Source organism: Rhinopithecus roxellana, chromosome 9 (assembly GCF_007565055.1).
Source record: "Rhinopithecus roxellana isolate Shanxi Qingling chromosome 9, ASM756505v1, whole genome shotgun sequence".
Lineage (NCBI taxonomy): Eukaryota > Metazoa > Chordata > Mammalia > Primates > Cercopithecidae > Rhinopithecus > Rhinopithecus roxellana.
In genome coordinates this window covers 39,786,307-39,857,302 of record NC_044557.1, presented here as the reverse complement: position 1 = coordinate 39,857,302, position 70,996 = coordinate 39,786,307, and the positions used below count along the sequence as shown (strand labels likewise).

Sequence of the window (70,996 nt, the reverse complement as noted above, 5' to 3'; positions counted from 1 at the left end):
GGACATCTGAGTAAATGCTGGAATGAGTTAAGACTTTGGGGGACTGTAGAGAAGGCATCATTGTATTTTGCAAAGTGAGAGTAACATGAGATTTGGAAGGCCAGAGGCAGAACAATATGATTTGGCTCTGCGTCCCAACCAAAACCCATGCAGAATTGTGATGGGGAATGTTAAAAGTGGTGCTTGGTAAAAGGTGATTTAATCATGGTGGACAGTGAAAATTAGAAGTGAGGATGCGGTGAGTTTGGGGAGTTTATGTTGGGGGTGGGGGTGAAAGATGGGGCTGGGGGGCAGATCTTTTACATACGGTTAAACAGTATCTCCTTAATGCTGTCTATGTGAAAGTCAGTCCTCGTGATGAATGCATACTCTCCTGGCTTTTGGGCTTGCATTGGGCCTGTCTCCCAAGTGTGTTATTTTTCTGGAAACATTCTTCCCATTGGACTGAGAAAGCTTTCCCAATGCCTGTACCATCATTGTATCTTGAAAGAGAAGCACTCCCTTTTACATTCAGGGACTCATAGGCAGAAGGGACTTCAGCCTCATGTTGGATGAGACTTTAAACTTTTTACTTTTGAGTTACTGTTGGAATGAGTTAAGACTTTTGGAAACTTTTGAAAAGGCTTATTTGTATTTTACTCTGTGAGAAGGACATGAGATTCAGGGATGTCAGGGTCAGAATAATATGGTTTGGGAGTGTTTCCCTACAAAAGATCATGGGAAATTGTATTCCCGAATATTGGAGGTGGGGTCTGGTGGGAGGTGATTGAATCATGGATGGGAGGGGGTTGGGAGCAGAAGGAAAAAGAAGTGGGTAGGGTGGGGAGGAGTAGGTTGGCAGTAAAGTGGTGAGATGGTGGTGGGTAGTAGGACATGGGAGTAGCCTCCTGCATAGGCAGAGCCTCATGGAAAACCTCTACTAGGGCAGTGTACCTATGACTTCTCAGGGTTTAGCCCCCATAGCAGCTCTCATGGGCTGGGCTGGTCTTGAGTGCCTGTAGCTTTTCCATACTGAGGGTGCAAGCTGTTGGTAGGTCTATGAATGTGGGGTCTGGAGGATGGTGGCCTCCTGTGTGGGGGCTCCAAGCCCATATTTTCCTTCTGCACTGCCCTAGTAGAGGTTGTCCAAGAGGCTCTGCCTCTGCAACCGGCTTCTACCTGGAAACCATGGTGGGGTGGGAGTGTTGGTGGGGACAGATCTTTCACAAATGATTAAGCGTCATTTTCTTGATGCTGATTTTGTCGTAGTGAATTATCAGCAGATCTAGTTGTATAACAGAGTGTGGCACCTCTTTCCTCTCTCTGTCTTGCTCCTACTTCTACCATATGAAACATCCTGTTGCCGCTTGGTCTTCTGGTATGATTGGGAGGTTTCCTGATTCCTCCCAGAAGCCGAAGCCTCTATGATTCCTTTAAAACCTGCAGAACCATGAGCCAGTTCAAGCTCTTTTCTTTATGATCTTACAGAAAATTAGTGCTCTGAAGTGGAGCTGTGAAATGCCTTAAAGGCCTTTTCCTTATTGTCTTGGCAATCAGCACTCAGCTTCTTTTCATGCAAATATCCAATCCCTTTGTGAATTTTTCCCCTGAAAATGGACATTTCTTCTTTTCACCACATTGACAGACTGCAACAAGGATGGATGAAAATGTAAAAGCAGGTTCAGAAGAGGGTAACAGCCAGAGGTTGGAAAGTTTGGAGGCCTTGGAAGAAGACAGGAAGATGAAGGAAAGTTTTGACCATCGTAGAGACTTGTTAAATAGTTATAATTAAAAGGGTGACAGAAGAATGGACAGTGAAGGCCAGGCTTACAAGGTCTCAGATGAAAATGAGGAATTTACTGAAAACAGGAGCCAAGGTTACATTTGTTTTGCCTTAGCAAAAAACATCGCTGCATGATGCCCCTAACTTGGAGACCTGTGAAACTTTGAACTTGAGGGTGATGATTTAGGGTGTGTCTGGTTGCATGAACTTTTGGCAGCAAAGCTCAGCAGGTGTCCTGTCTGTGTCCAACAGCCCATGGTCTTCTGTGTGACCAAATAAATAACCTCAAGTAGAAACTTATATTTAAAAGAGAAGCAGAGCTTAAAAGTTTTGAAAATTTGCAGCCTGGCCCAGTGGTCAAAAAGAAAAGCTGATTTTCAGTGGGAAAAATCAAGAAAGCTTCAGAAACTTGTATAAAATGGAGTGCAGTGCTAATAGCCAAGACAATGGGAAAAAGGCCTTGAAGGCATTTCAGAGACCTTTGCAACAGCCCTTGCTGTCACAGGCCCTGAAGCCTAGGACAGAAAAATATTTTCCTGGGCCAACCGCAAGGCCCCACTGCTGGTCTCAGTAACAGCACACTGCTGCCTGCATCCCTGCAGCTCCCACTCCAGCCATGACTGAAAGATACACAGGTACGGCTTGGGTCACTGCTTCAGGGTTGCGAGCTGCAAGCCTTGGTGGCTTCTACATAGTGTTAAGCCAACAGGTGCACAGAGCAAAAGACTAGGACCTTGGGAACCTTCCTCTAGACTCCAGAGCATGTACAGAAAAACCTGGGTTTCAAGGCAGAAGCTTTTCCAAGAGACAGACCCTCATGGGACACCTTTACTAGGGCAGTACAGAAGGAACATACAGGGTTGGAACCCCCACACATGGAGGCACCATTCTGCAAACCCCAAATTCATAGACCTACCAACAGCTTGTACCCTTGGTGTGGAAAAGCTACAGGTACTCAACACTAGTCCAGCCGATGAGGGCAGCTGTGGGGAAAGACGCTGCAAAGCCACAAGTGCAGAGCTGCCCAAGGCCTTGGGAGCCCAGCCATCACACCCCTGTGCTCTGGATGTGGGATTTAGATTGAAAAGAGATGATTTGGAGCTGTACAATGGAATGACTGGCCTGCTGGGTTTTTGACTTGCATGGGGTCTGTAAGTCTGATCTGTGTTTTATGCTTCTTTCTGGCAAAGTTTTTTCTTTTGGCTAGAATTTTTTTTTTTTTTTTTTTTTACCCAATGTCCGTACAATCATTGTACCTTAAAAGTAGTTAACTTACTTTGTATTTCAGAGGCTCGGGGGCAGAAGGGACTACAGCCTTGTCTCAGATGAGACTTTGGGCTTTGGACACTTCAGTAAATGCTGGAATGAGTTAAGACTTTGCGAGACTGTAAAGAAGGCATCATTGTATTTTGCAGTGTGACAAGGATATGAGATTTGGGGGAACCAGGGTCAGAATAATATGATTTGGTTCTGTGTCCCTACTGATACTCATGTGGAATTGTAATGGGGAATGTGAAAGTAGGGACCTGGTGGAAGGTGATTTAATCATGGTGAAGCATGGATTTTGGAGGTAAGGGTGTGGGTGAAGATTATTTTGGGGGTGGGGTTGAAAGATGAGGATAGGGGATGGATCCTTTCCAAAAGGTTAAACACTATCTCCTTAATGCTGTCTACATGATAGTGAGTTCTCTTGATGATTATGGAGCTTTAATATTGAGTGAATACTGTCCTGCTGGATTTTGGACTTGCATTTGTGTTATTTTTCTGGGAAATTTCTTCCATTTGGATTGAGAAAGCTTACCCAATGCCTGTACATCACTGTACCTTGAAAGAAAAGAAATCCCTTTTGAATTCAGGGATTCATAGGCAGAAGAGAATGTAGCCTTGTCTCAGATGAGGCTTTGAACTTCTTACATTTGGAATGAGTTAAGACTTTTGGAAAATTTTGAAAAGGCGTGATTCTGTTTTGCTCTGTGAGAAAAACATGAGATTCTGGGGTATCAGGGTCAGAATAATATGGTTTGGCTGTGTATCCCTGTGAAACTCATGTGGAATTGTAATCCCAAATGTTGAAGGTGGGGCCTGGGGGGGTGATTTCATAATGGAGGGGGTTGGAGTGGGAAGAAAAAGGGTGGGTAAGGTAGGGAGGGAATGGGTTGGCAGTATGGTGGTGGGAGGGTGGCAGGTAGTAGGAAGGGGGAGTAACCTGCTGCAGAGGCAGTGGTTCATGGAAAACCTCTACTAGGGCAGTGCACCTGTGGCTTTGCATGGTTTAGCCCCTGTGGCTGTTCTCATGGATGGGCTGGTGCTGACTACCTATAGCTTTTCCACACTGAGGATGGGAGCTGTTGGTGGGTCTATGAATCTGTGGTCTGGAGGTTGGTGGCCATCTGTGTGGGGGCTCCAAGCCCATACTTTCCTTCCACACTTCCCTAGTAGAGGTTTTCCAAGAGGCTCTGCCTCTGCAGCAGGCTTCTGCCTGGAAACAGTGGGAGTTGGGGTTGGGGGCGAATCCTTCACCAGTGGTTAAGCACCATCTTTTTGATGCTGACCTTGTGATACTGAGTTTTCATGAGATCTGCTTGTATAATAGGGCATGGCTCCTCTTTCCTCTTTCTGTCTTGCTCCTACTCCTGCCACATGAATCATCTTATTGCCCCCTGACATTCTGGTAAGATTGGGCAGCTTCCTGGGTCCTCCCAGATTCAGAAGCTACTATGTCTCCTTACAGCCTGAAGAATTATGAGCCATTAAACCTGTTTTCTTTATGATCATAGAGAAAATTAGTACTGGGAAGTGGATGTATGAAATGTCTTCAAGGCCTTTTCCTTAATGTCTTGGCAATCAGCACTCAGCTTCTTTTCATTCAAGTATCTGAGGCCTTCTTGAATTTTCCACCTGAAAATGGACTTGTCTTCCTTTATCACATTGCCAGGCTGTGACAAAGATAGCTGATAATGTAGGAGTAGGTTCAGAAGTGGGTAGCAGGCAGAGATCGGGAGAGTTTGAAGGGCTTCGAAGACAGGAAAATGAGGAAAAGTTTGGATCTTTGTAAAGAATTGTTAAATACTTGTGATCAGAAGGCTGACAAGAAAATGGTCAGTGAAAGCCAGACTTAGAAGGTCTCAGATAAAAATGAGGAACTTACTGGGAACAGAAACCAAGGTTACTTTCGTTTTGCTGTAGCAAAGAATGTGACTGCACTGTGACCCTGCCCTGGAGATCTGTGAAACTTTAACCTTGAGGGTTTTGACTTAGTGCATATCTGGTGGAATGAACTTCTAGGAAGCAAAGCTTAAGAGGTGTCCTGTCTGCATCCAACAGCCTGTGCTCTAATGTGTGACTGAGAAAATGACCTCTGGATGGGACTTACATTATAACGAGTCCCAACTCTTATATTAAATGAAAAACAGAACTCAAAAGTTTGGAAAATTTGCAGCCTGGTCAAGTGGTCAAAAAGAAAAGCTGATTTTCAGGGAGAAAATTCAGGAAGGCTTCAGAAATTTGCATAAAAAGAAGCCCAGTGCTAATAGCCAAGACAATAGGAAAAGCACTTGAAGACATTTCAGAGACCTTTGCAGCAGCCCTTGCTGTCACAGGCCCTGGGCCTAGGAGAGAAGAATGGTTTCCTGGGCCAGTCCTATGACTCCCCTCTATGTGCAGCCTCAGGACACTGCTGCCTGCAGCCCTGCAGCTCCAGCTCCAGCCATGGCTGAAAATGCACAGATGCATCTTGGGTCACTGCTTCAGAGGGTGGAGGCTAGAAGCCTTGGTAACTTCCTCATAGTGTTAAGTCACTGGGTGGAGGGATTATGAGACTAGAGACTTGGGAGCCTCTCTATAGATTTTGGAAGATGTATGGAAATGCTTGGGTGACCAAACAAAAGCATCCCAAAAAGGCAGAACCTCATAAGAAATCTCTACTAGGGCAGTGCAGAAGGAAAATATGGGGTTGGAGCCCCCACACTGGAGGCCACCATCATGCAGACCCCAGATTCATAGACCCACCAGCAGCTTGTACCATCAGTCAGGAAAAGCTATAGGCACTCAACACCCACCCAGCCCATGAGGGCAGCCATGGGGCATAAACCCTGCAAAGCCACAGGGGCAGAGCTGCCCAAGGCCTTCAGAGCCCAGCCCTCACATCCCTGTGTCCTGGATGTGGGACAAGGTTTCAGAAAGGATGATTTGGGAGCTGTAGGATTGAATGGCTGGCCTTCTGGGTTTGGAGTTTCATGGGACCTATAAGTCCTGTGTTTTGTTCTTTCTGGCAAAATTCTTCCTTTCAGCTGAGAAAGCTTGCCCATTGCCTGCACAAGCACTGTACCTTGGAAGTAATTTGCTTTATAGTTCAGAGGCTCATGGGCCTAAGGGACTGTCGCCTTGTGTCAGATAAGACTTTAAGCTTTGGACATTTGTATAAGTGCTGGAATGATACAAGATTTGAGGGGGCTGTAGGGAAGGCATCATTGTATTTTGCAATGTGAGAAGGACATGAGATTTGGGAGCCAGAGACAGAATAATAAAATTTAGCTCTGTGTCCCTACCAAAACTCATGTGGAATTGTAATGGGGAATGTTAAAGGTGGGGCCTGGAGGAGGGTGATTTAATCATGGTGGAGAGTGGGGGTTGGAAGGTGGGGGGTAGGGAGAATGAGGGGATTATGGTGGGGGTGAGGGGTGAAAAGTGGTGGTGGGGGATGGATCCTGCAAAAATGATTAAACACCACCTCCTTATTGCTGCGCTTATGACAGTGAGTTCTCTTCATGATTTTGGAGCTCTGAGATTGAATGGATACTAGCTTCCTGGGTTTTGGACTTGCATTGGGCCTGTGGTCCTATTTGTGTTTTTTTCCTGGGAAATTTCTTCCCTTTGGATTGAGAAAGTTTACCGAATGCCTGTACCATCATTACACCCTGAAAGAAAAGAACATCATTTTTAATTCAGGGACTCATAAGCAAAAGGGACTTGTCTCAGATGAGATGTTGAACTTTTTACATTTGAGTTAATGCTGGAATGAGTTAAGACTTTTGGAACTTTTGAAAAGGCCTGAATGTAGTTTGCTCTGTGAGAAGGACATGAGATTCTGGGGTATCAGGGTTGAATAATATGGTTTGACTGTGTTTCTTTACCAAAACTCACGTGACTTGTAATCCTTAATGTTGGAGGTGGGACCTGGTGGGAGGTGATTTAATCATGGCAGGAGGGGGTTGGGGTAGGAAGGAAAAGGGGTGGGTAGGGTGGGGAGTAGGTTGGCAGTAGGGTGGTGGGAGGGTGGTGGGTAGTAGGAAGGGGGAGTAGCCTGCTGCAGAGGCAGAGGCTCATGGAAAACCTCTACTAGGGCAGTGCACTGTGGCTTTTCAGGCTTTAGCCCCCATGTCTGCTCTTATGGGCTGGGCTGGAATTGTCTGTAGGTTTTCTGTACTGAGGGTGTGAGCTGTTGGTGGGCTTAATGAATCTGGGGTCTGGAGGATGGTGGCCTCCTGTGTGGGGCCTCCAAGCCCATTATTTTCCTTCTGCACTGCCATAGTGGAAGTTTCCCAAGAGGCTCTGCCTCTGCAGGAGGCTTCTGCCTGGAAACAGTGGGCAGTGGTGTGGGTGGTGGTTCCTTCACCAGTGGCTAATCTTCTTGATGCTGATCTCCTGCTAGTGAGTTCTCATGAGATCTGATTGTATAACAGGATGTGGTACCTCCTTCCTCTCTCTGTCTTGCTCCTACTCCTGCCGGATGAAATATCTCATTGCCGCTTGGCCTTCTGGTGTGGTTAGAAGGCCTCTGATCAGAGTGGGCCTGGTCAGTGGACTAGTCAGTTGGGACTTGGTCAGTGAGGCCTGTTTATTGGGGGCGTGGTCAGCCGGGGTCTGCTTAGAGAGGGTCTCATTAGGGGGATCTAGTAATGGGGTCTTGGTGAGTGGGGACCTAGTGGCAGCCACTTGTTTGGTGTCTGCTCAGTGTAAAACTGGGCTGTGGGACTTTGTCATTGGAGACCTAGTCAGCATGGGCTGGGTCACTGGTGACCAGGTCAAGGGGTGCTATTCCGTGGAGGCTGGTCACATGGGACCTAGTCAGCAGGGCATGTCCTCATCAGTGAGGTTCTTGTCAGTGGGGCCCTGGTCAGGGCAGCCTGGTCAGTGGAACCTAATCAGTGGTGGCCTGTTCAGAGAGAGCGTGGTTAGTGGTGGCTTTTGTAGCACTGGTTTATGGGGTGACCTGGTCAGCGGGGATCTGAGCAGTGGTTGCCTATTCAGTGGGTCCTACTCACTAGGGTCACAGTCAGGGGCATCTGGTCACCTCAGGCCTGGTTAGTAGGGGTCTGGTCAGTGGTAGCCTGTTCCCTGGAGGCCTGGTCAGTGGGGCCTCATCTGTGGGGCCAGGCAATGGGGTCATGATTGGTGGAATCTGATTAGTGAGGCCTTGTCAGTAAGGACCTGGTCAGTGAGGCCTTGTCAGTAAGGACTTGGTCAGTAAGAACCTGGTCAGTGAGGCCTCGTCAGAAAGGACCTGATTACTGGGTCAGTGAGGCTTTGTCAGTGAGTTCCTGGTCAGTAAGGTCCTGGTCACTGGGGGCCTGGTTAGTGGGGCTGGTCATGGGGTTCTAATCAGTGAGGATGTGGTCAGGGAGGACCTGATATGCAGGATCTGGTCAGCAGGGACCTGGTAAGCAGGGGCTACTGAGCACTGCTGGGAGATGTCAGGTGCAATGCACATTATCAAGGGCCCTGTGGACAGCTGGGATGCCCAGTGGTGCCCATAGGCCCAGTCGAAAGTGGACAAAGCAGGTGTTTGGATGGACCTGGGAGATCCTGCTCAGAGATTTTGACAGGACACTGCTGTCCAGGCCTGACAGACTGGGGGGACCTGTTAAGTCCTCCATCCCTAGACCAGCCTCCCACACAGCATGGACAGTCTCTTACCTTTACCTTCAGGGCACTGACTGACCCATCTCAGTCTAAGGCAACCAAGGCAAAGCTGAGGCTCTGTGCCAGGCTGGGAGCCAGTCCCCTCCCTAAATGGGCCTGAGGGAAGCACCATCCCTGTCCCAGTCCGCCGCAAGTTTCAGCCCAGGAGACACATAGGGAGGGGAGGATGGAATCTCCCTCCTGGCTGACTCTGGAAAAGCGGGACAAAATTACAAAAATACAAAAATTAGTCGGGTGTGGTGGTGGGTGCCTATCATCTCAGCTACTTGGGAGGCTGAGGCAGAAGAATCACTTGAACCCAGGGGCCGGAGGTTGCAGTGAGCCGAGATCACGCTACTTCACTCCAGCCTGAGCAAAAGAGCAAAATTCTGTCTCAAAAAAAAGTTCAGTAGGTTGTTTGTGCAAGCTTATCAAAGATGTTAAGAAATTCGTCTTCCTTATTCACTTTGCCACTTTGCCATCTCACTAATATGGCCCTCTGTGTTGGGGGTAAATGTGGTTTTTCTAGATCTGTGATCTGGGAGCTGGAGCAGGGCCGGACCCTGGGGTGGGGCCAGGATGAGCCACTAGGCCCCTCTAGGCCTCTCGAAGGGGTTGGAATGTCAGAGTCTCCTGGGTCACGGCACCACTTATGGCTCCCTCACACACACTTCACCCCCTTTTCAGTTCTCTGTCTGCATCCCCTGTAGCTCTACAGAGTCCTACCATCAGAAGCCTCTGCACACACAGGCTTACCCTGCTCCATTCACCCAGAACTACTTTGAAGCGGAGAGACACATAGGTGAGATAGACAAAGGCAGGTGACCCAGGAGCAGGGTCATTCACTCATTTGGAACACGGGAGTTCAGGGCCCTCAGCAGCCTCCATGAAGGCTACCTCCCTGGCTCCCCACCCCCCACCTACACATGCACAGAGCTGGAAGGTCTGTCGCCACCGCCACTCCAGAGTGCGAGAAAGGGAGAGGCAGTGTGATGGGGACTCTGTGCTTCACACGTTGGCTGAGCTAAGAGGGCCCATCTCCATCCCAGCCTTTGTCAGGGAGAGAAGGGGCGTCCCAGGGGCAGGCATTATCTATTCTCCAGGGTCATTATCTATTCTCCAGGATACCCAGGGTCAAGACTTCTCCCACTTCTGAACTCAGGGCCCAGCACTCTCCCATCCAAACTTCCACTATTTTGTGACACATGAAGCTACTGGGCTGTGGCACTTCCTGGAGCCTGCATGGCGATGTTCAGCCCTGTGACATCTCTGCAAACCTTCTCCCTAGAGCTGCATAAACTTTGAGGTAGACAGTAAGTAGTGGAAAGATGGGTTGAACGGTATTTCAGAGTGGGCTCTTCATAGGTTTTTCTCATCTTGTTTTTAGAATTTTTTGTTGTTTGTGTAAAGACAGTGTTACGGAAACATAAGGTTCAGTGAAGGAACTCAGGATGAAGGTGGGCTTGCAGCATCACTGTCAGCACCCATCCATGTCCTGTTGCTTCTAGAAACCAAGCCCACACCAAGCATGGCACAAATCAAAGCCATCACCCTCTCGTGAATAAAAAACCATATATATTGTGGAATATTAAATGTTCTGTGTGTACTAACAGGAGAGAAAATATTTTTTCTCTACATAGAGTGAATTTTTTCTTGGGGACTTGTTTTTCTCTAAGGAAGGCTAAAAAAGAATTTGTGACTGACCAAATTAGATACCTCCCCGAAGAAGACAGTGCCTGGGACAGTGGTGATGGTAGCTGGAGGCACCGGGTGTCTTCGGCCAGTGCTGAGGGGGACTGACTGGGGATACAGCTTTCTTGGGGAGCAAGAGCTGGGGATGTCGCAGGCCCCATTGCTCATTGTTGCACCGGACACTTTTCAGGGGCTGTTGATCTCTGATTTGCCTCTCTCTGTTGGGACAACTCTGGCTCTTGAGAGTGGCTCATTTGACTGCTGACAACATAGCTCAGCATTCTGCTGTGTTCTGAGTAGAAGGGGTGCCAGTGGTTGCAGGGAAACCCACAGACTGGAGCTTGAAACTCCTGTTTGTGCTGATTTACCTTCGAGGCCTGGCGTGCATGGCAAAGTGACATTTTCTCCTCCAGCATCTGTCCGACTGCTGTCATGAGCCCCTGAGCTTCAGCACTGCTGCTGTACACACAGGACCTGTTTTTTCCTGTTTTTTGGTTCTCAGCAGTGACTGGTGCTGGCTTGCTTTTTTTCTTTGAGAAAACCCGCTGAAAAAATTGCTTGATGTTTTCTCCAAAGTGGCTTATTGAAGGAGGCTGTTTCTTTGATGGCAATGGCTGGACACCTTCATCCTGATGAGTGTCTTCTGTTTTTCTGACCAGGGTAAGTTGAGGAGTCCTCAATCCTTCAAGCCTTTCTTCATGTCTTTCTAAGTTGGGCTTCCTAGAGTTCTCACTCTTGCGAGTAGGGGGAATTATCGGGCTTTGTCTCTTGCGTGAGACTTGACAGTTTGGGTTCTTGGGCTCCCTGTGCCCCAGGTTGCTCCTTCTGGCTGCCATGAGGTCACATAGCTCCTGGGAAGCCTGCATGTTCCCAGCAGGCATGCTCTGGAGATGGCCCTGGGGCACTTAAGGAGCCAAATTCTCTGCAGCAAGGGGCAGAACAGATACTTGCCCATCTGGAAGGAGCACAACAGCGGCACAAACTTGAGGCTGGGTCTCTGACTTCATGGCCATTCCAGGCTCAAATTCACTAATAACCTCCTCCATAAGACACAGCTGTCTTGGATCTTGGGAGACAGACATTTTAGGGAGTAGGGAACTTTTGCTGGTCCCTGGAGCCTCGAAACCACACACATCCTCCCTTGTGGCTTGGAGGTTTGCCAGCATACGGGTTCCTGAGGGGACTCTGGGTTGTGGCACTGCCTCCCTGGTCTCTACAGCCCTTGAAGACTGGGCTCCTAAGCTCCTGCTCTGGTGGGTGCTGCCTGTGAGGCTGTATGTGAGAGGCTTAGGTGGCCACCTGCCCTCCTGTGCAGCTGGAGGAGGCTTCAAGGACCCATGATCATTCCAAGATGGGATCCCTGGCAGGGCCCTCTGGAACTGCTTACATGCAGGGGAAGAGGCCAGAAGACTCTCTGGCACGTCACATGCTTTGGTCAGCACCTGTTTTCTCAGACTTGCCATTGGTGGCTCTCTAAGGAACGTGGCCACCTCAACTTTTGAGCCAGCCCCAGATTCACAGGTGGCTGAGGAGGGACCGGCAAGCTGTGTAAGGGACAAGGACAAAACCTTTTCCAGTTTAAAGCACTGAATGGGTTTGAGGACCCTGAGGGGTAGACCTCACCTGTGTTTGGCCCATAACCTCCCAATATGGGCTCCCAGCACCTGCTGAGTACACAGCTCGAGGAAGGGAAGCACCTGGGCTGTGTTCACACAGGCTTTCCCACTTTTCAGGGGTGTTAGATTGCTGGTTTTCATGTGGGTGTTGGACACGGGAAAAGCCTGATTGACAGCAAGCCAGGATCGACGCACACTCACAGGGATCAAGCCCTCGTTCATCTGGCCCAACTTCCTGCCCACGTGGGCTTTCAGGACGTTTGCTATACGATTCCTCTCTGTGCGTCTTAATAAATCACTTCCCGAGTCACTCCTCAAGGGCTTCCTCAAGTCCTTTTCCAACTCCTCAGAGGTGGCCCCCAGAACCTTCCCTGGGAAGCTTTCCATGCCCCTGGATAGATTTTGCGGGGTCTGCCCCAGAATTTGCCCCATATGTGGGCACAGGTCCCTCTCCAGCTGGAACTTCACCTTCTGTGCCTCCTTGCTGCTTTCGCCTGTGGATGTGGAGGACTGCCAGGGCCTGGGTTTGCCCTTGGCCTGACTTGTCCCTGACGATTCGTCCTGAAGCTGCATCAGATCCAGAGACTCTTGGATCCTTCCCAGGTTGCCCTGGTGTTGAATGAACCACTTTTGAATGTGTTGCTCCAGTTGTCTCCAGAGTTCAGGACTGATTGGAAAGTTCTCAGGCAGAATGGATGGCAAGCTTTCCTGGGGAAGGTTAGGAGTGGAGACCCTAAACACATCCTGAGATTTTTGGACCCTAGAGGGTAAAGCCAACCCACCTTCTAGTTGTTTCCTCAACAAAGGCCATTCAGGGTGCTGAGTTTCAGGTAGGCAGAGAGCTTGCAGTTTATTCTGTGATGCAGGGCAAGCTACTCCAGAGTTATTAATCGGGGATGGAAAAGCAGGAGATAGGACTGGGAAAGAGGACTGAAGATGGGCCTGAGCCTCGGCCTGAGCCATAGGTATGGGCCGGAATTGGGGTCTGGATGAAATAAAGGGTTGGGACTCGGGCCCCAGATGGGGCAGGGGCTGGGCCTGGAAAAGCAGTGGGGACATTGTAGTCTCCCTTTGAATTGGGCAGACATTGGAAATTCCATTGAACAAGAAAGGAGGAGAGTGTAAAGTGTAAGACCTTTCAGTGACCCAGGCATTAGCCACCAAGGATTCACTGTGCAGAGAGGGGAGGCCCCAGAAAAGCTGGCTATAATTCTTCTGAAAACTTTCCTGCAAGATCCTACGATCTGAGAGCTTCTGAGGACTGGGCAGCTGTTTGGAGTTCTCGCCCATGTTCCAGAAGGGTTTTGGGGTTGTGGGGTCCTGCTCAGCACCCAGTGATTAAACCAAATTCCCCAAAGAATTCAAGTGCTTTTCTGGGCTCATTTGTTTTGGAAATGATCCACCGTTTTCTTTTTCCTCTGAAATGTTGACCTTGGCTCTTTCTATGACATGACTTGTATACCCATGACATTCTGGCCATTAGAGTTGAGTAAAACTGGGCTACCAGCTTCCATCTGACAGGTCTCTGGTGGGTGGCGGGAAAGATGATCTTGCTGGACTGACGAGTCGAAGACGCACCAGGTTCTGGTAGTCTCCTGCCATCAGGAGAAGGCAGAAACTTGACTGAGCCGCCAAGGCCTGAGATGGCTGGGACAGAAGCCGCCAAATCCTTACGTGGAGACAAGCTTTGAGGGACGGTGCCCAGTGGAAGTGCCACTGGGTCACAGTGAGATGGAATTATCAGAGTGGAGTCCCGCAGAGGAGGAGCAGGGAAAGCTTTTGGAGGAGATGGACGATCAGGGGTGTGTGGTGGGTGAGGGAAAAGTGCAGGTGGCTTGGGTGAGGGGCGTTCTAGGGGAAGGGAAGGTTCTGGTGCCTGGGAGGCACTTAGGGAGGAGACTGAGGTGGTCATTGGGCCTGGTGATGGGGCGGAGGCCAGATCCTGAGGATGCTTGGTTCGAGAATCCGGGGAAGCTAACGGGGAAAGCATGGGAGCAGCATCTTCCACAGGCTCATGAGAGGACCTGGAGGCTCCATCAGGTGCTCTTTTGCCCACCTCACCTGGGGGGTCTGGACCGGAGAGCTGACCAAAGTCACCTTTGTCAGGATGTGGCCCCAGGAGGCTGCAGGAGACAGGAGGCACAAGCTGCAGCCAGGAGCAGGTAGGGCCAGGGACAGAGTGGGAGCTCGGGTCACAGCCCCTCCACCACCCCACATCCTGACTGCCCAATTCTCCTGCTACCCCTTGCCCCAGGGTTTTACTCCCATCCTCTGTCTTCCTGGTCTCCCCATCCCAGGTCAGCTCCAGGCTGCCTATGGCCCTGGGGTCACATCCCAGCCCTGGTAGGAAGGATGAAGGGAATGGGAAGTGCCTCACCTCTGCAGTTGTGAAAACAGGTCCCAAGTCTCCTCCAGGCCTCTTGGGCAAGCTCTACAAGCTGGAAATCAGGAGACCGGGTGAGGGCAGTGCAGGAGGGGCCTGGGATCTCACAGGAGGATGAGTGCATGTTTCTTTAGGGAAGACCATGGGGAATTAGACCCTGGAACCCGCACATCTGTGTCCAGAGCCACATGGCCCCGAGGGTAATAGCAAGGCATGGCGGGCAGGGCTTTGTCATTCACAAAGGGCTTCCACACACGGACCCTCCCACCCCCACAGTCCTCACAACTGCCCTGTGGGGAGAAAGGACTGGGGTGGTCTCAAAGAGGAATCAGCCTTAGCGGAGTTGAACAGCTGTTCCCAGGGACCAGGAGGCCCCCTCACCACCCTCCCATCCAGGCAGGCATTGTTCTCCCCACTACACACACTGCCCACTGCAGGGTAAGGCCCAGTCCCTGGCCCACCAACGCTTCATTCTGGCATGGAATCTGAGAAGGACCGGGGGTTCTGATTTCCTTCCTATGAGCCCCCCGCCTCAGGCTTCTTCAACTGACTTCTTCAGAGTCAGTTCCCTCTGGGGCAGACGAGATCAAATTAACTGGTGTGCCATCAAATTAACTCTGGTGTGCCATCAAATTAACTCTGGTGTGCCCTGGCAGAACCTTACCTCTCAGACTGTGGTTTTTCATTCTGCCTCTGGGCCTCCCTCTCCGCCTTACTGGACACTGGGAGACAAGATGATGCGGGGAGACAAGAAAGGGAGAGGAGCTAGGACCGGCTCTCAATCTCCGCCCCCAGCCCAGCCCGGGCACGGTGCACTCAGGAACCACATGGCTCTGTCTCGCTCAGGGAGCTCTGTGTGCTTCCTCCCACTCATGTTTAAATGGATGACAAACTGCTTGTCTTCTTAGAAAAACAGGAAGAGGGGGCTGGGCGCGGTGGCTCACGCCTGTAATCCGAGCACTTTGGGAGGCCGAGGCGGGCGGATCACCCGAGGTCAGGAGTTTGAGACCAGCCTGGCCATGGTGAAACCCCGTCTCTACTAAAAATACAAAAATTAGCCCGGCGTGGTGGCGGGTGCCTGTAATCCCCAGCTACTCAGGCGGCTAAGACAGGAGAATAGCTTGAACTCGGGAAGCAGGGGTTGCAGTGAGCCGGTATCGCTCCATTTCACTGCAGCCTGTGCGGCAGAGCAAGACTAAGTCTCACAAAAAAAAAAAAAAAAAAAAAAAAACACACACACACACACACAAAGAGGGATTTTCAATATGAGACCGTCAGTCCCTGTTCCTCTGCTCGAGGAACACCCAGGCTCAGGCCCACAGGCACCGCTGAGCTGTCAGGTAGGATTCTGCTTCCCAGGAAACCAGAGGAGACACCAGGCCCCGGTGGGAGGCCCTCGGAGGCTCAGCACAGCCCCCAGATCACCCCATACAGAGGAGACTGGGCCCCGAGCCACCTGCCCCAGGAGCTGATGAGCCAGGGCTCAGGGTCTGGCCTCCGACAGAGACCTCCCCCGTCTCATGACTCGTCCTGGCGCTGAGCCCACAGGTTTGATTTTGTTTTGAGGCCTCCTGCGCTCCCCCACAAAGGGACTGAGAGCTTGGGATGGAAATCCCAGTACACGATCTACCCCTACCAACCCTGGCTGCCCTGCCTCTCCCTGGAAAGATGATGTTCTGGTCTCTCCTGAGACTTCCCATGGCAGAAGTCTCTCCACTGGATTTGGAAAAGTGGAACTAATAATAAAAAGAAAGGAAAGAATCAAGTTCTGTGGGTCCGGACTGAGGGCTCCTTACCTTTCTCTTCCCCGGCGATGGTGAGGGTGGGTCGTCACAACGGAGGTAAGAGAAGTAGGGGAGTAATAGGAAGAACCACCCCAAGGCAAACACCAAGGTGAGGAAGATATCCAACACCCATGGTGTTCAGCTGGGGGCGTTTAGCGACGAGGCACTAAGTAATTTTAGAGGAAAGGGAAGATTCTCCATGTGAATAGGCGCGTTGCTTTCAAGCAACTGAGCTCTGGGCATCCCCGTGGAGACTAGGGACTGGGGCCCAGGCCTGCATCACAGAGCTGGGGCCTTCACATCACAAAGGACTCCTTTGTCGGGGAGGGGCAGCGGGACGGGGAGGCTGAAGCACAGCCCTTCCCCACCCTCCAAGCCGGGGATCCCTCCTCCCTCCCACCTTCCAGATCCCTCCTTCCCACTAAGGTTTGTCAGTGATAGAACTCTGCCAATTTTCTGTGTTTTCTCCCTGGAACACAGATATTACCTGGTTCCTTTTATCTGTTGGAGACGGTGGCTTCAGGTTACCTATTTTATGGCCCTTGAAAATCTGAAGTTGACCCTGAAATTTTGGCTATGTACCAGGGATTTTTATTCTCAGAATCTCGTTTGTCCTCAACTCTAGCTTTCCCACACAATGTTTTGTCTTATATCAATCCAGGGACAAAATGTAAATTTCTTTTACACTTATGTAGTTTTGCAAATTTTGAAAAGTAAGTTTTAAAAAATTATTTCTATCTCACTTTTTTTTTTTTTTTTTTTTGAAACGGAGTCTCGCTCTGTCGCCCAGGCTGGATTGTAGTGGCATCGTCTCGGCTCACTGAAAGCTCCACCTCCTGGGTTCAAGCCATTCTCCTGCCTCAGTCTCCCAAGTAGCTGGGACTACAGGCACCCGCCACCACGTCCGGCTAATTTTTTTGTGTTTTTAGTAGAGACAGGGTTTCACCGTGTTGGCCAGGATGGTCTCGATCTCCTGACCTCGTGATCCACCAGCCTCGGCCTCCCAAAGTGCTGGGATTACAGGCGTGAGCCACTGCGCCCCACCAGATTACAACATTTAATATTGTTAAGTGGCAATACTTTCCAAAGCAATTTGCAGGTTCAATGCAATCCCTATTTAAATTCTAAAGATGTTTTTTGCAGAAATCGAAAAATGTATCCTAACATTTATAAGAAGTCTTAAAGAAGTCCAAGTAGCCTGAACAATCTGGAATAAGAAGAATAAAGTTGGACTCATGCTTCCCGATTTCAAAACTTACTTTAAGGTTATAGCAATCAAAACAGCATAGTACACAGTGTGGCATAAAGACAGATATATATGTAATCCCAGAACTTTGGGAGGCAAAGGCAGGCAAATCACTTGAGGTCGGGAGTTTGAGACCAGCCTGGTCAACATGGTGAAACCCCATCTCTACTAAAAATATAAAAATTAGCTGGGCATGGTGACATGTGCCTCTAGTCTCAGCTACTTGGGAGGCTGAGGCAGAAGAACCACTTGAACCCAGGAAGTGGAGGTTGCAGTGAGCCAAGATCGTGCCACTGCATTCCAGCCTGGGTGACAGAGTGAGACTATGTCTCAAAAAAAAAAAAAAGGAAGACAGATATCAGACATAAATCAAAAGAATAGAACAAAGAGCCCACAAATAAATCCTTGTACATACATTCAAATGATTTTCAACCAGGGTGTCAAGACCATGTGAAAGGTCAATCTTTTCAACAAATCGTGTTGGGAAAGGTGGGTACAGTGTATCCACATGTAAAGAGTGATATTGGGCCCTTATTTATACTATATACATAAACTAACTCAAACTGAATCAAAGGCCTAAACATAAGACTTAAAACTATAAAGGTCTTAGAAGAAAGAATAAAAGAAAAGTTTTGTGATTTGGGTTTAGCAATGATTTCTTGGATCAAAGACACCAAAAGCACAGGCAATAAAAGAATAACAGATTTCATCAAAATAAAAATATTTTGTGCATCAAAGGACACTATCAATAGATTGAAAAGGCAACTCATGGATTGCAAGAAAATATTTGCAGATCATACATACTGATACAAGATTAATATCGAGACTATATAAAGAACTGCCAAAACTTGACAACAAAAGATACAAACAAGATGATTCAAAAATGGGCAAAAGATTTGAATAGATGTTTCTTCAAAGAACATACATAAATGCACAAGATGCTCCACGTCACTAATCATTAGGGAAATTTAATTCAAAACCACAATAAGATACCATTTCACATCCATTATAATGTATATTATCAAAAAAAAAAAAAAGCCACTAGTGTTAATGAGGATGTGGAGAAATTGGAACACTCGTGCATTGCTGGTGGGAAATATCTGTTCATGCCTTTAGCCCATTTTCTAATTGGATTGTTTTTTCTTGTTGTTGTTGTTGACTTTGGAAAACTTCAAGAATATTCTAGATATGAGCTCTTTGTCAGATATGGTTTATCAAGTGTGATTTGCAGTTTTCTCCCAGTTTTTACCTTGTCTTTTTATTAACAGGCTCTTATGCAGGGCGAAAGTTTTAAATTTTGATAACATCGAAATAATAAATTCTTTGATTGTGTGTGTGTGTGGTTTTTTTTTGGTGTCATGTCTAATAATTATTCATCAAGTCCTACGTCCTGAAGAATTTCTCATTAAATTTCATATTTTTACATTGAGATCTATGATCTTTTTTTTTTTTTTTTTTGAGACGGAGTCTCACTCTGTCGCCCTGGCTGGAGTGCAGTGGTGCCATCTCGGCTCACTGCAAGCTCTGCCTCCAGGGTTCACGCCATTCTCCCGAGTAGCTGGGAACACAGGCTCCCGCCACCACGCCCGGCTAATTTTTTTGTGTTTTTAGTAGAGACAGGGTTTCACCGTGTTGGCCAGGATGGTCTCCATCTGACCTCGTGATCCACCCTCCTCGGCCTCCCAAAGTGCTGGGATTACAGGTGTGAGCCACCGTGCCCGGCCGATCCTTTTTTTTAATAAAGACATGAGGTTAGATTGAGGTTCGTTGTTTTGTCTATGATATCCAACTGCTCCAGAACCACTCTACTAGTGAATTGATATAGCACCTTTTTCAAAAGTCAGTTGGTTGTACTTGTATGGATCTATTTCTGAGTTCTCAATTCTGTTTTATTGAACTGTCTATCTCCCTGCTAATACTACACTGTCTTGATTTCTGTAACTACGTAAAAAGTTAAAAAATTGGGTAGAATAATTCCTCCCATTTTATTCTTCTATTTTGGACTTGTTTTGTTGAGCTGTATTATAGAAAAAACTATTTGTGACACCTGTTAAAAAATAGTAAGACAGACCTTATTAAGAGGGATTATTGCAATAGATATAGAGATTACTGCAATAGGGTCTTGCAGTAATCTCCAGTTTCCGTATATTCAGGTTTCCCTCTGAATATAGGGGAAAGTGGAGATTTTACAGCCACAGAGTAGGGTGGAGGGTTGGTAGTGTATGGAAAATTACTAATAGGAGGGAATCTGGCTAAACTGACCTCACAGGATTCTTGCTGAAACCATGCCAGAGTGATCAGATATCACCTGGGGATGGTAGACAATAAGAAAAAAATTAGATATCAATGGTGATCAGATTTGAAGATGGAGGATTCTGACTAAATTGCTAGGATTCTTACTAATATTGGGCAATGCATAGACAACACAAAAGCCCAAAAGCCAGGGTTTAGTTGACAAGAGAGTTCGAAGGAGCATGGCTAGAGTCTGGTTATGGAGAGAATTTTTGTGAGTTGGCTGGGTCTTCCAGAGCTACGTAGAATAAAAATGATGAGCACAGACCTATTTTCCTTCTTCCCAAACTAAATGGGAAAGCATTCAGTCTCTTTCATCTTTTAGTTTGATGTTAGCTGTAGATTTTTTTCTAACTTAAAAGTTAGAAAGTTTACCTCTGTTCCTAATTCCTAAAAGTTTGTTTTTTCATTATAAATGGGTGTTGAATTTTTTTCAAATGCTTTTCCTGCATTGATATAATCACGTAATATGCTTATCTTTAGCTTGCTAATGTGGCGGGTTACATGAATTGATTTTTGAATACCAAGACAGCTTTTTATTCCTGGAATAAACATCATTTGTTTGTGGTTTGCAGTTATTTTTATATATTGTTGAATTATTTTTGCTATTATTTGGTTGAGAATTTTTTCCATCTAGATTCATGAAGAATACTGATTTCCATTCTTCTTCTGTCTTTAGCTCTGATATCAGAGTAACACTGGCCTCATGAGTTGGAATATCTTTCTATTGGCTTCTTTCTATCCTTTATTCTGGAAGAGACTGGATATAATTCGTGTTAACCTTTAAATGTTTGTAAGAATTCTCTGATCTAGCTATCCAGACCTGACGATTTCTTTTTCAAATGTTTCAAATTATGACTTCAATTCTAGGGCTATTCAACATACTATTTCATGTTGTAAGAGAGAATTTGTGCTTTTTCAAGAATTAATGCATTTCATCTATATTGTAAAATTTATGTTTATAGAGTTGTTTGTAGTATTCTCTTTGTTCTTTTGATTTTGTCATGGTCTACAGTGGTATCTCCTGTTTCCTTCTTGATATTGATGTTTTGTGTCTCCTCTGTAGGCTTGTCGATTTTATTGACATTTATAGAACCAGCTTTTGTTTAATTGGTTTTTCTCAATTTTTCTTTTTACATTTTATTGAGTTATCTTCTTATTCTTTACTTTTTTTCACTTGCTTTTGGTTTATTTTGCTCTTCTTTTTCTAGTATGTGGGGAGCTTGGTTATTACTTCAAAATTTTTTTCTTTTCTGATGTAAGCCCTTAGTGGTATAAATTTCTCTCTCACCACTGATTTGGCCACATCCCACAAATTTTGATATGTTGTGTTTCACTTTCATTCATTTCAATGTATTTTAAAAATCTGAGACTTTCTCTTTGAACAATGGATTATTTAGCATGTGTTTTCACGTGTTTGGAGATTTTCCTTTTATCCTCCTGTTACGGATTTCTAGTTTACTTCTTTTGTGTTCAGAGAACAAACTCTGTATGATTTCAGTTGTTTTAAATTTGCTGAGATTTGTTTTATGGCCCAGGTTACCTCATATCTTGCTAAGTGTCCCATGGACATGAAAAAAAAAATGTGTATTCCTCTGCGTTTGTGGTATTACATAAATGCTGATTAGTTCCTGTTGGTTAACAGTGTTGTTGTGTCCACAGAAGCACTGGAGAAAGACTGTAACCTGAGGTGACAGGCTTTGATTGTGTCCTGGCTTAGTACCATTGGACACACCTCTCTTGCTTCCTTCCCTCTGGACAACCCTCAGCCCCTCAGTCTCTACATCACCGCAACATGGCCGCACACAGGTCAGAGTGTCTACATGGGCGCCGCCATACTGGCGCCCAGCCTAAGCCACTGAAACGGGAGCGTGTTTGGCAAAGCGCCATGTTGACTACTGGCAACCTTCGGCCACGAAGACTGCTGAGCATGCGCACACCCAGGCAGCGCTGTAAGAAGTACCTCTGGGCCTGGGAGGCGTTGAGAAAAAGGAAGTGGATCCTGTTCTGGTTCTTGCGACTATAGTCACCGCCCGAAGCAAATGACCACTGTCCAGAGAGAACGTGAGTGAGGGGCAGGTGAATAGAGGGATGGCAGCATCTGTGGACTGAGCAAGAAGAATCTCTGATGTCTGTCGTGAGCCCTCCGGTCAGTGATGGGGACTGAGGGTCAATGGATGGAATAGTGGAAGTCGGAGCGATCTCTGATGGTGGATCTGAGGGAGGAGTGAGAGGCACTGAGGGGTCTCTGGTGGTGGATCTGCAGGCGGAGTGAGGACGGACTGGGGGTCTCTGGTGGTGGATCTGAGGGTGGAGTGAGGGCGGACTGTGGGGTTGTGGGGGAGGATGACTGTGGGGACTGAAGAGGGATCTGAGGAGTGAATGATGCACCTCTTAGTTTCCTCTCTTTTATACGTACCGATCTGTTTCGTTTCTGTTTCATTATCATGATGTATTTTGCTAAAGATTTAAAGAATATGTTACATAGAATTTCATGTTTCCATTTCCATTTTGTTCTGTTTCATATCCAAGACTAGTAGCTCCTTTATCATTACGGTTATTTTATTTATATATCATTCATTCTTTCTCTCTTTATTTAAAAAGAATCAAGCGTCTGAAAGGTCTGTTTTACTGGACATTTTGAAATGTCCAATAAAATACCCCCTACTCTTTTAATATGAAATTTTTTCTTTTTGTTTTTTTTACGTACTTTCTCTGTTTCCCACTTTTTGATGTAATTTGTTGTTCTTTTCCTTATTTTCTTAAGTTTTATGCTGGATACATTTAGGGTAGTAAAGTTTCTTTAACTACATCTTTATCTATGAAATGTATAAATTCATCTTGATGTTTCCCTTTGATCCTTAGTTATTTAGGAGAGTTTCTTCATTCCCAAATTATTAAAGTATGTTTTGGCTGTTTTTTATTTTATTCTATTGTCAGAAAATGCAGACTATCAAGTCTCAACTTTTAACAGTTTATCAAGATTTTCCTTGAAGCCAAGTTACTCAATGAACTTTGTTCAACAGATATAAGCGAAAAATTATATTTTGTTGTATGGGCCAAAATTCTCTTTAATTAAGTCTTGCCTGTTGGTATTTTTCAAATCTTTATTTTTCCTAATTTTGATCTACTTGTTTCATATTCTGGAAGAGATACAATAAGAATCTCTTACTTTAATAGTTCACTTTGCAGTTATATGTGCTTTTTTGCTAATTTTATTTGTGTGTCTGAGGGACGGGCATACGCACACCTAATGGTTAATGCATTTTTTATCCTTTTTCATGTATTAAATGGTATTATTATAGGATCCCTTTTTTCAACCAAAAAGAAAAAAGAAAAACACTTTAACATCGAATTCCACTTTGATACTTACATTGCCACACCTATTTTTACTTTTATTGCATTTGGATGATGCGTCTTTTCCCTGAGCTTTATTTTATATCCATATTTGTCTCTGTGTCAGATTACCCATTTGTTTACAATAGATATCTTTTGTTTTTTTCAAATCCAACTTATAGTCTCTGTAGGTAGAATTTTACCTCTCAGTTAGTGTAATAATGATTTATCTGACTTTATGCCTTCCATTTGATGTTTACTATTTAACTCCTTTTATTTTCTGCCTTTTCTTTATATAATATTTTCATTGGATTGATTAAATTTCTGCTCATTGTTTCCATTCTGCACCCTATTTTTTCCATATTTTCCTGAGATTATTAGGAATCTTTAATTTTCTCTTTAGTGGCCTCTTTATCACATTGTCACATTGTCCTTTTTTATAATTATATACCTTTTGCAATAATTATTGCTGAACAATAGTTTCCTATTCAACATTTCTTGTGTGATTCAATTTACATTTATTTGGACTACTTCTTTCAGTACTTCTCTCAAAGATAGAGATACTCTGCAAGTGCTTTTATTTCTGAAAATGTCTCTCTGGCCCTGACAGAGGAGTGATATTTTAGATGCTATTTCCGACAACATTTAGCTTTCACTACTGCAGATGAAGAGTTTTCTTATTTCCTTAATTCATCCTCTGTAAATAGTCTTTAGAAGTGTTTTCTATTTATAAATTTATTCTATACATTCAAGAATTGTGCCAGATTTGTTCACTGAGTTCCTATTTGTGTATGTGGAGGGGTTTATAGCCTAGTTGTGTCAGCGGAGGGAGATGTGTTTGTGTGCTAAGGCCCCAGTGCAAGTACAGGTGTGCCTGGGATTGGCACTCTTGGGATGGCTGATGGAGATGCGTGGTGGGTAGTCATACAGGCATAGAGGTCAGTCATGGGGACATGGTATTGATTGGTAGAGAGCCAGAACAATTACGGTAGAGGAATTGAAGACTCTGTGATCAGGAATTGTAGGATGAGTGATGCAGGGCTCATGGGCAACAAGGCATGGGAATCAGTGAATCTGAGGTTTCAGTAATGGCTTCTGCGAGTACTCTCTGGGCACCAATTGACACTTAGAGCAGATTGAAGAGTGGTAGTGAGGAGTTAGGTACCAGGGTTGATGATAACTTGAAGGGCCTGTGAAATCAGATAGTATAATGATGTAATAGAACAGTATGTCCTTTGGATATTTTATAAAGTATTTAAGCACTCCACAATTATTGGATATCTAAATGTTTCTAATCTTTCTTTTTTATTAACCATGTTATGGTAAAATGTTTGCGCTTAAATCTTTGTACAATATGGGATGGGATGATATTTTAATGTTGTAGCTCCAGAAATAAATTTTTGAGTAAGGCGCATGGGCACTAAATGATGTATGTGTCCATGTGTGGCACTGCACACTTCCTTCTCTCATCAGTACCTCTATCCATCTGTTTTCTCAGATCTCTGCCCCTTTGTCCGAAGATCCAAAAATGACCAAGACCCTGGTGAGTTCTTATTTGTTCATCTGTTTATTTGTTGCTTTCTTTTACTTTTAGTGGATTTTAGGAGACATCTAACAATCCCTATAGTAAGATGACAAGACTAGATAAATAAAAACTAAGATCAGAGAAAATGAAGAAGAGACTGTCAACCCCAAGTCAAGTTTAGAATATATGGTCTTACACAGTTATGAACTTTGAACTGTTAAATTGTCTCTGATCTTCCTGAAAGACATGGCAATAATGGAAACTGGATACATGGTTTATATTAATAAAATTAACAAGTAATTTATTTCATCTGTGGTAAAGATTTCATGGTTCTTGATGTTTGAGAAATGTTTTGATAGATCTTCAGATGGTTAATGACAGAACAGTCTTCAACAGCAACCCTACTGAAAGTGCACTAACAGGCCAGGCGCAGTGGCTCATACCTGTAATCCCAGCATTTTGGGAGGTCGAGGTGGGTGGATCAACTGAGGTCAGGAGTTCCAGACCAACCTGGCCAATATGGTGAAACCCTGTCTCCACTAAAAATACAAAAAGTAGTCAGGTGTCATGGTGGGCGCCTGTAATCCCAGCTACCCAGGAAGCTGAGGCAGGAGAATTGCTTTAACCCGGGAGGCGGAGGTTGCAGTGAGCCAAGATTGCACCATTGCACTCCAGCCTGGGTGACAGGAGCAAAACTCTGTCTAAAGGAAAGGGAAAGGGAAAGGGAAAGGGAAAGGGAAAGGGAAAGGGAAAGGGAAGGGAAAGGGAAGGGAAGGGAAGTGCACTAACAGTTTTTCTGTTGCTGTCTTATAGAACAGTGCTTCTGACACTGTACTTGCATTTGCATTTGAATTCAGATTCTGATTTAGTAGCTATGGGATGGGATATGAGAATTTTTATTTCTCACAAATTTCCACAGAACGTCAATGCTCCTTGTTCAAGGACCACTTTCTGAAACAAACTTGAGATTTTATCATGAATGGGAGTTGAATTTTGTTAAATGCTGTTTCTGTACCAATTGACATGATAATGTGATTTTACTTCTTGAGTCTGTTGGTATGGCGGATTACACTAATTGATTTTTTAATATTGAACCAGACTTGTATCCATGGAATAAACTCCACTTGGTTGTGGTATATACTTTTTAAATTATTTGCATTTGCTAATATTTTGCTAATATTTTGTTTAGGGTTTTTGTATCATATTTATGAAGGGTATCACTTTTTTTTTCTTTCTGTCTCTCTCTCTTTCTTTTTTTTGTTTTGTTACTATTTCTGGTTTAGGTATCAGGATAACCCTGGCCTCATAAAATAAGTTGGAATGTGTTCCTTTATATTGATTATTCTGCCAGAGATTGTGTATAGTTTATGTTTTCTTTTTCTATACTTTGTCCAGTTTTCGTGTCAGGGAAATCATAGTCTCACACAATAAACTGGGAAGTATTCCCTTCTCTTCTCAGTTTTTTCTGGAAAAAACTGTGTAGAATTGATGTTAATTACGTTAATTCTTCAAATATTTGGTAGAATTCTCCAGAGAAACTGTCTGGGTCTAGAGATTTCTTTTTTGGAAGTTTTAAGATTACAAACTCAGTTTCTTTAAGAGTTACAGGGCTATTCATATTGTCTACTTAATATTGAGAGGGTTGTGGTAGTTTGTGTGTTTTCAGGAACTGGTTCCTTTTATCTAAGTTGTCAAATTTATGAGTGCAGAGTTGTTGGTAGTTGTCTTAGTCAGCTCAGGCTGCCATAACAAAGTACCATAGACTGGGTGGACTAAACAACAAAAGTTTATTTTCTCACAGGGAGGCTGGAACTCAAAGATCTTGGTGCGAGCATGGTCAGGTTCTGCTGAGGGCTCTTTTCCTGGCTTGTAGACGAAAACCAGATTCTCACTATGTGCTTACAGGCCATTCCCTAGTGACCACCTGCCTGCCTGCCTATGGAGAGAGAATCTCTCTCTATAAGGCCACCTGTCTTATCAGATTAGGACCCCTACCTCGTTTAACCGTAATTACCTCTTAAAAGCCCTATCTCCAAATACAGTTACATTAGGAGTTAGAGCCTAAACGTATGAATTTTTGGAGGACTGAGAATGTCTTGATTTCCATGTTCTCCTGAAGGATATTTTTGCCTGATCCAAAATTCTAAGTTGATAGTTTTTTTTTTTTTTTTTTAGCGCTTGAAAAATGTGCTACTTCCTTCTGGCCTCCAGAGTTTCTGATGAGATATTAGTTAAAACTGCATGTTAATTTTCTATTGCTGCTGAAATAAATTATCAAAAATTTAGTTGCTTGAAATAACACTTTTTTTTTTAACATACAGTTCTATATTTTAGAAGGCCAACGTGGGTCTTACTGAACTAAAATCAAGGTGTCAAAAGGGCAGTATTCCTTTCTATAGGCTGTAAGAAAGAATCTGTTTCTATTTTCTTTTTTTTTTTTTTTTTTTTTTTGAGACGGAGTCTCGCTCTGTCGCCCAGGCTGGAGTGCAGTGGCGGGATCTCAGCTCACTACAAGCTCCGCCTCCCGGGTTTACGCCATTCTCCTGCCTCAGCCTCCCGAGTAGCTGGGACTATAGGAGCGCGCCACCTCGCCCGGCTAGTTTTTTTTTTTTTGTATTTTTTTTAGTAGAGACGGGGTTTCACCGTGTTGGCCAGGATGGTCTCGATCTTCTGACCTCGTGATCCGCCCATCTCGGCCTCCCAAAGTGCTGGGATTACAGGCTTGAGCCACCGCGCCCGGCCTCTGTTTCTATTTTCTATGACTTTTCTAGCTTCTAGTGGGTGCCCACGTTTCAGTTTGTTGTCCTTTCCTCCAACTTCAAAGTCATCAACATTATGTCTCTCTGACCACTCTTTTGTAGTCACATCTTTCTCTGACTCTCTTTTATTGCCTCTGCTTTTTTTTTTTTTTTTTTTTTTACTTTTTTATTTTTTAGGCGGAGATTTGCTCTTGTTGCCCAGGCTGGAGTGCAATGGCGCGATCTTGGCTCACCACAACCTCTGCCTTCCGGGTTCGAGTGATTCTCCTGCCTCAGCCTTCCAAGTAGCTGGGATTACAGGCATGTGCCATCACGCCCTGCTAATTTTGTATGTTTTAGTAGAGACGTGGTTTCTCTATGTTGGTCAGGCTGGTCTCAAACTCCCGACCTCAGGTGATCTGCCTGCCTCGGCCTCCCAAAGTGTTGGAATTACAGGCGTGAGCCACCTCGCCTGGCCCTCCTGTTTTAACTTTTAAGCAAATTTGTGATTATATTCAGCCCACCCAAATAATCCAAGATAATTAATCTCCCTATTTTAAGGACAGCCGATTTAGCCATCTAGATTTGATCTGAAACCTGACTTCCCTTTTGCCATGTAACCCCACATATTCACAATTTCTGGGAATTAGGATGTGAACATCTTTGGGGAGCCATCGTTCTTAGTATCATCATTCAAATTGTTTTTCTCCTATGGGTAATGTGTAGTTTCTCTCTGAATGCTTTCAGCATTCTTTCTTTGTCTGTAGTTTTCAGAAGTTTGACTATAATTATTTCTTAGTGTGAATTTCTTTGTTTTTTTTTTTTTTTCCCTTTTGGGATTTGCTCAGCTTCTATCTGTAAGTGTATATCTTTTGGGAAGTTTCAGAAATTTTCATTCATTATTTCTTCAAATACTTGTTTAGCCCCCATTCAGCCCCCATTTCTTTCTCTTCTTTTTCTTTTCTGGAACTCCAATGACACAAATGTTAGATTTTTTGTTACCGTCCCACATGTCTCTGAGGTTCTGTGCATTTTTTTCTCAGTCTGTTTTCTCTCCATTATGTAGATTAGATCATTTCTATTTTATTTTCAGGTACTCAGAATATTTCTTCTGTTGTCTCCATTCTTTTGAGCCCATCTATTGAGTTTTTAATATTGGTTATTTTTTAGTTCTAAAATTTTCATTTGGTTTCTTCCTCTCTTCTCTATTTCTTTGTTGAAATTTTTTTATTGTTTCAAGTGTGTTCATATGCTTATTAAAACATTTTTATGAGGACTGCTTTAAAATCCTTATGAAATAATTCTGATACATGCATCACTTCAGTTTTAGTATCTGTTGATTGGTCGTTTCCTTTTTGAAGTTGAGGTTTCCTGGTTCTTGGTTATTCAAATGATTTTGTAATGTATGGTGGAAACTTTATACTCTAGATCTTATTTGAGTCCTCTTTTTTAGCAGGCGTCCTCTGGGCCAGTGTGGGAATTGGTGGGGCTTGCTGTACTACCGCCAGGTGGATGTGAATTTGCAGGTTCCCTACTTGAACTCTGTTTACAGTCTGTGGGGAGAGAGACACCTCCTTACTGCTAGTTGGGGTTGGCAGTTCAGGCTCCCCAGTAGACCTCTGGTGACATCACCTGTCTGACAGGAGAGGGTACCTTGTTTCTGCTCTTCATGCTGTCTTCTCTGATATTGTTAGGTTGGATGGGGCCTCATTACCTCTCAGAGGGATGAAGGTCTTGGATTTTCATTTGGCCTCCTCTCACACCATACCTGTAGTGATGGGAAGACTGTCGCATTACTGCTAGGTAGGAATGGAAGTCCAGCCCTGATGTGTCTCCCACTGGCATGGCAGGAAAGCTACCCATTACCACTGTGCAGAGATGAAAGTCCCAGCTCCCCAGTTGGCTTTTTCTCATACGACCGTATTGAAGTGGAGGGGCATCCCCAGACAGCCAGGCAAATACAGGAACCTAGGCTAACCACTGAGTCTTTGCTGGTGAGAGATGAATCAAGCCCACAGTTTTTTGTTGTTTTATTATCTGTGGTATTTGCTTGGAATAGGTTTTATCTAAAAGTTTTTTTTCTCTGTTGCCCCTTTCCTGGTCTTTTAGCTAGAGAGAGCACTTTTTTCCAGGCCTTTTTGTATGCACTTGTTGGTGTTTCTGGATTGTAGGTTTTTCGAACACCTGGTCAGGGCTATCTATGTGAGGCCGAAAGACACAGAGAGCTCATTCCTCTTTAGCTCCCTGGTTCCTGAGGCCCTTAGCCAGGGTGCCTATTTTTCTTTACCTTTCAGAGTCTCTGTATGTTAGTTTGATGGATAATGTCTGTGGTTTGCAGATGAACTTAACAGGCTGAGTCGAGACAAGTGCATCTGCTGTATCTTTCCAGGGGTGGAATCCAGTTTATTGATTTTGAACAGAGGACTTCATATATTAAGCAGAGTCTTATACGTTTTGTTCAATTATAACTGCCTCTTTGTCCTTTGCATTTGAACTTTTAAAAATAAGTATTTCATTTTCAATGTCATGAACGTTTTACCTATATTTACTTAGTCAGATTGTTCTTTGTGGTTTCTTAGAATAAAACAGTTGTCATCTGCTCTCTTCACCCTCAAATTTCAGCTTCTCAAAGGTAATCACTTTGAACTCAGTTTACTATCTTTTGCTGTTTACTTTCATATGTCTAAATGACACGTTTGTATTGGTATTTCTAGGCTTTCAGTTTTAAGCAGTTATCTACAGACAACACAATGGAAATAAGGAATTAGCTTTCTTTCAGACACTCAGGCCGTTGACACTCACGTACTCATTTCTCTTGTACCCTCCTTCTAATATGGGTATTTTATTTATTCATTTATTTATTTATTTAGTAGAGATGGGGTTTCATCACGTTGCCCAGGCTGGTCTTGAACTCCTGGGCTCAAGCAATCCGCCCACCTTAGCCTCCCAAAGTGCTGGAATAGTAGGTGTGAGCCACCGCGCCCAGGCTAATATGGGTATATTATAATTTGGGGTAAATCAATAGGCTGCATTTTATTATGATGATGATTTTAACAATATTCACAAGTGAGTCATTTACTTTTTTTTTTTTTTTTTTGAGATGGAGTCTCACTCTGTCACCCCGGCTGGAGTGCAGTGGCCGGATCTCAGCTCACTGCAAGCTCTGCCTTCTGGGTTCACACCATTCTCCTGCCTCAGCCTCCTGAGTAGCTGGGACTACAGGCGCCCGCCACCTCGCCCGGCTAGTTTTTTTTGTATTTTTTAGTAGAGACAGGGTTTCACTGTGTTAGCTAGGATGGTCTCGATCTCCTGACCTCGTGATCCGCCCGTCTCGGCCTCCCAAAGTGCTGGGATTACAGGCTTGAGCCACCGCGCCTGGCTGAGTCATTTACTTTTTATGCAGTGCTTTTTGTTTTACCCGAAATTATAAGTCTCTGGCTTAATTATTTGTTTTGTTTTCCATACATACATATACAATATATATTATACATATCACTAATTCATCTCTAGTCTTCCCAGGTATATAAATACCTTCTCAATATATTACAATATGTTAAATAATAACAGTAATATAAACATTAATACAGTGCTTACTATATGCTAGGCACTATAAGCATTCTCTATTAACTAATTCAGTCACAAACCCTATAAGTTATTACTGTGGTTTGGATATTTATCCTCTCCAAATCTCATGCTGAAATTTGATCCCTAGATGGTGGCTTGTGTGTAATCCCAGCTACTCAGGAAGCCAAGATAGGAGGATCACTTGAGGCCAGGAGTTTGAGATCAGCCTAGGTAATATGGCGAGACCCTGTCTCTTACAAAAATAAATAAATAAAAAGAAATTTTAAAAATAAAAGAGGGCCGGGCACAGTGGCTCACGCCTGTAATCGCAGCACTTTGGGAGGCTGAGGCGGACAGATCACAAGGTCAGGAGATCGAGACGATTCTGGCTAACATGGTGAAACCTCGTCTCTACTAAAAATACAAAAAAAAAATTAGCCAGGCGTGGTGGTGGGCGCCTGTAGTCCCAGCTACTCGGGAGGCTGAGGCAGAAGAATGGCATGAACCGGGGAGGCAGAGCTTGCAGTGAGCCAAGAGTGCGCCACTGCACTCCAGCCTGGGTGACAGAATGAGACTCCGTCTCAAATAAATAAATAAATAAATAAATAAATAAATAAATAAATAATAAAAAATAAAAGAGAAATTTGAACCCAGTGTAGGAGGTAGGGCATAATGGAAAGTGTTTTAGTCATGGGGGCATATCACTCATGAATAGATTAATGCTGTCTCTGGGGCGGTGGTGAGTTCTCAATCTTATGAGTTCCATGAGAGTTGGTTGTTGAGAAGAGCCTGCTACCTCCCATTCTTTCTCTCTCTTCCCCTCTTGCCAGATGATCTCTGCATACACTGGCTTCTCTTCCCCTTCTGCCATGAATGGAAGCAGCTTGAAGGTCCTCCCCAGATGCAGATGCTGATGCCATGCTTCTTGCACAGCCTGCAGAACCATGGGCCAAATAAACCTCTTTTCTTTATAAATTACCCAGGCTCAGGTATTCCTTTATAGCAACTGTAAGCAAAGACAGCTATCTTAATAATTATTCTCATTTTATAGAGGAGGAAAACTGTTACACAGAGAAGTAATTTGCCCAAGATCACACAGCTCCTGAATGACGAAGCCAGGAAAATAAGACCCAGGCCGTTGGCTCCAGATTACATGCTATTCATTTCAGCTCTTTAAGGAAACTCCTCTTGGAGTTGTCGACCTGCTCATAGTTACTCTCTATCTGATACTCAACTACTGGCATGGGCTGTCCCTTCCACACGATACTAGGAATTCTCCTCATGTTTCTCAAATGTTAGATCTCTTGAGTCTCAAGAAGCTGGGTAAGACATAGAAATGGATGGTCCTGTAGAGTCTCCAGAATGAATGCAGCCCAGCAGGACCTATTTTGGATATATGACCTCCAGAACAGTGACAAATTTGTGTTGTTTTAAGGCCAAAGAATACAGGTGACCTCTAGAAGCTAGAAAAATCAAGGAAATTGATATTCCCTTAGAACCTCCAGAAGGAATACAGCCCTATTGACACCCAGATGCAAGCCCAAGTACAATTATTTAAGCATCTCTAAGACTACCCTCACTTATGACAGAAACTGCAAGCTCAGGAATCTCCAAGACCACCCTCAGTTTCAATAATTCACGAGAAGGACTTACACAACTCAGGAAAGCCGTTATACTCATGCTTGTCATTCATTGCAAAAAGAGGACGTGGATTAAAATCAGCCCAAGAAGAAGTGCTCAGTGCAGTATCATGGAAAGTTTCAGGTTACTGAGTTTCTCATTGGTATTATATTTTTAATTTCAAGGACTCTTTTCTTCAGTTCTGAATGATCTTTCTAATATTAATGGATGCAATATTTTCTTTTTTAAAAATTTTACTGTAAGTTCCAGGATACATGTGCAGAACTTGCAGGTTTCTTACATAGGTATATGCGTGCCATGGTGGTTTGCTGCACTCATCAACCCATCATCTAGGCTTGTTTTTTTGTTATTGTTGTTTTGTTTTGTTTTGTTTTGTTTTTCTTTGTTTTTTGAGATGGAGTTTCGCTCTTGTTGCCTAGGCAGGAGTGCAATGGCGCGATCTCAGCTCACCACAACCTCCGCCTCCCAGGTTCAAGTGATTCTCCTGCTTCAGCCTCCCGAGTAGCTGGGACTACAGTCACCCGCCACCAGGCCTGGCTAATTTTTTGTGTTTTTTAGTGGAGACGGGGTTTCACCGTGTTAGCCAGGATGGTCTTTGACCTCTTGATCCACCCACCTCGGCCTCCCAAAGTGATGGGATTACAGGTGTGAGCCACCGTGCCTGGCTAATTTTGTATTTTTAGTAGAGATGGGGTTTCTCCACGTTGGTCAGGCTGGTCTCAAACTCCCAACTTCAGGTGATCCACCCGTCTTGGCCTCCCAAAGTGCTGGGATTACAGGTGTGAGCCACCACGCCCGGCCCCCATCATCTAGGTTTTAAGCCTGCTTGCATTAGCTTTTGTCCTAATGCTTTCTCTCCCCTTCCCCCCCGACCTCTCAATAGGCCCTGGTGTGGCTTGTTCCCTGCCCTGTGTCTGTGTGTTCTCATTGTTCAACTCCCACTTATAAGAGAACATTCAGTGTTTGGATTTCTGTTCCTGTGTTAGTTGGCTGAGGATGATGGTTTCCAGCTTCATCCAGGTCCTTGCAAAGGATGTGATCTGATTCCTTTTTATGGCTGCATAGTATTCCATGTTGTATATGTACCACATTTTCTTTATCCATTCTATCATTGATGGGCATTTGGGTTGGTTCCATGTCTTTGCTATTGTAAATAGTGCTGCAATAAACATACATGTGCATGTGTCTTTTAGTAGAATGATTTATATTCCTTTGGGTATATACCCAGTAATGGGATTGCTGGGTCAACTGGTATTTCTGGTTCTAGATCCTTGAGGAATTACCATACTGTCTTCCACAATGGTTGAACTAATTTACATTCCCACCAACAGTGTAAAAGTGTTCCTATTTCTCCACAGCCTCGCCAGCATCTATTGTTTCCTTTTTAATAATTGCCATTCTGACTGGCATGAGGTGGTATCTCATTGTGGTTTTGATTTGCATTTCTCTAATGATGAGTGATGTTGAGCTTTTTTTCATATAATTGTTGGCCACATAAATGTCTTCTTTTGAGAAATGTCTGCTCATATCCTTCGCCCACTTTTTGATGGGATTGTTTTTTTCTTGTAAATGTGTTTAAGTTCCCTGTAGAATCTGGATATTAGACCTTTGTCAGATGGATATTTTGAATAGGTAATACATGCATATGATTTAAAAGTAAGAAAATAAGTATATAGTGAAAAATCTCCCTCTTTCTTTTCCTATCAGCCCATGTCCTCAATCTGGATAACTAATTTTTTTAGTGTGTATTCAAAGTATCATTACATAGACAAAAACAAATAGGAAAAGTATTATGTTCTTTCCACAGAAGATGGTATACTGTATGCATTTCTGTACCATTATAATTTTATTTTCATTTATTTTTAAGCCTTTACTATTGAGAAATACAAAATGCATTATAAATATGCTCTTGTGAACATTTCTTTCAAAAGTTATTTCTATCCAAAGGCAAGGTCTTGCTCTGTCACCCAGGCTGAGTGGAGTGCAGTGGTGTGATCCCAGCTCACTACAGCCTCAACTTTCAGGGCTTAAGTGATCCTGCTACCCCTGCCTCCCAAGTAGCTGGGACTATAGATGCATGCCACCATGCCTGGCTAATTTTTTTTTTTCTTTTTGTAGAAATGGCATCTTGCTATGTTGCCCAGGCTGGTCTTGAACTCCTGGTCTCAAGCAGTCCTCCTGCCTCAGCCTCCTAAAGTGCTAGGATTACAGGACTGAGCCACTGTACCTGGCCCCTCTCCAACTTTAGTATATGATGTCATACAGCTTTGCAAAGTTGTTATGCCAGTTTGTATTCCTACTAGTAGTGTGCAGATATGTTTAATACTTTGTGTCTTTACCAATACTTGGTGTTTTCAATCTTTACAATTTTAGCCATCTTGGGGAGTTTGTGGATATCTCATTTTGGATTTAATTAGCATTTCCCTGGTTACTAATGTGATTGAACAGGTTTTCAGAATTTTATTGTCATGTACACTTCTTTTTTTTTTTTTTTTTGAGACAGAGTCTTGCTCTGCCGCCCAGGCTGGAGTGCAGTGGCCAGATCTCAGCTCACTGCAAGCTCCGCCTCCCGGGTTCACGCCATTCTCCTGCCTCAGCCTCCCGAGTAGCTGGGACTACAGGCGCCCGCCACGTCGCCCGGCTAGTTTTTTGTATTTTTTAGTAGAGACGGGGTTTCACCATGTTAGCCAGGATGGTCTCGATCTCCTGACCTCGTGATCCGCCCGTCTCGGCCTCCCAAAGTGCTGGGATTACAGGCTTGAGCCACCGCGCCCGGCGTATACTTCTTTTAAGAGTTGCTTGATTCATCCCCCCCTGGCTTTTTTTTTAACTGAGTTGTCTGTAGTTGGTAATGCTTTTTGTTGTTGTTGTTTTGATTTTTTGTAGAGACAAGATCTCACTATGTTGCTCAGTCTGGTCTCAAACTCATGGACTCAAGCAATCCTCCTGCCTTGGCCTCCCAAAGTACTGGGATTACAGGCATGTGCCACCGCACCCAGCCTGTTTTTTAATTTAATTTATATTCTTTATACATTTTGTGTACTATCACATTGTCATTCATGTATGGTCCCCTAATATAATGATGAATATACTCTTTCTCTCTCTCTCGTTCTCTCTCTCTCTCTCTTTCTGTGTGTGTGTGTGTGTGTGTGTGTGTATGTGTGTGTGATTTCTATCTACATCACAAAAAGCTTATTTGTGTTGTTCAGATATTCTGTATAATCCTTATTTTTTGACTATTGCGTATTTGTTTTATGTATGAGATCTCATCTCCTTTGTAACTGGCTTGTCAATTTTCTTGCAGAAATTTTCCTATACGTGCTAAATTTTTGTTGCTATATCTAATGATTAATGAATGTAATCTGGTTAAAATCTCCCAGAGTAGGGAGGGGGAGTCGGGAAGTCTCCCACTGCATGTGTAGATTTATCAATTTCTCCATGTAATTTTGTCAGCTTTTGTTTTATGTATTTTAGGTTGTCATTCAAAATATGAATTATATTTTCCTGGAGTACTGGTCTTTTTGCTATTACATGGTACTGAAATTTTTGCTTAAAAGCTTAAGAGTCTGTAATCGCAACACAGTTTCTGTCTATTTTATTAGAATCGTTTGGCAAAATGCATTTTAGTATAACTGAAATCTAAAAATTATAGGCTTAAACACCTCAGAGTTTATTCTATCAAGCAAAAGAAGTCTGAAAGTGTTCATTCATGGCCTGATGTCTTCACAAACTCATACACCGTTTTTTTCTGTTCTGTATGTCATTCTCATTTTGTGATTTTCAACCTAACATTACTTGATGGTTCCTGAGATTGGCTGAGGTTGCATTAACTGAGTCAGCGTTCCAGGCCAGCAGCATGAGGAGGTTGGGGAGGAAAGGGGCACTCACACCTTCTCCTTTAAAAAATGCCTTCTCAGAAGTATCACCTGTATCTTTGTGGCCAAAGCATAGTTTCCTGTTTACATTTAAGGTATGCTGGGAAAAGAGAGTCTTAGTATATCCAGCTAAGAATTCATGTTCTGTTATTAGGGAAGAAAGGATGAGTGAATGTTGGAAGACAGCTAGCTATCACTGTCACATCTCCTAAATACAAAAGCCAAAATTTATTTGTCCTTTGCTTTTTTCATCCATCTTGGCATTCAACCCCATCAACTAATCCCTACATACATTCTAAGATGTTACTCTCTCCTGACTCTGTCTGATTTCTCAGTTTTTATTGCTGACACCTCTTCTTCAATACTGGTAATTTTTCAGATTCTTTTCTTTACATTCTCCTTTATCAGGTGTCCTCTCAAGCAGTCTTATTTACTCAGATGATTTTAGTTATTAATTATCTACTGGTGACTTCCAAATCTTTATCTTCACTCTAGGCCTCTGCCTAACTTCTTTCCTGTTAATTATAGGGATTAAACATGCCTGCCTACATGTTTAATCCCTGTAATCTCAATATGTGCAAAACATAAGTGATTTTATCTGGTTCCCTTTCTCCAACCTTTTCGCATTCATCAGTCTCTACTTCAGTATATGACACCATAATCTCAGAGTATACAAAACGAATAATTGAGAATTTCACTTTAGTCCCTCCTTTTTCTTACTGCATCTATCAATTCTAATTACTATCTACACCAATTTCTTTTTCTATATTCCTGTTAAATAATATTTTCCCCCCAACTTAGGTGTTTTATCCTTTCACATGAAATATTGCCTGGACTTCCACTCTTGCTCATTCAAATGTATTCTCCATGCCATTTCTTGATAGTCTTTATTTTATTTTTTATTTTAAGCTCCAGGGTACATGTGCAGGTTTGTTGCACAGGTAAATGTGTGTCATGATGGTTTGCTGCACCTATCAACCCATCACCTAGGTATTAAGCCCAGCGTGCATTAGCTCTTTTCCCTAATGCTCTCCCACCCCCCACCCTTCCCTGATAGGCCCCAGTGAGTGTTGTTCCCCACCCTGTGTCCGTGTGTTCAGCTCCCACTTATAAGTGAGAACATCAAGTGTTTGGTTTTCTGTTCCTGCATTAGTTTGCTGAGGATAATGGTTCCCAGCTCCCTGCATATCCCTGCAAAGGACATGATCTCATTCCTTTTTATGGCTGCATAGTATTCCATGATGTATATATGCCACATTTTCTTTATCCAGTCTATCATTGATGGGCATTTGGGTTGATTCCATGTCTTTGCTATTGTGAATAGTGCCACAATGAACATATGCATGAATTTATCTTTATAATAGAATGATTTCTATTTCTTTGGATATATAACCAGTAATGGGATTGCTGGGTCAAATGGTATTTCTACTTCTAAATCTTTGAGGAATCACCACACTGTCTTACACAATGGTTGAACTAATTTACATTCCCACCAACAGTATAAAAGCGTTCCTATTTCTCCACAACCTCACCAGCATCTTCTTGGCAGTTTTAAACACAAATTTAATAATCTTTTCTCATAAACACCTTTCCTTCACTGCATACAGACCTCTCATTATGCAGACTAATTTGTAGTTCCCTGAATTTATCATGTATTTTCCTGTCTTTATACCTTTGCTCAAGATCACTTTGCCCTACTCTGCTTGCATTAAACATGTCATCTCCCAAGACTAAGCTTAAGTTTCATCAACTCTACAGAACTTAGTCTTACACTCCATGTAGAATTTTCTTCTATTTGGGGTCATGCTATACTTTGCACATTTCTTATACCCTTTATAATCTCTGAGACAATTGTTGTAAGTTCTTTGATGTCTTGAAGCATATTGTGTAAAGTTGTGAAGATGTTCACAACATAAAGTTCTGAACATCCTGCTTAGTAAATATATGGCAGGTAATTCCTAAGAATTACCTAAGTAATTATGCTTAATAAATATATGGCAGTTAATTCCTTTTTTATTTTTATTTTTTTCAGATGTCTTTCTTAACTACCAATGGCAGGTAATTCCTCAGAATTAAGTTTAAGAGAATTTAAACAGAGCCTATTTTATTTTCACTGGATATTGAATTCAATTTTGACAGCTCTTTCCCTTCAGCACTTGAAAAATATGGTGCCACTTCCTTTTGACATCTGTGGTTTTTTTTTTTTTTTTGAGACGGAGTTTCGCTCAGTCGCCCAGGCTGGAGTGCAGTGGCCGGATCTCAGCTCACTGCAAGCTCCGCCTCCCGGGTTTACCCCATTCTCCTGCCTCAGCCTCCTGAGTAGCTGGGACTACAGGCGCCCGCCACCTCGCCCGGCTAGTTTTTTGTATTTTTTTAGTAGAGACGGGGTTTCACCGTGTTAGCCAGGATGGTCTCGATCTCCTGACCTCGTGATCCGCCCGTCTGGGCCTCCCAAAGTGCTGGGATTACAGGCTTGAGCCACCGCGCCCGGCCGACATCTGTGGTTTTTAATGAGAAATTCACTCTTGTTCAAATTGCCCTTTCCCTACAGGTAATGTGTCATTTCTCTCTGACTGTTTCCAGGTTCTATTCTTGAATTTGGATTTTGTAAATCTTACAATGTATCTAGACATGGATTTATTTGAGGTTTTCCTTTTGGAGATTTGGTCAGCTGCTTAAATCTATACATTTATGCCTTTTACCAAATTTGGGAGGTTTTCAGCTATTATTTCTTCAAATCTTTTTCCGGTCTCCCATCCTACTTTTTCATTCCTTCTAGGACTGATGAAATGATTGTTGGCTGTTCTGTTATTGTCCTACTGGGTCCCTTAGGCTGAATACAGCCCAAGGGAATTGATGAAACAATCATTTCACCAATTATTTTTTCTATTGTTCAGATATGGATAATTTCTATTTATCTATCTTACACGTAACTGAGGTAACTGATTCTTTTCTTTGAATCTCCATTCTGCTGTTGAGATCATCCAGTGAGGTTTTTAATTTCATTTATTGTATTTTTTGGTTCTAAAATTTTCATTTTGTTCTTCCTCATACCTTCTATTTCTTTGCTGAGAATTTGTATATTTCCACTTGATTCAAGACTATTTACAGCTGCTTGTTGCAACACTTTTAGTTAGCTACTTTAAATCCTTGTCAAATAATTCCAACATCTGATTCATCTGAGTGTTGCTATCTGTTGATGCTCTTTTCTCGTTTGATTTGAGATTTTCTTGATTCTTAAGATGATGAATAATTTTGGCTTTATTCAGGACATTCTAAATATCATGTTATGAGATTCTGTTTTCTCTTTAAATCCTCTATTTTAGCAGTTGTCAACACATTTAGGTTTAGAGTACGTGTCTTGGTCTATTTTTATGGGCTGTAGTTCAAATTCAACTTAAGTTTTGAAAGTCTTTGCAGTTCTACTTTGGTCTCCCTCATTTTTGTGCAACCCAGAAGGCAATTTGAAACCTGGACAGTATCCCTTACCCTAGTTCAGCCCTGAAAGCTTTTTTCTATGTTGATTCTGATTGATTTTATACATGGGCTGCTCATAGGTGTGCCCAGGGCATCATACACATCTTTAAAGAACCCCTTTTTATAACTTTCTCCATAGTCCATCCTCCACTCTCTATTGGAAGGAGAAGGTAGGTACTTCTTTGCTGTCATTCACTTAATTTGGGGTAGGGTTAGCCAATACAGTCTATATAATGCCTGCTGGAGAGGCAAGAGGGGTGCTACCTCTCTTTGAGCTAATGTAGTTGGGATGGTTGAGAGAGCTCCACCCCACCATCTTGGAGTCACATTGTTTGGTGAAGAAGGCAAAGGATGCATCTTTTGTAGCCTTCACCTCGAGTATACTGTTGTGCAGTAAAGGATTAGCTTTGCCTAAAGAGAGGTTTGGCTTTTGCACTCAGCTCCTGGGAGGTAACCTCTAAATCTTTGGAATGTCTTGTAGGTCTTGCTTGGGCCATGCAAGATAGTATATAATGACAATGCGATTACAGTGGGAGCTTTGGGCCACACTGAATATTCTATGCCAACATGTGGTTTATAGTGGGGTACCTTTGGCCATGCAATATCAGCTCCGGAGGGGCTGGAGACTAAGATCAACCACAATTGGAGTCATTCATGTCCACATGATCACATCTCAGTAAAAACTCTGGACATCAAGACTCAAGTGAACTTCCCCAGTTGGCAATACTCCATGCATATTATCATCACACATCATTGCTGGGAGAAGTAAGTGCTGTCCATATGACTCCACTGGGAGAAAACCACTGGAAGCTCACACCTGGAACTCTCCTTGACCCTGTGCTAAGCACATCTTCCCTTGGCTGATTTTGATCTGTATCCTTTCATTGTAAAGCCACTGTATAACACTATAGCCATGAGTATAATGGCTTTTCTAATTTCTGTGAGTTCTTCCAGTGAATTATGGAAACTGAGGGTGGTCTTGGGACCCCTGACTTGGAATTGGTGTCAAGTACGGGTGATCCTGGGAAATCCCCGTGCTTGCAGTAGGTGTCAGAAGTGAGGGTGTTCTTGGGTACTTCTGAACTTTGTAGGTATGTGTAATCAAAAGGGCCCATCCTGTAATGCTGCCCTATTTCAAATTATTTGACTGGAAAATGTATGCTTTGGGGAGGCCTTTTTTGTCTGTGCTCACTGGTTCTTCCAGGTTGCAAGCTCCTCTAGTGCTCCTTTTGCAATATTTGGAGCTCTCTCTCTCCCTCTAATCAATCCTAGGGAACTCACTACTGTGTTGTTTTTTAAGTCCTTAGGTTCACTTTCTTTTCTCCACCAGTTAGTCTTCTGATAGATGCTTTATGTATTTTTCTAGATTTTAGGTAATTAGCAGGAGGAATGGGGTGAAATGCACTTTTTTGTTTTGTTTTGTTTTTTAGAACCAGAAGTCTCAATCCTTGCCTTTAACTCGAATGTTTAAGGCATTTACACTTAATGTAATTACTAATATACTTGAATTTATATATACTACCTTACTATTAGTTTTTATTTTTTAGTTTTTATTTATTTATTTATTTATTTTGAGATGGAGTCTCACTCTGTTGCCCAGGCTGGAGTACAGTGGTGCAATCTTGGCTCACTGCAAGCTCCGCCTCCCGGGTTCATACCATTCTCCTGCCTCAGCCTCCCGAGTAGCTGGGACTACAGGCACCCACCACCACGCCCAGCTAATTTTTTTGTATTTTTAGTAGAGATGGGGTTTCACCATGTTAGCCAGGATGGTCTCTACCTACTGACCTCGTGATCCGCCCACCTCAGCCTCCCAAAGTGCTGAGATTACAGGTGTGAGACACTGCGCCTGGCCTTTTTTATTTGACCTACCTATTTTTTCATTGCTTTCTTGACTTTTTATATTACATAATTTTGTACTCTTTAATTTTTTCCTTTGTTTACTTGTTATAATTCTTTTACTATTTATTTGTTACCCTAGATATTAAAACATCCATCTTGAACTTACTATTTTATCTCCTTAATAATGCTAGGATACTAAAAACATTTTAATTCTATTTGCTGCCTCCCACTTTTGCATTATTATTTCCATGAATTTAAATTCTGCATATATTTTAAACCTCCCAGAATAGTACTGTTACTGTTTTACATATTCAATATTTGCAGTTTTGTAAAGAGGTATTTGAAGAGCTTCTTGAATCCTAAGGGTTGATGTCATTCATAGCCATTACTTTCTTCAAATATTACTTCTTCCCTGCACTCTCCTCTTTAACTTCTCAGACTCTGATAGGTTATACCTTTTTACTGTGTCACAAATGTTCCTAATGCTCCTGTGGTTTTTTCTTTAAAAGAAAATCTCAGGCCGGGCGCGGTGGCTCAAGCCTGTAATCCCAGCACTTTGGGAGGCCGAGACGGGCGGATCACAAGGTCAGGAGTTCGAGACCATCCTGGCTAACACGGTGAAACTCCGTCTCTACTAAAAAATACAAAAAGCTAGCCGGGCGAGGTGGTGGGTGCCTGTAGTCCCAGCTACTCAGGAGGCTGAGGCAGGAGAATGGCATAAACCTGGGAGGCGGAGCTTGCAGTGAGCTGAGATCCGGCCACAGCACTCCAGCCCGGGCGACAGAGCGAGACTCCGTCTCAAAAAAAAAAAAAAAGAAAAGAAAATCTCTGCTTCAGTTGGATATTTTCTATTTACTTCTCTTCCATTTCAGAAATTCTGTATTTTGCTGTTAAACCTGTATAAGAACTTCTTAATTTTAGATATTAGATTTTTCAATTTTTGAATTTCCATTTGATTCTTTATTATAAAAACCAATTCTCTAAAGATAGTCATCTTTTCATCTAATTCCCGTTCTCTGTGTGACTGTTTCTATTGAATTTTTTCCTTCTCTGATTTTGGATATGTGGTCCTATCTTTTTGTTTGTTTGTTTGTTTGTTTTAAACACCATGTATAAAAAGTTGTAGGCAGGGCTCATACCTGGGAGACTGAAGCGGGCAGATCACTTGAGCTCAAGAGTTCCAGACCAGCCTGGGCAACATGGCAAAACCCATCTCTACAAAAGATGGAGAAATTAGCTGGGCCTGGTAGCATAAGCTTGTAGTCCCAGATACTTGCAGGGCTGAGACAGGAGGATTGCTTGAGCCCAGGTCGAGGCTGCAGCGAGCCGTGTTTGTGCCACTGCACTCCAGCCTGGATGACACAGCAAGACCCTGTCTAAGAAGAAAAAAAAGGAAGAAAAGTTGAACAGGATCTGGATGGTGTTATCTTTCTCCACAGAGGATTCGTCTTTCCTTATGTCAGCAAAAGGAGGGAAGGGAGAACATGTACGTCCAGTCAGGCACAGTGTTGAATCAAGGCTGGGCTGAAGCTCTGCTAAGACTCAGTTTACCTCTGGATAACCTTGGCTACTGAGAATTTTCAGCTGAGAGTCCTTTTGTCCTCTAAAGACTCTCCTCCTGATAGATGCCCAACTATTTTCTTAACAGATACTAGACTTTTGCTTTGCTCTTCAAAGGCTGTTTGCTTACAGTTTTAGTCTTCTGCCCTATATATCCTAGAATTCAGTAAATATCCTGAGGGGAAAATGGCCATGTGTTTGAGTTATGTTAGTTTCTCTGTCAACCAGCTGCAGCCTTCTACTGCATTCTCCAGTAGACAGGACAAAACGAGAATCCAGCTTTTGTCCACACCCAGAATTGGTAAATGCTCCCACTGTCCAAGTGACTAAGTCAGCTTCAATCTTCAGTGTTCTCTCCTCTCCAGTCTTAGCCCCTATAGTTCTTGTTACCTCAGCAGCTTTCCAGTGCTTTGAAACAGATGATTTCAAGTATTGCATCTGGCATTTACAGTTCATTCTTGAAAGAAGCACTGGACTGCCAAGCTGCTGCATCTCATCTGGAAATGGCAGTGCCAAAAAAGAGCCCTCCCCTTCATACACCACACAGTTTACCATTTAAAGTGTACCATGTATTGATTTTTAGTATATTCACTCAGTTGTACAACCATCATTATAATCAATTTTAGACATTTTCTTTATCATCCTGATGGGTGTGAGGTAGTATTTGTAGTTTTAATTTGCATTTCCCTACTGATTAATGATGTTGAGCATCTTTTCATATGCTTGTTGACTATTTGTATATCTTCCTTGTAGAAATGTCTATTTAAGCGTTTTACCCATTTTTAAAATTATGTTGTTCATTGTCGTTGAGTTGTAGAAGTTCTTTATAGTATATTGTATCACATACACTATGGAATACTTTGCAGCCATAAAAAAGGATGACTTCGTGTCCTTTGTAGGGACATAGATGAAGCTCGAAACCATCATTTTCAGCAAACTGTCGCAGGGACAAAAAACCAAACACCGCATGTTCTCACTCATAGGTGGGAATTGAACAATGAGATCACTTGGACATAAGAAGGGGAACATCACAGACCGGGGCCTGTGTGGGGTGGGGGGAGTGGGGAGGGATAGCATTAGGAGGTATACCTAATGTAAATGAGTTAATGGGTGCAGCACACCAACATGGCACATGTATACATGTGTAACAAACCTGCATGTTGTGCACATGTACCCTAGAACTTAAAGTATAATTTAAAAAAAATAGTAAAACTAAGCTAAATGTAGAATAAAGGATACTCTAGACCTGCTCTAAAAATAAAAAAATAAAGAATAAGGTCCTGTCTTGTTTCCATTCTGTAATCTTGATCCTTCACATTGAAAGGGTTTTTTTTTGTTTTTGTTTTTGTTTTTACAGGAATCAGTGTCATTCAAGGACGTAACTGTAGACTTCAGTAGGGATGAGTGGCAACAATTAGACCTTGCTCAGAAAAGCCTGTACAGAGAAGTGATGCTGGAAAACTATTTCAACTTGATCTCAGTGGGTAAGCACAGCTCTGCTGGGCACACAGTAGGCAGCACCTAATTGAGTGTATTTTTTTTTCTCAGTAGAATTGCTGAAGTCTGTGTTTTCTGAGGTATGTGGGACTTCTAAAGACTGCAGGACATCTGAAGTGTGTAATGGTTTTGTCCTTATTTTGTCCCATGTTCTTAATAATCTCTTTTGGGTCGTGTGAATATTCCTCTGTTCCCAGTGAACTTTTTTGGAAAACAAATGGAATGCTTCATTGTATGGCCTCTGAAACCAAGTCCTCTTGTCATCTCCTATTAACAGGATGTCAAATTCCCAAACCAGAAGTCATCTTCAGCTTGGAACAAGAAGAGCCATGTATGCTGGATGGTGAGATCTCCAGTCAGAGCCGTCCAGGTGAGAAGGGAACCAAGAGCATGGCAGACAGTATGACTCAGCTGTATTTGTACTGGGAGAGGCTGTGCACAACTTTGCACAACTTTGCTGTGTCATTAATATGACTTTTAGAACTGCTTGGATAGAGCAGTTATTAGACAAGGACCCTTGGATATCTAAATGCTAACCCCACTTAAGATCCCTTCTCATATCAATGCCTTCTTCTTTGCTTGGCTTTTTAGGAGGGAATGTGCTACAGTTACTGGTTCTTTGGATCATGTCACACCCTACTTCACCTTGCAAAACTGAAACTCCATACCATTGAACACCAACTTTCCATTCTCCACTTCCTCTAGCCCTGGCAACCATCATTCTGTTTTTACTTCTGAGAGTTTGACTACTTTAGGTGCCTCATGTAAGTGGAATCATATGGCGTTTGTCTTTCTGTGACTGGCTTATTTCACTTAATGTTCTCCAGGCTCATCCATGTTGTAGCATGTGTAAGAATTTCATTCCATTTTAAGGCTGAATAATATTTTATTGTACTGATATATGACATTTTCTTTATTCATTCATCTGTTGATGGATACCTAGATTGCTTTTACCTTTTGGCTAATGTGAATAATGCTGCTATGAACATGGGTGTGCGAATATCTCTTCAAGACCCCGCTTTCAATTCTTTGGGTATATGCCCAGAAGTGGGGTCGCTGGATCATATGGAAATTTTAATTTTTTTTAAGGATCTGCCATACTGTTTTTTTCCTGCCCTTCTACTTTTATAAAATGGTGTGACCAGAATAGACATTTTAAATGGCAAAAACTGTTAAAAGGCAAAATTATAATAAACCTAGTTTTGCAGATCTTAATTGGGTTTAATTGCCATTCAAAAATTGGGAAGCAGTTTGGACCAAAAATGGTTCAGAACGCTCCACCCCTGTGGGGATTATATTAACAGCCAGAGGGACAAACGTGATATGCACAAAACAAGTGAGGTAGAGAGACAGCCAGATTCATGATGATAGGTCAGCTTGGTGTCTGTCTTACTGGAACACAGTTGGAAGAGCTGGCTGCCTGGGACTGGCTAAGACGCACACTCCAGGCTGGGATTCAGTCAGTTTCCACACTAAGTTAGGTTGTAATTTGCTATGTACGGAAAAGCCTTTAGGCCAAACTTAATTCGACATCACACAAATGTTTTGATTTCTTCCAGAGGACTGAAAGTGAACTTGGTAATGAAAAGGTGCCAGTGGATAAAAGGTCAAGGAAAGGGTCAAGGTGAATGACATGAGAGTGGAGAGAAAAAAAGACAGCAGGGACCAGACGAACCCAAGGTGACAAAAAAAAAAAAAAAAAAAAAAAAAAAAATTCAGTTCTGAAATGGGAGGAATTTCGTGGTAGCGCTTTCTAGATTCCTGTGTTCTGAAGGAGCAACCCCAGATTCAATATAATAACCAAGAGTCTTTTAAAAATTTGTACTTCCATACACATAAAATTCAAATTGTGAAAACTATAAACACTGAGTTTTGGAATCTGAGTAGGGCCTTCACATTTCCCAACCCACATCCCTTCCTTAGTGGATGAGAAGATGTACTTTTTTCTTAATTTGCTTCTTTAAATGTTAACGGGAGAATGGGGGGTGTCCTATAAAATCGAGGTAGAGAGAGTAAGGGACAGAGGCAAACTGGGTGACAGTGGGGCCTGTTCTGGAAGACGATCCCAGCGCAGTTTCTACAGAATACAGCCTCCTTTTCTCCTGCCTTCTGTCACATCTCTGGCTTCCCTGTTAATATTTAATTTAGCACCTGTATTAGTCAGTTTTCATTTTGCTGATAAAGACATACCCAAGACTGGTTACTTTATAAAGGAAAAGAAGTTTAATGAACTCAATTCCACGTGGCTGGGGAGGCCTCACAATCATGGCAGAAGGCTAAAGGCAGGTCTCACATGGCAGCAGACAAGAGAGAAAACAGAACCAAGCAAAAGGTGTTTCCCCTTATAAAACCATCAGATCTCCTAAGACTTATTCACTACCACTAAAACGGTGTGGGGGAAACCGACCCCATGATTCAATTATCTGCCATTGGTTCCTTCCTACACCACGAAGGAATTATGGGAGCTACAATTCAAGATGAAAGTTGGCTGGGGACACAGCCAAACCGTAACAGCACGTGACAACCCACTGGCTTCATGGGCCAGTGCGTACCTCCCTGGGCACTGCTTCTGTGCCCGCCCGGGACCCTCTGGGTCCTTCTTCCTCATCTCTGGTTCTTACCTCCGACCTTCTTATCTCTCTGACTCTTACCATCCAACATGCTGAAATTTCTTTTCTTCAGTATAATTTATGTATTTATTTTAACATCTTGCTTTTGATTGTGATGTTTTTTAAAGTTTTGGTTCATCTAAAGATTCATATGGACATCTCCTCTCGAGCTCACTCCGAGCTGTTAGTAAAAGGGTTGGTGTGGCCCCTTCATCCTGCCAATAGAGATTTCCTTTGAATGTTATTTGACCCAACCTGATTTCAAGCCCCTGTATCCTTCTTCTCTCTATTTCCCAAGTCACCTGATTTCCACTTGCAGGTTCTACCCTTTTTAGAGTCCGGGGGAAGAAAACTAACATTTCTTAAGCACCTCCTGTATGCTAGGCTCGGTGCTAGGTGCTTTACGTGTTATGCCTTTTAATCCTCAAACTAAGTGTTCTGTAAACACAGAAGGAACTTGAAGCTCAAAGAGGTTAAACAACTTGCTAGCAAAGAGCTGGTCTCTGCAAAAGCCTGTGGCTTTTCCACCACTACCAATGTTGCCTCTAATTCCAGTTGTGCTGGTGACCTAGGAGGGCTGTAGATGACCTTCCTGGGTGTTATAGAGATCCAGCATCAGGCATACCAGTCCCATAAGGGGCGAGGCGCTCCTGCCCCCAGCTGCTGCAGGCTCAGAGCTTTGCAGATTCCCTGACCCTGCTCTCTGCTGAGGGGCTGCAGCATTACCCAAGGGCACAGCACTCCCCAGGCATGCAGTTCATATCCAGCGACTGGTCCATGGGGAGCAGAGCAAAGGCCTGGCTCTTTACCCAATTTAAGACATCTTTAAAGGGCCACCCCACTCCAGACCTCCCCAGGGGATCAGGAGGTAGAGGCCTGCAGTTCAACATCTCCTCCGAGTTCAACATCTCCTCCTTCACTCCCTCATGATCAAGAGCCCGTAACCCTCTGCATGCTAATCTCCATCTCAGAAACCAGTTAGGCTACTTGCCCAGCTCAGTGAGTATACCCCATTTCTAGCTTTGACCCAGGCTCCACATACCCTAGTTCTGAACATGGAGTCCCCTATCCTGAGTCTCTTCTTTATCCTTCATCTTCAACCTCAGGTACCTGTGGATTGACTGCCCGCCCACCTGCTGGAGCCATGAACATTGCCTGCTCCCGGTCTTCCTGATTTGGCATATGGTTCTCCCAGATCTGCTATTAATTTCACATCCTCCAAAAAAGAAGTGAGATGAGTGTGGTATATATAACTCCTTAGCGAGTTGATGCTGGTTTTAGCTGATCACCTCTTCCTTCCTTAAGTGATTAAACCATCTGCTTGATCAACAGAGCTAGAAGTATTCTAAGCAGGGTTTCTACATGTTAAAATGACTCATTTGGCACTCAATATCTGCATTTCCTTTCTTAATTGTTCTTACATTCTCGGAATCCACCTCTGCCCGTTTTTGAAAATATGGGAAGTTCCCCTTGGAAATTTGATCCCTGGACTGCTGCTCATTGTTCCTGGAATATTAGTAAATTATAAGTTTATTTCATTGGGACCTGGAGACTTGAAAACATCCAAAGCAATAGGAAAGTATCATGTTTTGACAAATGTATCGTAAGCATCAAATCTTTTGAAGAAGGTTTATTAATACTTTTCTAGTTTTAAGCCTATTTTATTTTATTTTATTTTATTTTATTTTATTTTATTTTATTTTATTTTTGAGACAGAGCGTCTTTCTGTCACCCAGGCGGTGTACAGTCATGCAATCTCAGCTCACCACAGCCTCTGCCTCCCGGATCAAGCGATTCTCCTACCTCAGCCTTTCTAGTAGCTGGGGCTACAGGCACCAACCACCATGCCCAGGTAATTTTTGTATTTTTAGTAGAGACAGGGTTTTACCATGTTGGCCAAGCTTGTCTCGAACTCCTGGCCTCAAGTGATCTGCTTGCCTTGGCCTTTGAAAATGTTGGGATTACAGGCGTAAGCCACCGTGCCCGGCTTTAAGACTTTTTTCCTTATTGTTTTTATTTTTTTAGAGACAGAGTCTCACTCTGTCATCTAGGCTGGAGTGCAGTGGCATCACCCTGGCTCACTGCGTCCTTGAACTCCTGTACTCAAGTGATTCTCCTGCTTCAGCCTCCTAAGTGCTGGGACTGCAGGCATGTGCCTTCACATCTAGCTAATTTTTTTTTTTTTTTTTTTTTTAAAGATGGGGTCTTACTATGTTGCCCAGGCTGGTCTTAAACTCCTGACCTCAAGTACTCATCCTCATCCTGCCTTAGCCTCCCAAAGTGCTGGGATTATAGGCATGAGCCACTGTGCCTGGCTCTACTTTCTTTTTTAATTTAAAAAATTATATATTTATTTTTAAAAATATTTTCAATTTTTTTTTGAGACAGGTCTCAATATGTTGACCAGACTGATCTTGAACTCCTGACCTCAAGCAATCCTCCCACCTCAGCCTCCCAAAGTACTGGGGTTACAAGAGTGAGCCACTGCGCCCAGTCCCATTTTCTTTTTTAATTTAAAAATTTTAAAATTTGTTTCAAAAAATTTTAGGTGGGAGTCTCACTCTCTTGGCGAGGCTGGTCTAAAATTCCTGGTCTCAAGCAATCCTCCCATCTTGGCCTCCCAAAGTGCTGAGTTTACAGGTGTGAGCCACCATGCCCAGCTGCCCAGCCCCATTTTCTGATGAAGATGATGAAATCTAAATTAAAAGTAAGTTGTTTTGCTCTGTTATTAAATGTTCATTTGTTATTAAATGTTTGAAATTTGTTATGTAATGCTCTGTTGTGAAAACTTTAGTATCTACTTACTTCATGGGTACCTTCATATGCTAAGTTCTTTATAGACATGACCCCTTTCTAATAATCCTGTAAAGTAGAAGTGATTTCTATTGCAAAATATATGGGATGATTACATATCTATAGAGAAACAGAAATGGGCTCCCTAAGGTTAAGGAACTTATGAGTGGTCCTGTCAGTAGTTGGGAACCCAGGGGAGATTCCAGCTTTAGCCCTCTCTCCCTGCCCCAGAGCTGCCTCCCTTCCTATCGCATACTGGTCATCACCATGCCACTAAGCATGGGTTTGTCCCTCTCCTCTTACTGATGTTTAAAAAGGCTCTTTTATTGTCTGTGATGGTTAATTTTAAGTGTCAACTTGACTGAGCCATTAGGTGCCCAGATGTTAGGTCAAATATTATTCTAGGTGTGTCTGTGAGGGTCTTTCTGGATGAGATTAACATGTGAATCTGTAGACTGAACAAGGCAGTTTTCCCTCCCCAGTGTGGGTAGGCCTCCTCCAAGCCACTGAGTCCTGAATAGGACAAAAGGGATGGTAAGGGAGCACTGCTCTCTCTGCCTGACTGCTGTCAAGCCAGGACATCGGTCTTCTCCTGTACTTGGACTGGGACTTACACAATCAATTCTGCGGATTCTCAGGCCTCCGGCTCAGACTGGAGATACACGGCAGGTAATTCTGGGTCTCTAGCTGGCCGATGGTGGACTGTGGGACTTCCCAGTCCCTGTAATGACATGACCCAGTTCTTCATAATAAATCTCTCCCTTTCTCTCTCTATTTCTGTCTCTATCTCTCCTGTTGGTTTTGTTTATCTGGAGAACCCAGACTAACACGTTGTCCTTGGCATCATTGACTCATTTGGTGCTTCAGCCTGGAATGATAATCAAGAGTTTCACGTTGTGTCATTTTGGAACTTGTTGGATATTTGTCATTTTCTTCCGTGTTTCATAAATGTTCTATTAAACATTGAGATTACCATTGGGCAATTTATATAACTACATAGGTTTTGATATATGCCTTTCCATTTCTCCATACTTGGTGCTGATATTGTGAGAACTTATATTTTGAATCCCTCATTCCTTTTACGCCGTCTTTCTTTTTAGACCCTCCAGATATAGATTTGTGCCTATTTTTATCTAAAGTCAGAAGTGACTATACTCAAAATTCCCTCACTTAGCTTTCTGTTTAAGATCTCATCAATTTTCACCTTTCCAATCAGTTCTTTCACAGTTGAGTTAGAATAACAATTTAAATTTATTTTCTTCTATTGACTGAGGGATATAATTGACTTCAAGGCATGTCAAGATTTATAAACTGCATATTTTATTTGTTTGTTCTTTTTGGTCAAGTGAGATCCTCAGCAGTTTTCACATTCCACTGACTGCTGTCCATTCTGGGTAGGAGGGTGTGTTTTTTAAAATTTCCTAATCCTTTATTTGAATTTTCTTAATTTATAAAATCTCTTCTCTTTCATTCTCTTTTCTGTTTTCTCTAAGCTCTTTTTTAAAAAAAACACTATGAAGTACACTTTTTTCTTAACAAAGGAGACAGAAAGAAAGAAAAAGAGAAAAAAGAAAAAGAGAAAGAAGGAAAGAAAAGCTATAAAATGCACAGAAGTAAAAAATAAGTCAGGAGCAAATCTTGAGATCACATTTCCTTCGGCTTGTCATAATGACATATTTGTGTTCTACCTCACATTAGTTTTCTTTAGGGTTTTAGTGCCTTAAGAGCATAGACTGCTTGTTTATTTAATTTTTGTAGAGACAGGCTGGTCTCCACTATGTTTTTATGTTGTCCAGGATATGTTGCCCAGTCTGGTCTCAAACTCCTGGCCTCATGTGATTCTCCTGCCTCAGCTTCCCAAAGTGCTGGGATTACAGGTGAGAGCCACCATGCCCAGTCAGGACTGTTCCTTTTAAAAACCTTTTATCTACTTTTTAGCATGTCTTAGGTAAACCTTGTCCCTCAACAAATATTTTTGGTTGATGGCATTAAATGACAGTAAAAATAATGTGTCTGCTCCTCAACGATTTTTCTGAAGCAAAACGAGTTTCCCCTTGACATGCAGACTGTGCATTCGAGTGATCTTCCTGAGTACTTGGTACCAGCTTCTGCATGATAACTTATCAGGGTACTCTTTAAACACATTTTTAAACATATTTTTAATTTACATGCAATACAATTCATTATTTTTGATGTATAGTTCTATAGGTTTTGAATGTATCAGCATGAACCTATCACTAGCACAAGCAAGATACGGAACTGTTGAATCATCCACCCCCAAAATTCCTCAGAGGCACTTCTGTAGTCAACCCTTCTCCAACTCCATTCCCTAGTTAACCACTCTTCTGTTTGCCAACCCCATAGGTTTGCCTTTTCCAGAATGTCATATAAATGGAGTCATACCATATGTAGCATTTTGGGTCTGGCTTCTTTTACTTACCATAATACATTTGAGGTTCATCCATGTTGTTAGGGTCTCACTAGTTTGTCCCTTTCTTGCTGAGCAGTATTTCGTTGTACAAAGCTATCAGTGTGTTTAAGCATCCCACAGTAAAGAGACATTGGAGTTTTTCCAGTTTTTGGCTATTATGAGTAAAACTTCTATAAATATTTCCCTGCAAGTTTTAAGTGAACATAGGTTATTATTTCACTTTGGTAACTACCTGGGAGTAGGATTGATGGGTGTCTTAGTTGCCTAGGGCTGCCATAATGAAGGACCACAAACTGGATGGCTTCAAACAACAGAAATTTATTCTTTAGGCTAGAAGTTCTCTAGGCTAGAAGTCCACAATCAAGGTGTTGGCAAATCTGCACTAGGGAAGAATTGTTCTTTGCCTCTTCTAGCTTTTGGCCGTTGCCCAGCTGCCTTAGCTTGTGGCCACATCCCCCCAATCTCTGCCTCTGTCTTCATGTTGCCTTCTCCTGTATCTGTCTGCTCCACATGATCATATTCCAGTGTGTGGTCTCCGCTTTGACTCCAGGTGACAAAGAAACAACATTGACTCTGAGTGCACACAGCTCCTCTCTGATGCTTATTGATAGAGTTGAGCACATATGGGGAAGCCAGATGTCACTGCAGGAAACATACTATTTTTGTTACTACTCTTTTTTCAATTCCATTACTTCCTCCTGGGTTTGCTTTTTTCCTTGTTTAAGTATGCCAAATCTGTCTTGGTTCTTGGTTGCAAACAACAGAAACCAATTCTAGTTAACATAAGCAGAAGACTTCTCATAAGGACTTTGGATAGCTTGCATAATCAATGGAAAGTCTAGATTCCTGCACCTAGAAAATCTGCAGTAAGCAAGGGAACATGGGAAGCCAAGCAATCTGCTTCTGACATTACTGTCCTTGTGCACCTGTTCTGTGTTATAGGATTCTTCATTTCACCACCCTTGTGAAGAATCCTATAATGTTGAATGTTGGCAATGGCAAAACAAGAGATGAGTGAAAGCTGGCGCCCACATTCCCCTCCTTTCCCTCTGCTGTGAACTAAAATGCAGTTCCTTTCTGCAACCTTCTGGAAAATCATGTGTGATGAGTGAATGTGCTGCGGAGCAGCCTGCAGTGTTTCTCTGACACTGAATGGAAGCAGTAGCCCCTGCAGTGCCACGAACACACTCCATCACACTGTGGTTCAGCTTCACTTGCCTCACACTTCTTTTTACTTCACCCTCACTGACTGCCCTGGGCTTGCATTTCTCAAAGAAAGTATTAGCACCTTAATCCTCACCTCAGATTCTGCTTTGTAGAGGATCTAAATGCATTGCTTTATAGAAAAGAGTAGGTTTTATGAGGAACAGGCAAATCCATGCTCATCAGTTTTCTGAGTAAATCTCCTCAAGTATTTCAGAATTTTGGCTTTCTTTATTAAAAGAGACCCTGCTTTTAAAGTTATGAAGAAAATAACTTTTCTAAAAACATGCTTATGTAATTAGTGCCAGCCTCTGCCTTCTTAAATAACTTAATACCTAGATGAGCCAAAAAGCAAGAGGAAGATTTTAGACCAACACCTCCCAGTGAATTTACTCTGGTCCACAACTGCTTGATGGACCAGTGTGAAGCTCACTTCCATATCAAATCCATCTGGAAATACAGAGAAAAAAGAGAGAGCTTGCGTTTTACTCCTAACAGAGATTCCAAACAAAGTCAGTCTTCCATAATATATGGCTTTGGTGCTGTGAATTTATAAATTGATAAATCTGAACAGCAAGGATTTATAAAGCTATACTTCTGGCACTAAGTTCAGAGGCATGGAGTAAGTTGGGATACTGAACTTAAATGGATTAAGAATAATATAAATGACTGTTAACTCTTAAATGGATCAAGAGTAATACAAATGACTGTTAACTGGTTGGAATACGGACAGACAGTCCCATATGGGCACCAGCAACTGGAGGACTGAAGTAAACGTGTGCTTTCCCAATCCTCGTCACGTTCTTATCGGGAAAGGAAAGCAGGTCAGCAGATTCGCACGGGCTAATCAAAAGGTATGCTAAGAATCATCTATATAATAGTTATGCTTTTTCTTAATAAGTTTAGCATTCTAGCATTTCTTGCTTCATTTTAAAAGTCTAAACTGAAACATTAAATGAGGAATAATGGATCTTTAACAAAATAATTTAGTTCTGTCCACAACAGAATTTATAGACATTTCATACTGAAAAGACAGCTCTAGCCCTTCGAAGCTTTCATTTTTCTAATCTCCTCTTGCACATTTAGCCCCCACAACATCATTTAATTAAATATTGTGTCAGCTTGTCCTGCTCTGTTTTTGTTTTGTTCTTTGATCTTGGCTTCTTAAGTAGAATATAAACCTCTTCAGAACTGTGACTCTCTAAATTTTCTTCACATCCTCCATGCATATAGAAATGCTTTGGCACGTAATAGACACTTAACAAGACTTTATAGAACTGTTGTGAGGATTTCAAAAAGGAAGACATGTACTGTGCTTTGAAGCAGTGCCTGGCATGTGATGAGTGCTTCACAGGTGTTGTCTGTTTTCAATGCACTGGGATCCTCATTGATTTTGAGTGTTTAAAATTAAGCTGTATAAGCATTATCAGGCTACTGGAGAAGGTTGTCCAGGCCTTGGAACAGGGCCTGATACTACAAGGGAAGGTCTAGCTGCTGGTCAGTGTGGCACCCACTGGACTGGAGGGAGATGGTTATGAATGAGCTTCATTAAGAGAACCTGACACACCTACAGCACAGCACAACCTTAGGTCATGAGTCACAAGAGCCCCAGGTAGCAAAGGCTTATTACTTATTTATAGAAATGTCTAGTGATTTTTTGTTTTGTTTTGTTTTGTTTTGAGACAGAGTCTCGTTCTGTCACCCAGGCTGGAGTGCAGTGGCGTGATCTTGACTTACTGCAACCTTTGCCTCCTGGGTTCAAGTGATTCTCCTGCCTCAGCCTCCCAAGTAGCTGGGATTATAGGTGTCTTCCACCACACTTGGCTACTTTTTGTATTTTTAGTAGAGACAGATTTCACCATACTGGGCAGGCTGGTCTCAAACTCCTGACCTCAAGTGATCCGCCAGCTTCAGCCTCCCAAAGTGCTAGGATTACAGGCGTAAGCCCCCAAGCCTGGCCAATGTCTGGTGATTTTTAGATGTATCTTTTAAATTTCTGTCCTGGAGATATGGCTTTTAGGTGATTTTTCTCTTCTTGGTTAAAACACAAAGATTTCTATGCAGACTAAAAGCAGAATTGTCATCTTATTTTATTTTAAATTAGCGATGGGGTCTTGCTGTGTTGGCTAGGGTGGTCTCAAATGATCTTCCTGCCTCGACCTCCCAAAGTGCTGGGACTACAAGCATGAGCCACTCTCTGCCAATTATCATTTTAATTAAACTGATGTTTAGTTCCATGAAAAGATTGACAGCAATGTGCTATCCTCTTTGGCATTTGGTTGATGTTCTCACAGTTCAAAATTTTTAAACAGTTTACTGTTATATAATTAATACTTTCACATCCTTTGATGCTTTGATAGTGTATGTTGGTCCAAAAGTAATTGTGGTTTTTGTCATTAAAAGTAAAGGCAAAAACTGCAGTTGCTTTTGTACCAACCTGTATTTTTCTGTTCTCAGATTCTCAGTGGAATACTGGATCCTCTTATGACTTCCAAACTAAGGGGTACATGGAGATTTTTAATGTTTCTCAGGTTCACGTACTAACTTAGTACTTGGAGTTTATCTGCAGGCCTCTTTTGTTGAAAAGAGATGTCCTAATGTAGTTAACTATGGAATGAGTTCCTGACTGTCCACCAGTAATAAATTAAAGGATAAATATATTATGGAACATTACGTATTAGAAACGATGAATCAGCTCTGTATTCATTCATTTGGGTGGGTGTTCAAGATACATTTTCTAAAGCAGGTTTCAAGACAATATTTACAATCAAATCCTATTTTTGTAAAACAAAACATACCCCCAAGAAACTCTAGAAGACAACAGTTCCATCTACATGCATATATATTTGAATATGCTTGTATATGTGTGAGGAGAGGGAGGGGAAGGTGTTTGCATGCCAGGCAGCTAACTGCATACCTCGGAGGCTCATACAGGGTGAGGTGCAGGGATAATCAATAGTTTTCTTTCCCTACCTTTGGACTCATTCATCACAAAGGGCAGTATTCACTTTTGTATTTTAGAAATCTACTAAATAGGACTTAAAAGGAAGAATTTGTTCTAATCCAAATAAAAACAAACAAACAAACAAACAAACAAACTTGCCCTAGAGACTTCTATTTTTCCTTTTTCTTCCATTATAAAATCCAAGTACATCTCTGGGGTTGGGGCAGGGACTTAACCCACCCAGTGCTGTGTGTACCTCTTGATTTGTGGAAATGACTCAGCTTGGTCTGGGCTCCTGCTGAGTGTTCTCCTGCTCTCAGGACATGCCTCCTTTGCAGGGCCCAATCTTGTCCTCTTAAAATTTCCCGTGGCTCTATTGATAACAATTCCCTCATTCATCTCAACCCTCTCAAGGGCCTCTTGGGAACTGACTTTGCCTGCAAACCTCTGGGTTCCGAATTAAGAACTGGACTTCATTTCCCTTCCTTGTTCAGTTTCACTCAGGCTAGAGTTGTAGCGGATTGTGTGTCTTAGTTTATCATGCTTCCCAGGGCAAGCAAAACCTCTTATTTCCAAGGATTCCCTTCCTCAACATTTCCACATCTTGAACCCCGCCTCCTTTAGTCTGAGAGCTAGGCTCAGGTTGCAAGCCCACAGTCATCTAGTTAAGTGTTCTCACTTTGTGCTTTCATCAAGGTGGCTGGGGTAAGGGGTGCTTTTTGCATCCCAATGTCCTTTCTTCCTCCTCAGTAGTAGGAAGCTTAATTTTTAGCTGGGCACATTGCCACCAGCCTCTCTTGCAATTGGATGTGGTTATATCAGTAAGTATTGGCCACTGAAATGTAAGATAAAGTCTTGTGTGCAAAATTTCAGAAAGTCTTTAAAGAGAGGGCAACTGCCTTCTGCCTGCCCTCCTTCTTGAAGTCTGGACTACAATGTAATCGGGACCATGAGCTGTGGCAGGAACCGTGCGTGGCCTGACTTGGGGCAGCAATGCATCGAGATTGAAGGGTCCAAGGCATGTGCTTCTTTGAAGTGAAAGAAAGATAAACTTCTAATGTTTTGAAGCCACTGTTATTTGGGGTTGTCTGTCACAAATCAAACTAGTTCAACTCATGTGTTATATAAGGTTTCATATTCTGTAAAATGGCTGCTTAATTATTGTATACATTTTGTTCTTCAGGGACAGGGTCTTGCTATGTTGCCTAGGCTGGTTTCTAATTCCTGAGCTCAAGTAGTCACCCACTTCAGCCTCTGGGGTAGCTGGCACTACAGGCATGAGCTACCGCACCTGGTTTATTTTATAAGATTTTAATCAGCACAGCCTACACTACCACCATGTGTGTTTCCTCAAGGTATATTGGCTCATGTGCAATTGGCAAATAGAGGAATGGTGTCAATATAACATCAAAGGCATCATTGTTCATATGTGGTTTTTCCACCAGCATGCTAACATTTTAAGAGATCAAGGCATACTTTTTCACAAGTAAAGAAAAACACCTTAGTAATATATAAAATGAAACTTAAGAAAAACCTGAAAATTATGTAGAGTGGCTGCTTTAGTAGATTCAAGAACCACCATTGTTTCCTCAAAGTTCAGAGATCTGGGGAACTGCAAATACCAGTGAAGAAGCTGCAGATATTCTCCATTGCTGATTGCTTTCAACTGATGCAAAAGTGTGCTCCTGTGTCTGTATTAGAATTTTAATTTTGATGCAACAGATCTCTATTAGAAGCAAGTGCTGTCAAGGAGCTACCTCTTGAAAGTGGAAGGACAAGTTCTGAATTGCAAAGATAGACAGACTATTGGTCTCAGTGTCCCTTCCAGGAGCTGGGGCCCTACCTGCTAGCCAGTTATCAAAGTGTAGATAGTAAAATAAAGTGTCAGGCCATGGTGGCTCATACCTGTAATCTCAGTGCTTTGGGAGACTAAGGCATGAGGATTGCTTGGGGCCAGGAGTTTGAGTCCAGTATGGGCAATATAGTGAGACCCCATGTCCCAAAAAAAAAAAAAAAAAAAAAAATCAGCTGGGCATGGTGGTACACGCCTATAGTCCTAGCTATTGGGGAGGCTGATGCAGGAGAGGATCACTTCAGCCCAGGAATTTGAGGCTGCGGTGAGCTGGGATCATGCCACTGTACTCCAGCTTGGTCAACAAAGTAAGAATCCCAACTTAAAAAAAAAATCCAAACTCCCAAAACACGGTGTCCACTGATGATAATGTCTATGCCTTTCAAGTAGCTGAAAACACTAGGATCCTCTTCCTACTCAAATACATCTGCAAAGCTAGTGAAAACATACTTTCCCAATGAAAGTCCTTAATCAAGAAGAATGATTAGAAATCACTAAAGGAGGCTGGGCACGGTGGCTCATGACTGTAATCCCAGCACTTTGGGAGGCCAAGGCTGGTGAATCACTTGAGGTCAGGAGTTTGAGACTAGCGTGGCCAACATGGTAAGACCCTGTCTCTACTAAAAATACAAAAAATTTAGTGGGGTATGGTGGTGTGTGCCTGTAGTCCCAGCTACTCGGGAGGCTGAGAGGAGAAATGCTTGAACCTAGGAGGTGGAGGTTGCAGTGAGCCACTGCACTCCAGCCTGGGCTACAGAGTGAGACTGTCTTAAAAAAAAAAAAAAATTCATTAAGACATTTTAACCAAAAAACAGTCCGGTAACCCAAGTCATGTCTCTTTTGAATTTGATACATTAAATATTGAAGAAAATTATTTTACATGTATTCCATTTATAATTTAAAAAACTGAAAAATTTAATGAAAATGTCAAAAAATATGCAAGAAAATAGAATAGAGGAAAGTGGTATCTGGATGGTGTGATTGTGTGCCTTTGCCTTTAGAATGAAGTCTATTATTACTAACAAATATAGTTGGGATATTTGTCTCCCCCAAATGTCATATTGAAATGTAATCTTCAATGCTGAAGGAGGGGCCTGGTAGGAGGTGACTGCATTATGGGGGTGGATTTCTCATGAGTGGTTTAGGACCATCCATTTGGTGCTTTCTTTGTGATAGTGAGTTCTCATGAGAGCTGATTGTTTAAAAATGTTTGGCATCTTCCCCTCTCCTTTTTCTTGCTCCTGCTCTGGCTATGTGACATGCCTGCTCACACTTCGCCTTCTGCCATGAGTAAAAGCTCCCCGAGGCCTCCCCAGAAGCTGAGCAGATTTCGGCACCATGCTTATGCAGCCTGCAGAACTGTAAGCCAATTAAACCTCTTTTCTTTATGAATTACCCCATCTCAGGTGTTCCTTTATAGCAATGCAAGAATGGCCTAACATTAACGAAGTTTGCATGTTAAGCCTGAGTCTTACTACTTGCCCTTCACCCTCCTTTCATCAGTAGGTTTCAGCCATACAAAATGTTTTCCCCTTAGTTTCTCTGCACCTTGCACATACTTTTCCTCTGCTTAGTCGTACAATCCCCTCAACCCCTCCAGGTTTTCTTGGCCTACTCCCATTCAGCTAAAATGTCACATGCATGAGGGTCTTCTTTATTCTCCTGCAAGGATGGATGCCTTCTATCCTCTCTCATTTATCACATTTGTGATTCCTTAACACACATGATCTGCCAGAAGCACTCTAGCACTGTGGATTAAGAGCTTGGGTTCTAGAGACAGCCAAACTGGGCTTGGGTCTTGCCTCTTGCCCCTTCCATTTCTTAGCTGTAATAGCTTAGATAACTTATCTCATTCACCTCTTTTAAGTCCCAGTTTCCCTATCTGTACATTGGAGATGATGGTAATATTAACCACCAGATAGGGTGAACATATGAAAAACTGTTGTTACACACTTGGCACAGTGCCTGGCATATACACTGAGTACATTCTATATTGTTAATACTGGCATTCTTTTGAATCACTGACCATTGTGCCCTTGGTTCCTTCCATAATACATGCGAAGTTATAAATATTTGTTGGATAAATGGATAAACAAATTAAAGTATATTAAAAAATTAAGATATATTCTGTGACAGAAATATTTTGATGAATTTATATTAAAAAGCAATTTAGTTGATTCATAAAAATGCCCAAATGTATTTAAATCCCAAGCAACAAGCCCCTACTAGCTAGGAAATTAGAATCAGTTCAGAAATGCTTTTCTCTGTTGACAAATCAGTAGAGAACTTGATTTTTTTAATGATCAATGTTAAAGACTACACTGAATCTAGAATATAGATGTAACAAAAGAACCTCTCTGTAAAATGTATTGTATTGATTTTTTTTGCAAGTAACATCTAGGAATTGTTCATTTTTATTGATTAGTACTGCCTTCATGAAATGCCATAAAGAGGTGTCCTCTAAGTGTTCCAGGATACAATTAAATAGATTTTGTGAAATCTGTGTGAAATAACTTCTGGAAATAAGCAGATGCTAAACAGTTGTAGTTCACGTGTGTTCAAGACTGAAAAAGAATAATTGGACTTCAATTTAGGCAACAGTGGTATTGATTAAGTTTCTTGAGACTCAAAGTGATAAAGCACTATATATAATACGCTAGACAGGGGGATTGTAAATCCAAGGGAGTGTTTACTACATAAAAGCCACATTCCATCCATAGTCTTCTGGAAAATCTTTATTTTCTCTCATCCACCCAAGTCACACTATTTGAAAACAAATTCTCTCATTTCCCTTTCCCACTTACTAAATTGAAGATGTCTTTAGTTTTCATAAAATAGATGCGTTACAAGAATATTTATACACTTCATCTTGCCACATTTTTTTTTCCAGTTTGATGCTGTTATAATCATCTGAACAGAAAGAAAAACCCAAAATTTCTTTCAGGTTCCTCCCTGCACTAACGGCATCCTTCATGTGTCTTTGCTGCTGCCATCTCTGACCCCTAGATGTAATTGATCCACCTTAGCCCTCCCCTCACTGTGACTCTAGGTCCCTTTCTTAGTCTGTTTTCTGCTGCAATAAAAGACTACCACTGACTGGGTAATTTATAAACAATAGCAGGGGTTTTTTGGCTCAAGGTTCTGGAGCTTGGAAAGTCCAAGAGCATGGTGCTGGCATCTGGTAAGGGACCTTGTGGTATGTCATTTCATGGCAGAAGGTGGAAGGGCAAGAGAGTGCATGTGAGAGGGAGAGGGGAAGGGGCCCAAACCCATACTTTCATCAGGAACCCACTTCTGAGATTATAAATTCACACCCATAATAACAGAATCCATTCATATTAAGACCATTAATCACCTCTTAATTTCACCTTTTAACATTGTTACATTAGAGATTAAGTTTCAATACATGAAACCTAATGTGGGGGACACATTAAAACCATAGCAGTTCCCTACAACGTCCATGTAACTAAATCATCTCACATTCCGTGTTGCAGCTGGCCTTAACAATGGAGGTCTTTTGTTCATCTTCTTTGTTGAAGAGCCACACTTTGGTTTGGGTGTTCATCCTTCTCCATGGCTTGCAGGGAGCTCCTGAGTACTCCAGGGCTAGTCCTGGCAATCTCTTTCTCTTCCCTAGTGATTTGTTTAGGAGTTGGCATGTGATTGTTTTTGCCGAAGTCCCAGGAGGGTACCTGTATTAGCCTGTTTTCACGCTGCTGATAAAGATATACCTGAGAGTGGGCAATTTACAAAAGAAAGAGGTTTAATGGACTTATAGTTTCGCATGGCTGGGGAGACCTCCCAATCATGGCAGAAGGGGAAAGGGATGTCTCACATGGCAGCAGACAAGGGAAGAGAGTATGTGCAGGGAAACTCCCCGTTATAAAACTGTCAGATTTCATGAGATGTAGTCACTATCAAGAGAACAACACGAGAAAGACCTGCCCGCATGATTCAATTACTTCCCACCATGTCCCTCTCACATGTGGGAATTCAAGATTTTCTTTGGGTGGGGACACAGCCAAACCACATCATTCTGCCCCTGGCCCCTCCTAAGTCTAATTTCATCATATTTCAAAACCAATCATGCCTTCTCAACAGTCCCACAAAGACTTAACTCATTTCAGCATTAACTCACAGTCCAAAGTCTCATCTGAGACAAGGCAAATCCTTTCTGCCTATGAGCCTGTAAAATCAAAATCAAGTTAGTTACTTCCTAGATACAATGGGGGTATAGGCATTGTATAAATGTTTTTGTTCCAAATGGGGAGAAATTGGCCAAAACAAGGGGGCTACAGGCCTCATGCAAGTCCAAAATCCAGTGGGGCAGTCAAATCTTAAAACTCCAGGCCGGGCACAGTGGCTCAAGCCTGTAATCCCAGCACTTTGGGAGGCTGAGATGGGCGGATCACAAGGTCAGTAGATCGAGACCATCCTGGCTAACCCGGTGAAACCCCGTCTCTACTAAAAAATACAAAAAACTAGCCGGGTGAGGTGGCGGGCGCCTGTAGTCCCAGCTACTCAGGAGGCTGAGGCAGGAGAATGGCGTAAACCCGGGAGGCGGAGCTTGCAGTGAGCTGAGATCCGGCCACTGCACTCCAGCCTGGGCGACAGAGTGAGACTCCGTCTCAAAAAAAAAAAAAAAAAAAAAAAATCTTAAAACTCCAAAATGATCTCCTTTGACTACATATCTCACATCCAGGTCATAATGTAATAGGTGGGCTCTCATAGCCTTGGGCAACTCCACCCCTGTGGCTTTGCAGGCAATAGCCCCCCTCCTGGCTGCTTTCATGGGCTGGTGTTGTTTGTGGCTTTTCCAGGTGCAGGGTACAAGCTGTCAGTGGATCTATCATTTTGGGGTCTAGAGGACAGTGGTCCTCTTCTCAAAGCTCCACTAGACAGTGCTCCAGTAGGGACTCTTTGTCAGGGCTCTGACCTCACATTTCCCTTCTGCACTGCCATAGCAGAAGTTCTCCGTGAGGGCCCTGCCCCTGTAGCAAATTCTGCCTGGGCATCCAGGTGTTTCTATACATCCTCTGAGATCTAGGTGGAGGTTCCCAAACCTCAATTCATGACTTCTGTGCACCCACAGGCTCAACACCACATGGAAGCTGCCAAGGCTTGGGCCTTTCACCCTATGAAGCAACAGCCTAAGCTGTACCTTGGCCTCTTTTAGTCACTGGAGTGGTTGGGATGCAGGTCACCAAGTCTCTAGACTGCACACAGCAGAGGAACTCTGGGCCCAGCCCATGAATCCATTTTTTCCTCCTAGGTCTCTGGGCCTGTGATGTGAGGGGTTGCTGCAAAGGTCTCTGACTTGCCCTGGAGACATTTTCCCCATTTTCTTGATGAATAACATTCAGCTCCTTGTTACTTATGCAAATTTCTACAGCCAGCTTGAATTTCTCCTCAGAAAATTGTATTTTCTTTTCTATTGCATTGTCAGACTGCAAATTTTCCAAACTATGATGCTCTGTTTCCCTTTTAAAATGGAATGCCATTACAGCACCTGAGTCACCTCTTGAATGCTTTGCTGCTTAGAAATTTCTTCCACCAGATATCCTCTCAAGTTCAAAGTTCCACAAGTCTCTAGGGCAGGGGCAAAATGCTTCCAATCTCTTTACTAAAACATAACAAGAGTCACCTTTGCTCCAGTTCCCAACAAGTTCCTCATCTCCATCTGAGACGACTTCAGCCTGGATTTCATTGTCCATCTCATTGTCAGCATTTTGGTCAAAGCTATTTAGCAAGTCTCTAGGGAATTCCAAACTTTCCCACACTTTCCTGTCTTTTTCTGAGCCCTTCAAACTGTTCCAACCTCTGCCTGTTACCCAGTTCCAAATTGCCTCCACATTTTCGGTTATCTTTACAGCAGCGCCCCACTGTACCGGTACCAATTTACTGTATTATTTTGTTTTCATGCTGCTGGTAAAGACATACCTGAGACTGGGCAATTTACAAAAGAAAGAAGTTTAATGGACTTACAGTTCCATGTGGCTGTGGATGCCTCACAATTATGGCAGAAGGCAAGGAAGAGCAAGTCACATCTTACATGGATGGCACCAGGAAAAGAGAAAGCTTGTGCACGAAAACTGCCCCTTATAAAACCATTACATCTCATGAGATGTATTCACTACCATGAGAACAGCACAGGAAAGATTTGCTCCCACAGGGTCCCTCCCATAACATGTGAGATGAGATTTGGGTGGGGGCACAGCCAAACCACATTAGTACCTATATTGCAGGCTTTTAGGAAAAGGTTTCTTCACTGATTAAAAGTGATAAATATGAAAAATATCTTATTGTCTCCCATGCCCATTGTTACGTCTGGACATAACATTGGAACCACGGCCACCATCTTGCAATCATGGGAGTTAACCTGAGAAGCAAAAGATAGCAGAGCAAAAATATACAGAAACAAAAACAAATGATGAAATGCTAAATCAGATAAACCTAGAGTCATCCTATCTCACCGCAAAAGAAGAAATTAGCCATGCTATATAGTAAGCCAGTTGAGTAAAGGTTTTCTTTTTACTTATTATTGTGGTTTATAAGTCGTTGATTATTTCCTCATAATGAGATTCAGGTTATGCTTTTTGGCAAAAGTATCAGTGATGTGGAGTTCTGTTGTGTTTTTCTCAGTGCAGCATATCCAGAGGAACAGAGGGTTCATTTCTTCCATTACTAGTGAGGCTAACTTTGATCACTTAGTTGAGAGAGTGTCTGCCTGGTTTGTCCACTGTAAAGTCACTATTTTGTCCTTTATAAGTTATTATTCTGTAGGGAGACACTTTTGATACTGTACTTTCTGTTCTTAATTAAGCTTTTATCCATGAGTATTAGCATCTATTGATGATTCTTTTCTGAATCAATTATTACTGTGATAGTTGCCAAGTTGCATATGCTATGATCTTTTTAAAAGTTTTTTTAGATTGTGGTAAAATATATTTTGTAGGCAATTTACCATTTTAACCCATTTTAAGAGTACAGGTGAGTGGCATTAAGCACATTCACATTGTGCAATCATCACCACTATCCATCCCCAGAACATTTCCATAATCTCAAATGGAATCCTATCCATTAATTAATGACTCTACATTCCTCCCTCCCCTCAGCTCCTAGTAACCATCATTCTACTTTCTGTCTCTATGAATTTGACTGCTCTAGGTGTCTCATGTAAGTGTAATCATGCAACATTTGTTCTTTTGTGTCTGACTTATTTTACTTATCATAATGTTTTAAAGGTTTGTCCATGTTGTAGCATGCATCAAATTTTATTTCTTTTTAAGGCTGAATAATAGTCCATTGTGTGTGTGTGTGTGTGTGTATATATATATATACACCAGTATATTACTGAAATCATTGCCAATTCCTATATATATATATACATACATACATACATAAAACATTGTGATTATCCATTTACTTGTTGATGGACACTTGGGTTGCCTCCACTTTTTGGCTACTGTGAATAATGTTGCTATGAACATTGCTGTACAGATATCTCTTTGAGTCCCTGTTTTCAACTCTTTTGTATCTATACCTAGAATTGTCATTGGTGGATCACATGGTAACCCTATGTTTAAGTTTTTTTTTTTTTTTTTTTGAGAAGGAGTCTCACTCTGTCACCCAGGCTGGAGTGCAGTGGCACGATCTTGGCACACTGCAACCTCTGCCTCCCATGTTCAAGTGATTCTCTTGCCTCAGCCTTCTGAGTAGCTGGGATTACAGGCACCCACCACCATGACTGGCTAATTTTTATATTTTTAGTAGAGACAGGGTTTCACCGTGTTGGTCAGGCTGGTCTCGAACTTCTGACCTTGTGATCCACCTGCCTTGGACTCCCAAAGTGCTGGAATTTGTTTAATTTTTTGAATAACCACTATATTATCTTCCATAGTGGCTGCATCATTTCACTTTCTCACCAACAATGCACAAATTTCTCCATATCCTCTCCAACAGTTCTAACTTTCTGTTTTTGGATAATAGCCTGCTAACATGGAAGTAGTAAGATTGAAGACGCCATCACATGTGGTTTTGATTTGCATTTCCCCAATGCCTAGTGATGCTGAGCACTGTTCATGTGCTTAAGGGCTATCTTTGGAGAAATATCCAAGTTCCTTTACCCATTTTTGAGTTGGATTGTTTGGTTCTTTGTTGTTGTTGAGTTGTGAGTTGTGAGAGTTCTTTATGTATTCTAGATATTAGCTCCTTAAAAGATATATTATTTGCAAATATGCTGTCCCTCTTTTGGGTTGCCTTTTTAGTCTGTTAGTGTCTCCTGATGCACAAATTTTTATTTTAATGGAGTCCTGTATATTTTTTCTTTGTGTTGCCTCTGTATTTGGTGTTGTAGTCAAGAAATTATTTCCAATTCCAATGTCATGATGCTTTCTCCGAATGATTTTTTTCCAAGGGTTTTATAGTTTTAGCTCTCACTTTTAAATCTTCAATTCATTTTGAGTTAAGTTTTGCATATAGTATAAGTGCAGGCTCAGCTTCATTCTTTTGCATATGGATATTCAATTTTCCTAGCACCATTTGTTGAAAAGAGTAGAGCTTTTTTTTCCCTTAGTGTAGTTGAAAACACCTTAGTTCCGAGGTTCCCAAACTTGCTGATTTCACAGTATCATTAGCATCTCAATAAAGTTTTCATGGAACCCCTAGGCCAAAAAAACAAAAACCTAACAATTCCTTTCATGAAATAGTTAGGTCTAAACAACTTAATACGTATCCATACCTGAACAACTTAGTAGCCATTTCAAAAAATACTATGTATTAATTGGAAAAAATTACTATTTTTAATTTTATTCTGAAATAACACAACGGGTTGTGTGTGCCTGTTGGGCAACACACGAATTCTCAGATCTTGGAATATTATTGGATGCCCCAATCTCATTTCTTGTTCTCACTGATTTTCCTATGGCACTTGCTTTCTCAACAATTATAGAAAACTCAGCCTTGCAAAGACATAATGCCATTGAAAGGAAATAGCATGATCTGACATTGAAACTGTCAACTATATCAAGCTTGCAATTCATGCAGTGATTGAAAGATACCCAGTGTCACTGTGCTTTTCTTGAACACCCCGTGAGTCTGCTGTGGCATTTCAACACTAGGTGCAGTTTGGGGATGCTGTCTTACTGATACAAACTCTTTAACTTCTATGATGTTCCCCTCCATCCCTTCCTCATGTTTAACTCACTCAGCTTCCTATCCTACCACCCTTGAATGTCTCTGTTTCTACTCAGACATTTTCCTCTCATCTTATTTTAGTGAAGAAGGATGCCTGTCTTCTGTCAAGGAGAATGCCCGCACCTCTGCCAGACCTTCCATTTGTCTCCCACTCTACACTTCACTGCCTGTACTCTGCTCTGGAAAGCCACTCCCTTTCCCTGTCCTCTGGAGGAGTTTTAACCATTTTGACCAATAGAATGCATCAGCAGGAGATTGGGGTGTGGTAGGGGAGGAAGGTCAGCTGATGGATTCCGCCTCGCCCCTGGCTCCTCTGTGCCCAGCCATGAGTCTCTGAATTTCTGTTAGGCCACAGCTCTTGCTGGCAACCCTCTCTTAGAGGTGGGGACACTTTTTCCCTTGGCCCCTTCAGGCCTCCAGGTGGTAATGATTTCTGCTACAAGCCTGAAGGTGCTTTACTTGTTTTCTTTGTTTACTCTTAACTCTGCCCACACCCTGGTAAACAGACCCTTCATTGATTTATCTTCCATTACTCCTTTTGAGTGTGACATTTGCTGGGACCCTGATGGGCACAGATCCCACCTCCTGAGGCAAATCTTTACAGAAAATATCATTCTCTGGCCAGTGATAATGCTGCAGGTGGCAAGAAGGAGAAAAGAGCTGTGGCCCTTCTAGGGGTCCAGACCTTGGGGCTCCCTGAGACTGGGTTCTGACACACTGTAAACTCTATTTGGGACTCTGCAGTTCCTGGCATCTCTGAGCTCTTGGGTTCCAGAGCATTCCCTGGTGCCTGCAGTGGAAGCCACTTGTGGTACAGCTGGTCTAGCCGCAGCCTTACACACAGCTGGTACCTGAGCTAGAGTCTGGAGCTGTCCACTCCACTGCAGCAGGTGCACCTGGCTGTGTGCAGTCGCTAGAACCTGCACTTGCTCCCTCACACACCCCTTGCCACTCTGTGCCTGGCTCATCCTTGGCAGGCATGGGATCCAGGCCAGTAGCAGGAGCTGAGCGCAGCCTGCCAGGCAGAATGGGCAGAACAAGCCCAGTGGACACAATCAAAAGCATCATGCTACCTTACTTCAAACTATACTACAAGGCTACAGCAACCAAAACAGCATAGTACTGGTACCAAAACAGATATATAGATCAAGGAAACAGAACAGAGCCTCAGAAATAACACCACACATCTACAACCATCTGATCTTCGACAAACTTGATGAAAAGAAGCAATGGGGAAAAGATTCTCTACTTAATAAATGGTGCTGGGAAAACTGGCTAGCCATATGTAGAAAACTGAAACTGGATCCCTTCCTTAAACTTTATACAAAAAGTAACTCAAGATGGATTAAAGACTTAAACGTAAGACCTAAAACCGTAAAAGACCTGGAAGAAAACCTAGGCAATACCATTCAGGACATAGGCATGGACAAAGACTTCATGTCTAAAACACCAAAAGCAATGGCAACAAAAGCCAAAATTGACAAGTGGGATCTAATTAAACTAAGGAGCTTCTGCACAGCAAAAGAAACTACCATCAGAGTGAACAGGCAACCTACACAATGGGAGAAAATTTTTGCAATCTATCCATCTGACAAAGGGCTAATATCCAGAATCTACAAAGAACTTAAATAAATTTACAAGAAAAAAACAACTCTATCAAAAAGTGGGTGAAGGATATGAACAGACAATTCTCAAAAGAAGACATTTATGCAGCCAACAAACATGAAAAAATGCTCATCATCACTGGTCATTAGAGAAATGCAAATCAAAACCACAATGAGATACCATCTCACACCAGTTAGAATGGCAATCATTAAAAAGTCAGGAAACAACAGATGCTGGAGAGGATGTGGAGAAATAGGAACGCTCTTATGCTGTTGGTGTGAGTGTAAATTAGTTCAATCATTGTAGAAGACAGTGTGGCAATTCCTCAAGGATCTAGAACTAGAAATACCATTTGAAGTCTGAGCATGGTGATTCACACCTGTAATCCCTGCACTTTGAGAGGCTGAGGCAGGAGGATCACCTGAGGTTGGGAGTTCGAGACCAGCCTGACCAACATGGAGAACCTGTCTGTTCTAAAAATACAAAATAGCCGGATGTGGTGGCGCATGCCTGTAATCCCAGCTACTCAGGAGGCTGAGGCAGGAGAATTGCTTGAACCTGGGAGGCGGAGGTTGTAGTGAGCTGAGATTGCGCCACTGCACTCCAGCCTAGGCAACAAGAGCAAAACTCCATCTCAAAAAAAAAAAAAAAAAAAAAAGAAATACCATTTGACCCAGCAATCCCATTACTGGGTATATACCCAAAGGATTATAAATCATTTTACTATAAAGACACATGCACATGTATGTTTATTGTGGCACTGTTCCCAATAGCACAGACTTGGAACCAACCCAAATGCCCATCAATGATAGATTGGATAAAGAAAATGTGGCACATATACACCATGGAATACTATGCAGCCATGAAAAAGGATGAGTTCATGTCCTTTGCAGGGATATGGATGAAGCTGGAAATCATTATTCTCAGCAAACTAACACAAGAACAGAAAACCAAACACTGCACGTTCTCATTCATAAGTGGGAGTTGAACAATGAGAACACATGGACACAGGGAGGGGAATATCACACGCTGGGACTGTCGAGAGGTGGGGGACTGGAGGAAGAGTAGCATTCGGAGAAATACCTAATGTAGATGACGGGTTGATGCGTGCAGCAAACCACCATGGCACATGTATACCTATGTAACAAACCTGCACATTCTGCACATGTATCCCAGAACTATTCTGCACATGTATCCCAGAACTTAAAGTAAAAAAACAAACAAAAAAATAAGCAAAACAAAGAAACAAGCACAGGCACTGTGGACCACGGAGGTTTCCAGCTGGTGAAGTGACACCCTAAGTGTCCTGTGACTGTTTTGATGTTCTAGGCACCATGACAACAGTTTAACATGTATGATCTTACTGAATCCTCACATTAAAACTACTGTGTTCTGTCCGTAGTCACATTTTATAGATGAGAGACCTGAGCTTTACAGAGGATAAGCAAGTTTCCCAAGGTCACACATTGGAAAATGGCAGAGTTGTAATTTGACCTAAAAATGTTAGACACTCACCTGTTAGTGGTCAAAGTGGTGTGAGCCTGTAATTCTCACTACATGAGGCTGAGGTGGGAGGATCACTTGAGCTCAGGAGTTTGAGGCTACAGTGAGCTGTGATTGAGCTGCTGCACTCC

General features: G+C 42.6%; 2 protein-coding genes across 7 annotated transcripts; one reads left to right on the top strand and one right to left on the bottom strand.

The window, feature by feature from the left end:
• Positions 1-10,370: 10,370 nt before the first annotated feature.
• On the bottom strand, positions 10,371-16,380 carry LOC104674203 (putative spermatogenesis-associated protein 31C1). Its single transcript, XM_010378464.2, is given in 7 exon segments — positions 10,371-10,604; positions 10,606-13,422; positions 13,425-13,597; positions 13,600-14,093; positions 14,348-14,408; positions 15,018-15,075; positions 16,150-16,380. Coding segments are annotated over 7 exon segments (4,068 nt in total).
• Positions 16,381-21,594: 5,214 nt separating this feature from the next.
• Positions 21,595-49,128, top strand: LOC115899657 (zinc finger protein 484-like). 6 transcript variants are annotated; one of them, XR_004059271.1, is made up of 7 exons: positions 21,595-21,739; positions 24,510-24,554; positions 38,387-38,412; positions 44,591-44,717; positions 45,008-45,100; positions 45,322-45,494; positions 46,290-46,445. XR_004059271.1 is itself a non-coding variant. In XM_030937809.1 (6 exons), exons 1-6 carry the CDS (start codon positions 21,718-21,720, stop codon positions 48,511-48,513), a joined length of 381 nt encoding a protein of 126 aa, XP_030793669.1. In that variant the 5' UTR covers positions 21,602-21,717; the 3' UTR covers positions 48,514-49,027. The 6 variants fall into 6 exon arrangements, 1 of the variants encoding a protein (XP_030793669.1); XR_004059273.1 differs by lacking the exons at positions 45,322-45,494; positions 46,290-46,445 and adding exons at positions 48,446-48,568; positions 49,076-49,128 and having other exon boundaries at positions 21,602-21,739; XR_004059272.1 differs by lacking the exons at positions 45,322-45,494; positions 46,290-46,445 and adding exons at positions 48,446-48,568; positions 49,056-49,115 and having other exon boundaries at positions 21,602-21,739.
• The last annotated feature ends 21,868 nt before the right edge of the window (positions 49,129-70,996 follow it).

What these genes read in the sequence shown, in the direction of transcription:
- LOC115899657 (XM_030937809.1), top strand. Translation starts at nt 21,718, where the DNA reads ATGACCACTGTCCAGAGAGAAC. An exon ending in CAAAAATGACCAAGACCCTG is followed by an intron (nt 24,555 to 38,386) that starts GTGAGTTCTTAT and finishes TATTTTTTTCAG; the next exon opens with ATGTCTTTCTTAACTACCAA. An exon ending in TTTCAACTTGATCTCAGTGG is followed by an intron (nt 44,718 to 45,007) that starts GTAAGCACAGCT and finishes TCCTATTAACAG; the next exon opens with GATGTCAAATTCCCAAACCA.